The sequence below is a fragment of the Peromyscus californicus genome, unplaced genomic scaffold (assembly GCF_007827085.1).
Source record: "Peromyscus californicus insignis strain IS unplaced genomic scaffold, ASM782708v3 Scaffold_6__1_contigs__length_162567912, whole genome shotgun sequence".
NCBI classification, from domain to species: Eukaryota; Metazoa; Chordata; class Mammalia; order Rodentia; family Cricetidae; genus Peromyscus; species Peromyscus californicus.
The window spans coordinates 144,326,425-144,398,513 of record NW_026294584.1 but is presented as its reverse complement, the minus strand read 5'-3'; the positions used below and the strand labels follow the sequence as shown (position 1 = coordinate 144,398,513).

Below are 72,089 nucleotides of genomic sequence, written 5' to 3'. Positions count from 1 at the left end.
TTGACTTACTGTGGGAACAAAAGCAGAGACTCTTTTCCAAAGCAACATATCCTTATATCCAAATTTTGAAGTCAAGGTACCTTTAAAATATACATTTTGGCATAACTCAATAGCTTTTACAATCAAATGTTTTTCTGCAGTTAACAATCCCAAAGACAATAAAATCCAGATTTTCTGTGTAATATTCATCTTTATGTGGCTTATTTTTTATATTAGTTTTATTGTCTCTTTAAAGACTTTATTTTTTTAAACTATGTATTTGTTTCTATAACTGTATATATTACCTTTTTGTCTCTTTCAAGCCTACGTATATTTTACACACATTTTAAACTATTACATCTGAATCTGTCTTATTGTGAATCTATTGCTTTAAGCTGCAGCAGCTGTGGCTGCTGGCTCCGCCCACCTCAGCTTCCCAACATGGCGGTGATACGTTTTCTGCCAGCTCTGGGAGCTAGCATGGGTCTATGCTTTTAGCCAAGCAGCATGTAGACCAGAAACCTCTTTTTTTGTTTTGTACTAGCAAAGGCTAAATCCACCATGCAGCTTAATGTACCACTTGCAGAGGCCTCATTCCCGCCATACTGCAGGTCGAGTGCACACGCTAGGAACCCACCAGTAGCTCAAACCTGCAGCTGCCGCTCATTTGAGAGAGACAATTAGGAACTGTTTTTAGCTCTGTTTTAGAATCTTTTCTCAGTTTTTAGGTAGAAACTCTTGCCCCACGTTGGGCGCTATTTGTTGCTAAAGTTTTCCTGCCTGGCCCACAGTCAGGACAAACTCTCTCACCTGCTAGTCCCACAGCCACTCAGACCCGACCAAGTAAACACAGAGACTTATATTGGTTACAAACTGTATGGCCATGGCAGGCTTCTTGCTAACTGTTCTTACAGCTTAAATTAATCCATTTCTATAAATCTATACCTTGCCACATGGCTCGTGGCTTACCAGCGTCTTCATGTGCTGCTTGTCATCATGGCGGCTGGCAGTGTCTCTCTGACTCAGCCTTCCACTTCCCAGCTTTATTCTCCTCCTTGTCCCGTCTATACTTCCTGCCTAGCCAATGGCCAATCAGTGTTTTATTTATTGACTAATCAGCAACACATTTGCCATGCAGACCATCCCACAGTAGATCAGTCTCTATAGGAGAGCAGTCTTAGGACATACTAATCTTGGATAGAGAAAGCTACAGTGGACATTTTATGGTGACACTGTTGTAGCTGAAAGTTTTCCTGTGTCCTGCCCAGTCTGTAGCCACTCAGACCCAAGTAAACACACAGAGGCTTATATTAATTAAAACTGCTCAGCCATTAGCTCAGGCCTACCATTGACTAGCTCTTACACTTAAACTCAGCCTTCCTCTTTCCAGCATTCACCTTGTCTGCTTATCCAGCCTATACTTTTTGCCTGGCTACTGGCCAATCAGCATTTTATTATCAACCAAATCAGAGCAACACATATTCACAGCATACAGAAAGACATTCGCATCACACTGTCAACATTCACACTCAGACCTGAGGAAAACTTTGCCATCCTTCTGAGCCTTAGCTGGGGAAAGCTTTGCAACTCTCATGGGGCTGAGGCACTGGTCCTTAACATGACCATTCCCATGTTAAAAAATAGCATTCCCTCAGGTCTTTACCTGTTTCCTATGCTCACCCATGGTGATATGGACAGCCTGGGTTTAATTCATTGAGAAAAATCTAATCAAAAGACATCAGAAGAAGTTAAGAAGTGTTGTGGAATAATCCTCTTGTGCACTGTAAAGATTTGTCACTTGAATTGTTTTAATAAAATGCTGATTGGTCAGTAACCAGGCAGGAAGTATAAGTGGGTAGCCTAAATTAAGGATGATAGGAAGGAGAAGGGCAGTGTCAGGAGTCACAAACTAGATGCAGAGGGATCAGGAGATGAATGTGCCATGCTAATAATGGTACCACCACATGGCAAAACATAATTATAAATATGGGTTAATTTAAGTGTAAAAGTTAGCTAGTAACAAGCCCGAGCTATTGACTGAGTATTTATAATTCACATTGAGCCTCTGAGTTGGTTATTTGTGACTGGGCATTTGGGACAGAAAAAGTCCATTTACAAATGGCATTCTAATGTGTGGCTGAAATTTCCACATAAAACCTGACAAAGCTTAAAAACAGGATTTTAAATGCACAAGATTGGAGGAAAGTGCAGCTTCTTGGTGGCTGTCTCTTCTTCAGTGGCTTCTGTTTGTTGATGGTGAGCAGAGGCACAGCTCCTTTAAGAGACAGCTTTTGGTCAGTGATAACAGCAAAAATAGGTCACTTTTTTAGAGGCCATTCTGCCAAACACTTATATGGTGTTTATGAGCAGCCACAGGCACTTGAATTGGTGGTAACATAGAACTAGAAACTTCCCAGGGTTGGGGCAGTAGAGAAGGCTTTCAGAAGTGGTGGTAAACATGCCTCCAACATGAGACTAGACTGGCAAGGAATTGAGGGGGAAGAGCCCGCACCAGCATGGTATGATCTAAGTTACACAGCAGTTTTTTTTTGTTTGTTTGTTTTTCTCATGCAGACAGAAAAGGTTATAGATGTGCCATAATGACAGATGATTCAGACAAAAAAAAATCTAAATGGGTTACAGTGTGTTAAAAAGTATGTGTAGGCTTGAGAGAGAAAGAAAGGGTAGAGGAAGTCTTTAAAAAAGGAATAGAGTAATAAAAATATAATAAGCCACATAAAGATGAAAAATACAAAAAGAGTCTGGATTATGTATATTATGGTGTTGTCTTTAAAATTTTTGGCTGATAAAAGATCTTTGATTATGAAAATTGCTATAGTAATCCAACCTATATATTTTAAATTTATCTTTACTTTAAAATGTAAGTCAAAGGACATGTTACTTTGGGGGAAAGATTATGCTTTTGTTTCCAAAGGAAGGTATAATTAAAGAAGATGCACTGAAAAATCTCCAGTGGGAATGGATGGCCCAGATGATGCAAGGTTTCAGAGTACCTCTGTTATAGTTTCCTCTAAGTTCTGCATGCAGATCATTTTCAAGGTTGCTGACTGAGATGATCCAGCCTCACTGAATAATCCAGTCATGACTTGACCATAATCCTAAATTTTCTCAGGGTTTCCCAAAGATTAGCAGCACCCCCAATCAACAGGAAGTAGTCTAGAGATCTATGCCCATATTCCCAAAAATAAATTATGAGTATTTGTCATCTTTTAGGGAGGTTAGTTACAGGTGTTATGGGTAATGGTCAGAAAAAAGCTGAACAAAGGAGATTACATTCAGAGATCTCATTCTAAAAAGAAAAAGGGAGGATATAGAAATGATAGGATAAAAGAGTAGATTATTAAATCTAACTTTAAATAAGAAAGCAACTACTAGTCTTAAATATTTTACATTGATATGGAGTTTTGTATAGTGATAGGTTATTTTTGTTTGAACATACTATACTAGGTTTCTACTCTTGTTCAAGTTATTGTATCTATACAGCTAATTTAATAATATAATGCAAATTTCTAGTCCTTGTAAGTAATTATTACAAACTATTTACGATAGTAAAGAAATGTAGGTTAATAGTCACCCATTATAATCAAACTTGTAGTCATGTTTGGTTTGTTTTCAAGGTCAAACAGAGATATATTTTAGATAGACAGGTCATCTTCAAACACTTTAGAGATCTACAGAATATGGTATTTAAGGTGTTTTTGTAACGAAGTTTTTTATGACAATGAGACATGTCTGCTCCTGGCAGCACCAATCTACTTCAGTGAAGATGGTGGGGTACTGAAGAAACTTCATATGGAGCTTCCTTTCTTTGTGGCAAAAGTTAGACACTGGGCAAGACACTGGCCTTGCCTCAACTTCTGACAATATGCTGTCCAAATTGGATAAGCAGGATACAAAAGAAATTGATTGCTGAACTTTCTCAAGAAAAGGTAGGACAATCCTTCAAAAATTCTGCTTCATAGAAAAGTTTGTCAAATATTCTAGGACTACAGGCCAAAGATAGATGCTCCAAACTACAGAGGAACCTTAGGGTGATTGTCTAGGTAGCCAACTGTTTCTGTCATTTCTTAGTTTTGGAAGTTGTTTGCTCTGTTCTTCCTGTTTACTCAGATAATATTACATCCTTCTTAGTACTCTGATGGAGTTGAAGACTAGATAGTTATAGTTTTCCTTGTTAAAAATTCAGAAAAGAAACTCACAAAAGAGGTATAAAGTGGATAAGGTTGAGAGCTATAAAAGGATAATTTTGGGTTGATAATGGAAGTTAGAATATAAAGTGTAATTAGGTACAACACTTTGGACTCACCAAGATAGACTAGATAATTGAGTATTTTCTCTGAATTTGTCAAAAGCAAACAGACTGGACATTGTTAGTACAATTCTTGCCTGTATATACTTGTGTATAGTTATTGTATCTATTGCATGAAGTTTTACTATGTTAGTTAAAACCTTTGCTTTTTATGTAGACAAAAAGGGGGAAACATTGTGTGATATTTTGATTGTGTTCTGACAAATAAAGCTTGCTTGGAGTCAGAGGGCAGAGTTAATCACTAGCTTACCAAAATTAACCACAGTGTTTGGAGGACTGTAGACAGATAGGAGACAGGAAGTAGTAACACAGGGTTGAGACAGGATTTCAGCCTTTTAGGAGAAAAGAACAGAGAGGTAGGAGGTGACTGGTGGCTGTTTCTCTGCCTCTCTGATCTTTCAGGTTCTTGTTCCAATATTTGACTCCTAATATTTTATTGATAAAGAATAATTACATAAATGCTTCATAGTAGCACTTCTGTTTTGTGAATGATTAGATTTATCTGAAGTCACAGGAGCTTGTTGGTGTTTCCACTCATGTTTCCCCAGCTCCCAGATTCATGCTTTGTGACAAGCTAAAACCCAGGCCCTTCTGAGTCCACATTGGATTCAAATTCTGTGCATTTAGTTAGGCTCTATGTATAGGTCCAGATTTAGTCTTAAGGTACCCTTAAGTAAATCAGCTGACTTCTTCACAGTGTTTCTGTTTGGAAAACTTAAACAACACAAGCATCCATGTGCACGGAGACAGACACGGAGTGTCTGCCACTTTCTCTAGTGTGGTGCTCTTCCACCTCCACCTGCTGTTTCTTCCAAGCACAACGTTATTAAATCTCTTCTTTCATTCATTGTGTGTGTGTGTGTGTGTGTGTGTGTGTGTGTGTGTGTGTGTGCGCATGTGTGTGTGTGTGTGTGTGTGATAGAGACCTTTAGGATGAGGGTATAAAGACAAAAGTGACTAGCTGAAGGTATTCTAGAAGCATTCACACTCTGCACCCAGTGAACTTTACTCACACTGTTGAGATGAGTTAATGTCTATGGGCTGTTTCAGGGCATGAGTAATGACTCAGAGATACCAGGGTTTAAGAATCATTAAGGGTACATGAGAGATGGCTCAATGGGTAAAATCTCTGGGTACACAACACAAGCCTGATGACATCTCTAAATTTGATCCACTGAACCCTTAGGAGGAGAAAAGAACTCCCCAAAGTTGTACTCTGACCACCAAGAACATGACACAGCATGCATGCACTTGAGCTCTCTCAAAAGCACACACACACACACACACACACACACACACACACACACACAGGACACAATAATAATAAATATAAAAAGTTTTTTTTGAGTCTATAAAAGGAACAAGGTAGGGAGATAGAATCTGGTCATATAAGACACAGGCAGCAAAGCCTAGTGGTGAGAACATGTGTAGATTGTGAAAAAGGAGGAAACATTGGAGGTGGTAGTAAGTGAAGGGTAAGAGAGAGATGATTAAAGGCCTACTAGAAGTTAGTAAAGGAAGAGAGAAGCAGGAAGTTCCCCTCTATGCTTGTGAAGTAGGGGTCAGGCTTGTCACTGCATCCTCAGTTCCTCTTCTCTTCTCCAGCCTGTTCCCCATCCCCCAGTGCTCCATTAACTTATGTCACTTGATTTAAATAACAATTTAAATTGGTTTCATCCAAAACAAGCAGCAAGTTGGAAAAGCTACGATAAAATGAAAGTAAAGTTTGGTGAGAAATTTGGACATATTTCGGCAAGGGTTAGCCCATGGCAACAGACTAGAATTCAAACCGTCTTTTACTTCTTCTCTTTCCTCTATTATTATTGTTATTGTGTTGTTACTATCATTGTTGCTGCTATTATTATTATTATTTTTATTATTATCATTCTAATATTAATATAATTAAATCTTTTAGGTCTACAAAAGGAACATTGCCAGGAGACATTTGTGGTCAAGCCTGAGTCTTTGTACATGCCAAGCAAGGATCTTTTATGAACTGTATCTGAAATTCCAATGCAGTTTCTAAAGTCTTCAGTGTTAGAATATGAGACTTCACAGGGAATGTGCACATTAAGGGCTTTGAATGAAGATCTGTGGATGCAAAACCAGCTTTCACTTTAAAGGTAATAACAGATTTTTTATTTTGGAGCCATTTTAAGTGACCTTAGCTCCATGTTCAATGTGGAAGCAGTTTCATGAACTTTTGTAGTTTTACAGAACTGAGAAAGTTATAAATCAAGGCAAATTTAACATATATTGGTTGATACTTCAGAGAGGTGGTTACAGCAAGATGGAGGAAGATTTTGTATAGGTCATCAGATGTTCTTAGCATTCAGGATGGTGGAAGTTAGTGGTCTGTTAAGTTAATAGATTTCATGAAGTCTTTATTTGTCACAGGATATTAGTTCTAACAAAAGTGGGTAAGAAATGGCTATTTAATGGGCTAGAGATAATTTTTAGTAAGGTAATTAGCCTCTGGACCTACAACATTCCAACTTCTCCACTTCACTGTAGCTTTATTCAGTAAATCAGTCTTTGATAACACAGCTTCTCTCCAGGAATTCTCATTCACAAACCTATAGGCAAAACACACAAGAAGAAAAATTCACCTTATCTCATCTTCAAAAAAAATCAATTGTGAGTATTTTGACATCCAGTGGGTATACTATAAATGAATAAGATTGCTTGTAATAATCTATATTAGAGTTCCTTAAAATGTATCTACTTTAATTCCATAAGAAGTCTTTCTAAATATATTGCAATGGAAATCCCATGAAGTTTTTAACCTAACAACAGCAAAATGCTGTAAAACAACTTAAGTGTTCAGCAGTAGAGGGTTATTTAATTGATTTATACTGTGTACAAGTGATTAATAACTATATTTGGCTTAAAATATCTCATAGATCATTATTTATAAAGCATAAATGCTTTTCATTTATTAGAAATATCAGGAAACATGATGTAAATTGATGTGGTGGTATATACCTGTAATCTTAGCAGTGAAGAAATTGAGTCAAGCAGACTGTGAGATTGAGACCAGCTACATAGTAAATATGATATGACAACTGTCTCAAAACAAACAAACAAACAAAAACAAAACACACACACAGAGTAAAAACCAGAAGCTCAGTGGTAGAATCTTTGCTGAGCATGCTTAATGTCTTATATTAGATAATCTCACACCATGAAAATATCAGCAATAGACTACTCCCTTTGGAATGACATCAACATTCATAGTAAACATTATGTATGAATAAAAGGCTATAAATGTTTACAGCAAGTTTCATGCTGGAAATGTGAAAGCTTTAAAGGCATCCTAAAACACATTTAGCTGTAATAATCATAATTCAAAAACAAGAAGTAACTTTTTTTAATAGTAACATAAGGAAAAAATTCCAACAGTCTATTGCTAAATTAGGAGTGGAGGAATGTCTGTCAACTCTTTTTACTAGTGGTTTTTCTGCAAGAAATAGAAAAGATACTGTTTCTATTTCTTGCAGATACATTCCTCTCAGGCTTCACATATTGACTATGGACAAGATTTGCAGCATCTGTCATAGCACATAGATTCTTCCCTTTCTGTCAGTATCAGCTCTCATCATGCAGTTTCCTCTTTTCAGTTTCTGTCAAGAGGAGGGGGCTGAAAATCACGAGCTGGAGTATCACTCAGAAGTGATTCAGTTCTGCCTTTTCTCTTGGAGCTCTGAGAGGATCAGTCCAGGGAAGTTCAACTTGTCTCCCAGCTGGGGGATCAGTTCCCTGCACCAAAATCACTTCTGGGTCCAGACACAGGTAAGAGCTGCTTTTATTATTTTTCTATCACATGATCAAATATTCTCTAGAGAATTTCAGATGCTGTCGACATGAGAGCAGGATTGATGGGGACCCTCTCTGTTGGTTGTGTTAGATCTGGTTGACTGGGGCAGCATGTGAAAACTGGAGTTCAGCACTGGTTATTTTCTTTGTGATTGTGCTGTGACTTTTGCTATGTGCTAAGAAAGTAAGGTAGGAGGTTCTATGGAGTTCATTACTCTTAAATGGGTTAAATGTTTATATAGTATCCATCTTGAAGAGCTCATAATAGGAGCCAGGTAAGATGGCTCAGTGTGTAACATGCTTGATACACAAGACTGAGTGACCACCTGAGTTTGATCCTTGGGACCCACATAAAGGTGGAATGAGAGGCCTAACTCAGTAAAGTTATTCTCTAGATAAATTCACCATGGCACAGGTACCGCCAAACCCCCCGCCAAAACATTCAAATAATAATACATAACAATTTTAAAAAAGAATTCTGTAATGGAAAGTTTTCTTTTTCTCAGCAAATAAGGGAAAATTTGAATAATTTCAGAAAACTTCATAAATTAGAAAACTAGAGAATCAATGCATGTACTATTTGTTTTCCATATTATCTGTTGGCTACCATCTCAGTTATGAATGTAAGGGGCAAGGTGACTTACAAATATTTACTATTTAATAATATATTGATATCTATTATCAGATTGAATCTTTCATGGGCATTCACTAATGACTGCTTTATAGTGACAAAATTTATTTTCATATTGGCTCTCTGACAATATCGTATTCTAGAATATAATATGTGAAATAATCACATATATGGAACGATTTGAGATTAAACCTTCAGGTTGTACCCTGCTATGCCCCTCTCTATTGCTCTCACACCTCACCCCTGCAATCCCCTTTCTACTTTCCTGGTTGCTGCAGTTACTCTAGGTTCTGTAGCATGTCTGAAGACTTGGAGCCAGGAACCTCAGACATGAGAGAACATGCAGTATTTGTCTTTCTGGGTCTAGACTACCCCACTCAGTAGAATTTTCCTACTTCCATGCATTTACTAGGCCTGACCTGGGAGAAGAATGTGTAGGATAAGACTGGGCAGAGAGGGTGGACAGCTCAGGAGTTTGGGCTTTAATTGAAGAAATATTTATGTGTCTTGGAGTCCAAAATGTTAACCACTCACAGTATTAACCTTCATATATTGTTTGGATGGTGGTATCTGGGAAACTCTGAGAGTAAGTTTAGTTGAAAAGACTGTGAGAACATTTTTTAATATTTGTGTTTATCAAAATGTGTAAATAATTTTAAAGCAAAATTTTTATTCATTCAGAAAGCTTTTACTGTTTGTTATTTGAATTGATAGTTGAAAAGTATTTCAGTTATTTGCAGTAGTACCAATTTTTCCTAACAATTTATATATGTTCAATATTTTAAACAAATAGTCTGTGACAATATCATAATAGCTTATTAGTAAATTTTTAATTCTTTCTGTATTTTCTAATAATAAGTGCTATGAACATTAGAGGTATAAATGACAGAAATCTTCAGAGACTTCTTACCCTAGTAGAAAACAGGGTCAGTCCATGTGATTTAGGGTATTTTGATCATTAGGGGAATGAATCAGACCCCGCCCTTTCTCACCCCACTGCAGCATCAGATCCAAGCACCTTCCTAAAGGGGGACATTTTAATTTTTTCTTTAGAAATCACTCAAGGGTAGATTTTAACTCAGACCGTACTTCACTTACTCCCAAGATGAGAGATGAGGAGATTACTTACACAACTGTGAGGTTCCATAAGTCTTCTTCAGAGTTGCAGAATAAAGGCCTGATGAGACTCAAGGGTCCAGAGAAGCTGGCCACAGAATTAAATGTTTTAAATGTCTAAATTCATCTGTTTTTTATGCATTGTAACTTTTGACATTTGAAAACAATATCTTACTGTCTTTTACTGAAAACAATAACCCTCCATTATAGCTGGGCTTGGTGATGCACAGGGGGAGGAGAGAGATAAATGAGTATGAGTGGGAGAGTAATCATGTACAAAATTGTTCAAAAATAAGTTTAAAAATTAAGTAATCAATTTCTAAAGGAAAAAAGGAAAAGGAAACAATAACTCTATTTTTACCTGTTAGGAGGTAACAGAGAAAGCCAGACTGATAGAGGAGTTCAACAGATGTCTATCAGAAAAAGTTCTTGAGAATTGACAAGTGAGAATTGAATACATTCCATCAAATTTGAGAAACCATTAGGAGGTTTTATTATTTAGTCTAGTCTAGAAAAATTCTGAAACCTTTAAACCTGAAAAATTAGGGTCTGAAGAAACAACACATGTTCTAGAGAAATGAAATCTTAAATAAATGCAAAGTACACATTAGAAGCAAAACTTTCATTCTTGCAGAAGATGTTTTAATTTAATGTAATTTGTCTTAAATATTTCTAACACCTAATGCAACCAAACAGCAAAAGCAGTCCATCAGAGGAGGAAGTCACTTCCTGGGAAGAAGCTGCAGAGGAAGAGAGGGGATGAGAGAGGGTAATGGGGAATGGGATGACTAAAGCACATTATTCATTTTCAGAAATGTCAAAGAATAATTAAGTTTATTAATAAAAAAGAGGAAATCTCACTTTTCTGTTCTCTGAATGAACTGTAACAGTTGAACTCCAAGCTGAGAAATTTAACTTCTTTGACAGAGGGATAATCAGAGGCTTGGCTTTCAGATTCCCAACACCTCAGACACACCAAGATGTTTAGTGTCGTCTAGCAAAAAAAAAGGAACTTCTGGAAAAAAGTGAGTTGAATTTAGGCCCCTTTTAGGATGGACCTGTATACATGTCAGCACAAGAACAGGGACATTTTTTTAACTGCCCAAAGTTCTTTTCTGCCCCTTTGCCTCCCCACCTGTGCCCAGGTAAGCAGGTAAATGCTCTTGTACTGTGAATTAACAAGGAACATTCCATAGTTTCATTACTAAATAGAGATTTGTGATTAACTCCATATTTCTTTGCATCTCTTACTATTATCACTATCATTATCAGTTTTTAGCTAATCCAAGCTTTTTTCATGGATCAGGGGTTCACTGTTTTTGTTACAAAGCACTTCTCTATTACTCAAATGTTTCATAATATTTTGGCATCACATGTGACTAGATGATGTGTTTCTAAATTTTAACAGTTAAAAAACGTTCTTATGCTAATTGTGTTAGTCACTGTGTGAACATATGTTTAATTCTTTTTAGTACACATATAGAACTCTGATACTATAATCCTTGTGTTAAGTACAGTTTCATTTAACAAGAAACTTCTAGTATGTTTCACATGGCTTACATCATCTTACTTTCTCTGCAACATGAGAGAACTTGCCCCTTCATCTGTACCAACACTTGATATTATCAATGCTTTGGACTTTTACAATTGTGATGAATAAAGGAATTTGTAAATGAACAGTCTTATTAAATAAGAGACACAGAGCCAAATGCAGAGTTAAAAGCCCAAGAGGTCAGAGCAATAGCTGAGAGCTGAGACTTAAAACTGCCTTCTTACCTTTCCTGCCACTGCTGTCCTTCCCCTCAGCAAGAGACCTACTTCCTGTGTATCAGTCTTTTTATTGACTTTCTGTTCTGCCTTCTCATTGGCTATAAACCCAACCACATGACCTCCTTGTCACTGCCTGCCTATACAGACCTCCAGGTCTTCTATGGTTGGTATTGCAATTAAAAGCATGTGTCTCCATGCTGGCTGTATCCTTGAACGTACAGAGATCTGTCTGTCAGGTGATCTGGATTAAAGGCGTGCGCTGCCGCCGCTGCCGCCACCACCACCACCACCACCACCACCACCACCACCACCACCACCACCACCACCTGACTTCTGCTATGGCGTGCGCCGCCGCCGCCGCCGCCGCCACCGCCGCCGCCACCACCACCACCACCACCACCACCACCATCACCACCACCTGGCTTCTGCTATGGCTTGCTATTAGCTCTGACCCCCAGGCAACTTTATTTATTAACATACAAATAAAATCACATTTCAGTACAAATAAAATATCATCATAGGAATTCACACTTCTCTAAGAACTAATGATAGTAACCATCTTTTATCAAGTACTTATTGGTCATTCATATGTTTTCCTTTGTCAAATATCTGCTTATATTTTCTCACCTCCTATTGGCTTTGTTGTCTTCTAATTATAATATTGTAAGAGGTTTGTGTATCAACATAATATGTATATGTTGCATTTGATAAATTACATGTTAATTATTTCCTACTGTCTAGTCTTCATGTTCTGAAATAAAACATTTAATAACATAAAATTTAACATTTTATTCAAGCTTGACTTATTACTTTTTATGCTTTCATAATAAGCTTTATTATGAAAAATTTATTTCAAATTCGTATAGATTCTAACAGTGTTATTTTCCTAAATATTATAAAGTTTCACCTTACACATTTAGCTCAATGTAATGTTTTTTTTCTTTTTATTTGGATCTTTTATTTATGTGTTTCTCTGTGTGTGTGTGTGTGTATGTATATGTGTCTGTGTTATCATATATCATATGTATATGGGTACTTGAGAGGCCAGAAGAGGTTATTGGGTACCCTGGACCTGCTCTTTTAGGAGATTGTGACTACCAAGGTTATGGAAACTGAAATTAGGTCCTCTGTAAAAGTAGCATGTTCCCCCCTCTCTTTTAAATCATAACAACAGACACTTACTGTATACTTCCTGTTTGCCTGTCAATGAACTGGGCATTTACAACAACTTTATTCTTCAGAGAGATATGCCTAACTGTATATCATTGTGAATACATTTTTTAATGGAAATAAATATTTTTAATACAATCTATTCTGTCTGTGGTTTCCCCTCCCTCATCTCCTCCCAGATCCTCCCTAATTCCCTCACCCATCCAAATTTACACTCTTTCCTTCTCTCTCCATTTTGGATACAAATTTGCATCTAAATAATAATAATATTAACAATAATAAAATCAAGTTAGATAAAATTAAAGAACATAACACAATGGGGCAAAATAAACAGAATAAAAAGAGCCAAAGAAAAAGCACGAGAAACTCATACAGACACAGGACAGACACATTTGCACATACAGAAATCTCATAACAGCACAGAACTGGAAATAGTAATATGTATGCAAAGGACTTCTAAGAAAAACAAAAGCTCTGACAAAGCATTATGAGACAAAGAACCTCCAAAAATGCCAGCGAATTCATTTTGTGTTGATCCTTGGGGCCTGGCCGTAAGAGTGGTTTGTGGTATCTTAGAGTATTTTCAATTTGCATTTCTCTGATGGCTAAGGACATTGAAAAATTATTTAAGGGCATTAGGCCTTTGGAGATTCCTCTGTTGAGAATTCTCTATTTAAAGCTGTACTACATTTTTTAATTGGATTATTTGGTATATTGTTGTCTAGTTTCTCCAGTCCTATACGTATTTTGAAGATTAGCCTTCTGTCAGATGTGGGGTTGGTGAAGATCTTTTCCCATTCTGTAGGCTGCCATTTTGTCTTATTGACAGTGTCCTTTGCCTTGAATTGCAAACCAAAATGACACTGAGATACCATTTTACCTGTCAGAATGGCTAAGATCAAAATACTAATGGCAGCCTATGTTTGTAGCAGGGTCCTGTGCTGTTGTTCCCTTCGGGGGAGGGGGCCAAGTTGGTGCAGAGTCAAACCACACAGACTCTGGGAGAATGTCAAAACAACAAGCTCAGTTTATTCAGGAAGAGGCAAGCCTTGTATACCCTCCACACCACCCTGGGGGGAGGTCTGATGAATATGCATCTGCTGGTGTGACATAGCTGCCTCTCATTGGTCCAGGTCATCTCCAGATCATGTTTCAGCTGCTGTTGCTAAGACTACTTAGGCAGACCCAGGCTAGCTCTCAGAAAGTATCTTTTTTACTTGTTTGGGCTGGATGGCCCACAAGCCTGTTAGGGATGAGTCATCCCACATATGTTGAAGAGGATAAGGACTAAGGGAAACACTCTTCCATTTCTGGTGGGAGTGAAAACTCATACGGCCACTTTAGAAATTGCTATAATGGTTTCTCAGGAAAATGGGAATCAATCTACCTCAAGATTCAGCTAATCCAATCTTGGGCATATACCCAAAGGATGGTCAGTCGTACTACAAGACACTTGCTCAACTATGTTCATAACAGCATTATTCATAATAGCCAGAACCTGGAAACAACATCAATGACCTTCAACCTGAGAGGGCAGGGAAACCAGACCAGGGCCATCAAAGTCTTCTAAGACAAGGCCTCAGTTTTGGTTTACTGGAGCTGACTGGAGCTGAGCAAGCAGTTTTCAGGAAAACCATAACCCAGGGGCAACCAATCAGCAGACATGCCAGTCTTCTGCTACCTAAAGATAGCTTTGTCTATCTTGTTGATGGAAAGTCCTTAACCACTAGAGCCAGGTATCAATTCTGTAGCAACCCGTAAACATTTTGTTCATACCCACCAATCAGAACCCAGACTAACCTCTCCTCCCTGGAATTTTTCTAATCCTGCCTAAAATGAGCCTATTAGCTTTTCTTGGGGTTGCCATTTGTTACTTCATCAGATGGTTTGACCAAGCATACTGGCAATTTTTAATAAATGTTCTTGTTGATTGCCTACATGGGTGGTGGTCTTTTATGGAACTTCTTATGCACCCTAACAAACCAAAGAATAGATCAAGTAAATGTGGTATATTTATACAATGAAGTATTACTCAGTAGTAAAAAACAATGACATGAAATTTGCAGACTAATGGGTGGAACTAGAAAAAAATTATCCTGAGTGAGGTAACTCAGACCCAGAAAGAAAAACATGGTATGCATGCACTCACAAGTGGATATTAGATGTTAAGTAAAGGATAACCAGACTATAATTCACAGCTGGAGAGAAGTTAGGTAACAAGGATTGGCCAAAGAGGGATGTATGGATCTCCCTGGGAAGGAGAAATAGATGAGAACTCAGTTAAACTGGGGGTTGGGAGAGATGGAAGGATGAGAATACGAGGGATCATGTTGGGCAGTTGGGTATGGGATCAAGGTGGGAGAGTAATGAAAGAGATATCTTGAAAGGGTCGGTCATTTGAAGGTTTAGCAAAAACCTGGTACCAGGGAAACTCCCAGGAATCCACAAGGATGAGCCCAGCAAAGACTCCTAGCAATAGTGGAGAGGGTGCCTGAACTGTAGATTGGCAACTACCCTAATTGTCCTCAGAGAGACTTCATTTAGTAACTGATGGAAGCAGATGTAGAGATTCATAGCCAAGCACTGAGCTGAGCTCTAGGAGTACTGTTGAAGAGAGGGAAGAGGAATTGTATGAGTCAGGGGGTTAAGATCATGATGGGGAAACCCACAGAGACAGCTGACTTGGGTTCTTGAGAGCTCACCGACTCTGGACCAAGAGCTAGAGAACTGGCATGAGACTGACCTAGGCCCTCTGCATATGGGTGACAATGTGTAGCTTTTTGTGTTTGTGGGGCTCCTAGCAGTGGGATCAGACTCCATCTCTGGCACTTGAGCTGGCTTTTGTGAACCTGTTCCCCATGCTGGGATGCTTTGCCTAGCCTTGATGCAGGGGGAGGAGCTTGGTCCTGCCTCAACTTGATATGCCATGGTTTGTTGACACCTATAGGAAGCCTGTTCATTTCTGAGACAGAGGAGTGGATGAGGAAGGGTAAATGGGAGGTGGGGGGATGGAACTAGAGGAGAGGAGGGATGGGATATTGTGGTTAGTATGTAGAATAAATGAAAACATTTAATAAAAAACATTGCAAGATGTCAATGACAAAAAAAAGTGTTGTTTGTGTACCCAGTTAGACTCTGTCAGAGAAAACTATTTTTTCATTTACAAGTGGTTTTCAATTGGAGAGAGCTTTTTGCTAGGGATATGAGCTTGTGTCCACTTTCCCTTTTGGTACTGGGATCCCATGAGGGCCAGGCCTGTTCAGGCACTGTGCATGATTCCATAGTCTCATTGAGTTCATATATGCATCAGTTCTCCTGTGTTTGCAAGACCTTGTTTCCTTGGTGTCCTCCATCATCTGTGGCTCTTACACTCTTTCTGCCTTTTCTTTCATAGGGTTCCCTAAGCCTTGAGGGGAGGTATTTGTTGGAGACATCTCATGTGGAATGGAGTGTCCCAAGGTCTCTCACTCTCTGCATACTGTGTAGATGTGGGTCTCTGTATTGTTCACATCTGCTGTAGGAGAAAGTTTCTCTGATAATTGCTGAGCAAGGCACAGATCAATGAGTATAGCAGAATGTCATAATGATTTATTTTATAGCTATGCTCTTTTAGCAGAAAGTTATATTTGGTTTTCCTCTACGTCCCTAGTCTCAGGTTGTTGGCAACCTAAGCAGCATTGGATATTGGTTTTATTTCATGGAGTGGGCCTTAACTCCAATTGGATATTGGTTGGTTACTCCACCAAGCTTTGTACCACTATTATACCAGCATATCTTGCAGGTCAGTTGCTCTTTAGAATGAAAGATTTGCAGCTATGTTGGTGTTTATCTTTCTCCTTTGGTAGCATGTAGAGTACCTTCCAGTATAATCAACACTAGTCAGAAGGGGTGAAGTTCTAGGTAGGCACCATCTGGAATTCTCCATTTTTGATAAGTTGTGCAGGTGTTATCATTAACAATGGGCCTTACCATCAGTTTGTGGAGAGCAACCAATAGCTTGTACAATAGCCTGAGTTGTTTGGGGAATCCTAGGTTGCCCCTTTGCCCAACAACTTGATTATATAAAACCCATTCCAAGGACTGGATGCTTCATATGTTGATGAGAGATGTTCAGTTGGGGCTCCAACTTCCCCATTATTTGGCTATTCCATTTAAATCACCTGAATATAAATGTGTGTGTGTGTGTGTGTGTGTGTGTGTGTGTGTGTGTGTGTGTGTGTGTGTGTGTGTTAGGAAGCTTCTGTTGTATTATATTTACATACCCCTCATTGGCCCATATTTCACTATCTGTACTCATATTTCCTCTCTCACCATCCTCTTTCTTCCTTATCATCAATTGGTCTTCCCAGTCCGATTCCCCCATCCATGTATAAGTATCTATTCTATTTACATTTCTGAGGTTGATTTAACCCTTCCTCATTCCCTTACTCTATACCTAACCTATGTGGTTATAGAATTATAGCCTGCATATTGCCTACATTCACAGCTAACATTCACATATAAGCAAATACATACCATGTTTGTTCCTTGGGTCTGAGTTATTTCACTCTGGATGACTTTTTTCTAGATACATTCATTTAACTGTGGATTTCAAGATCTCAGTTTTTAACAGCCTAATATATTTCCTTGTATAAATGTACCATACTTTCTTTGATAAAAGGCCAGAACTATACAGTGTAAAAAGATAACATCTTCAAGAAACAGTGCTGGTCAAACTGGATGTCTTTCACAGAAAAATGCAAATAGATACAAACTTATTACCCTGCACAAGACTCAATTACAAATGAATCAAAGACCTCAACATGTAGTCAGATAGTTATACTTAATCTGATATCAATGAAAGTGTGGATATTCTTGAACTCATAAGCACAGAAAAAGACTTTCTGAATAAAGCAACAAGAGCACATTCACTACAAAAACAATTAATACATGGGAACTCATGAAATTGTGGAGCTACTGTGTGGCAAAAACATAGTCACTCAGAGAAAATGGCAGGCCACAGAAGGGAATAGTTTTCTACCAAGTATACATTTGATAGAGGGCTAATATCTAAACTACACAACAAGCTCAACAACTGTACATAAAAACAATTAAAAAATGGGTACAGATCTTAATAGAGAATTCTCAACAGAGGAATTTCAAATGGCTGAGAAACTCTTAAAGAAGTGATAAACATCCTTAGTCATAAGAAATGCAAATCAAAACCACTTTGAGATTTCTTCTTACACCTATCTGAATGTTAAGATCAATAAAACAAATGAAAACTCATGCCAGTGATGATGAAGAGTAAGAGGAACACTCATCTGCTGCTGGTGAGAATACAACCTTGTTCAGCCACCCTGGAAATCAGGGCGGTTATCCCTTGAGAAGGTGGGAAACCAAGCAGTGATGGCACACACCATTAATCCCAGTACTGGGAAAACAGAGGCAGGCAGATCTCAGTGAGTTTGAGGCCAGCCTGGTCTACAGAGTGAGTTATAGGACAGCCAGGGTTCTTACACAAAGAAACCCTGTCTTGAAAAAGCAAAAAATAGAATAAAAAAGATCCAGCTATATCACACTTCAGTATATACCCAAAGGACTCTACCTCTAATTCCAGAGACACTTGTTCAATCATGTTTTTTGCTGCTCTCTTCATAATAGCCATCAATTAGAAACAGACTACCTGTCCAGCAACAGATGGATAAACAGAGATAATTTGGGTTCATGATAAAATTGAGTGAAAAATAGTTTTCATACCCTTAACTGTTTAGTCATTCCTTCAGTTCCCTCAAGCTAATATTTTTTTAGCAAAGAGTTTAGTGTCACAATTACTTTGTGTGGGTTAATTTTGAAATTCTCTGCTCTGTCTCAATGGAGATGTCCAAATGTGGAATGACACATGTTCCCGTTTACATGTCTAGCACCACACAGTGGAATGTACCAATCCTCAGTGTTCAGTGTTCCACTGTCCTTCACTCTCAAAAGCTCTTCAAAATGCTGCAGGGGATTTCACTGAATACATAGTGTGGGAATATTTCTGTCCTCACAGTACTGCTAGAACTCATGGCTATATTTTTGCTCATTATTTGTTGAGGTCTTCATTTCTCTCAATATTTTGAAAAATACTTTACACTTACTGATAATTTTACAATACTTCATTATTTAGTTTTGATAGTTATATGTTCAGTTATGAAACTAAATTTTTTTCAACTTGACTCCTATGCTTATACTTTGCTAAGTTTACTCATTATTTTCAGTATTTTCTTCAACAGATTCCTCAGGATGTTTGTTCTCTGTTGTCACAATCACATCTGAGTAGAAAAAGTTCTATTTTCCCTCCTCCTTTGTTTCTTATTCTTACTTCATTGTCCTGGCTGTGACCTCAACTGTAGTGTTATGGGCAATGAAGATACATGACTTCCTATTATTGTACCCAGTATTTTAGAGAACACCTTTAGTCTCTCACTGTGAATGGAGGGGCCAGCTGTAGCTTTGCTCACAGGATCTCTTGATGATGTGGAGGAAGTCAGCACCTAGCACACTGTTTTCTTAGGAAAGAGAGCTGACTTTTATGATTTGTGCATGAAGTGGAATGCTTATATAGGATTCTCTCTTCTCACTGTCATTGTGGTATGGGGTTTGTCTCCTATAAGTTCCTGTGTTGGAGTCTTGCTCCTCAGATGCGGAGGGCAGACATGGTCAAACCTTCAGGAGGTTCAGCTCCAGCCTTGTACTCAGTTATTAGATCTTTGTAAGTTCTGCCCTGTAAGGGGATTAACACTGCTCCTGATGAGTGACTGAGTTCTCCAGAAAGAGGCAGTAGTGAAAACCACAGGGATCCTTCACCACTTTCAGTTTCCTTTCTTCACCATGTGATTTCTCTCTTTTCCATGTATTTTCATGTGGTTCCTCCATAACGCCATCTATCATGTTGATGAGCAGACGGTGCTGCCAAGTCGTGCACCTCCAACCTCTGAGACTATGAGCATAGTATATTAGTTATCTTTACAAATCAACCAACCTTAGGCATTTTATTACAGCAACAGAAATCTGATACTTTTATTTAATTTAGTAAATTGCATTGACTTCTTTCCCCTTTTCCATCTCAAAAAGTTTAAATAAATCTGACAGTTTCATATCTGTGTCAAATGCGTTCTGATTAATCTCATCCTCATTCTTTTGTTCTAAAGAGTGCTCTCCTACAGAGACTGCTCCTTCTGTGATAAGCTAAATCTTACTCCATGTTTTTCTGTATACCATAAGCACTACCTACTTGTTCAGCTGCGTGCAATAACTCTGTCTTCCTGTTGAATTCTGTATTGTAAACAAGCCATGCTTCCAGGGTGACACATCTCCTCCATTACAGAGCCCAGACCACTGGATCACAGCTTTGCTTTGTCTGTCTTCTGTTCTTTTGCTTACTGCCCCAGTTAGGTCAATCCTTGGAGACTGCAGGGTGCAGGTGAAGAACTATATCCATAGAGTCTGGTGTGCTCACTCATAGGGACAAAAGGGAAGACAATAATTATCCCTCTCCCAGCATTTGTCAATACCAATAGTTTCCTAGGGAGGGATAATGTCCCATGAATCTTTTCCCCACCCAAGACTGACTGTTGGCAGACTGAAACTTGTGTGGCCCAGTACTGGCAACTGTAGCTGAATGGAAGTACTTTGTGATTATTGATAATGGCAATTCCAGAAGACACAGGGCATCAAAGAAAATTCCCAGTGAAGAAGTAGGATAATTCCCAGAAACAGCACAAAATACTGATTTGCTTCCAGTTTTTCACCAGAACTGTATTATAAGATGCTATTGCTGAACACCTAGTTTGTAGGGCATTGCAAAATCAAGTTGGAAAACACCTGAAAGCTTTCTTGCTGCTGGCTAGTGTACACAGAGACAGGAGTTGACATAGGCTATGGAGGGAGAAAATCTACCAACATTCTTATGCAGCTGTAAACCTTATAGCTAGAAAACAATCTGCCAGGGCAAGTTACGTCCACTTGTGCAATAGTGTTATAACTGTTATGGAGGCAAACAGTTCCTCACTGCTGTAGATCTCTCAGTTCCTCACTGGCTCACATACCCTCTGCATCTTGTTCTTCCAAACACTTGCACTCTTTGACAAGGTCAGGTAGGAAAGCTAGCTCAATTTGTGTCCTAGAGAAGCTTCAGGAAACTAGAATGCTCAAAAAAAAATTTTTTTTTAATCTAAGGGTTTCTGTCTATATTCCTGATGGCAGTTACTCCAGCCCTGGAGGTAGGTGACACACTCCCAATGACCACATGATAAAAGTCTTTAAGATTCAGTGTTTTGCTCAATTTCTATGGCAAGGAAAGACTGGAGTCTTGGACTTCAAATAACAATGTTTAATGTTGAACATAAGTGTATTTATCCATTTACCAGGTTATGATCATAAACTTTATTTGTAAAGCATGATGTGTTAACTCACACCTTTAATCCCAGCACTTTTGAGGCAAAGGCAGGTGATCTCTTGAAATTTAGACCAACCAGGTGTACATAGTGAGTTCCAGACCAGCCAGTACTCCATAGTGATACTCTGCCTCAAACAAAAAGCTATTTGTATATCCTATTAAAAAATTCACAGCAACTCTGAAGAGAAATTATGCTTTTGTTTACTGTGGTCAAAGACTTTGTGAATGATGGTACTTACCTGAAGTCACAGGAGCTTAGTGTTTCCACTCATGTCTTCCTAGCTCCCAGATTCATATAAACCTGATGAAATTCCTAAATTTGATCCATGGAACCAATGGTAGAAGAAAGAAAGAAACCAACTCCTCAAAAATTTCCCCTGACAGCCATGAACACTTCGTGGCATGGATGCATTCGAACTCTTACACACACACAAACACACACACACACACACACACACACACACACACACACACACACGACGACGACACAATAATAATAAATATGAAAGTTTTAAGTTCAAACACGGAACAATATAGAAGATAGAGAGATAGAGTCTGGTCATATAAGACACAAGCTGTACATCCTAGTGGTGAGAACATGGGTAGACTGTGAAACAGTTAGAAGGAAACTTTGGAGGTGGGAGTGAATGAAGGCTAAGAGTGATGATTAAGGGCTGGCTAGAAGTTTGTAAAGGAAGGGAGAAGCAGGAAGTTCTCCTCTGGCCTTGTCAAGTGGAGCTCACGCTTGCCACGGCATCCTCAGTTCCTCTTCTCTTCTCCAGCTCATTCCCCATCCCCCAGTGCTCCATTAACCTCTGTCACTTGTTGAAATAATAATTTAAATTGGTGTCATCAAAAACCAGCATCAAGATGGAAAAACTACAATAAAATGAAAGTAAAGCTTAGTGAGAGATTTCAATGTGTTCTGCCAAGGGTTAGCTCATGACAACAGACTAGAAATCAAATAGTCTTTTGCTTCCTCCCTTTCCCCCATTATTATTATTTTTGTTGATTTTGCTATCATTGTTGTTGCTATTATAATTGCTTTATTATCATCATTATAATGATATATACTTAATTTTTTTTTTAAATCTACAAAAAGAAGAATGCCAGGAGATATTTGTATTCAAGCCCGGGCCTTTGCAAATGCCATTCAAGGACCTTCTCTGTACTGTATCTCCAGTCTCAATGAAGTTTCTAAAGTCTTCAGCATTCAGTGTTAGAGTGTGAGACCTCACTGGAAATATGCACAGCAAGAGCTTTGAATGGAGATCTGCTGATATAAAAACAATTTTCACCTTAGAGAGAATAACAGTAGTTTATTCTAGAACCATTTTAAATGACCCTAGCTCCATGTTCAAGGTGGAAACAGTTTCATGGAGTTTTGTAGTTTTACAGAACGGAGAAAATTCTAAATCGAAGCAAATTTAATATATATTGGTGGGTATACCTGAGAGGTGGTTATAGAAAGATAGAGGAAAATGTATAAGCCATCAGATGACATTCTTAGCTTTCAGGTTGGTGGAACTTAGTGGTCTGTTAATAGATTTCATGAAGTCTTTATCTATTAGTCACAGGACATTAGTTCTGACATAGGTGGGCAAGAAATGGCTATTTAAAGGGCTAGAGATATTTTTTGGTAAGCTAATGCATCTGGATCTGCAACATTTCAACCTCTCCCCAGTACTGTGGTTTTAATCAGTAAATCAGTCTTTGATGACACAGTTTTTTTTTCCAGGAATTGTCATTCACAAACCTATGGACAGAACTCACACAGAAGAAAATTATCCTTATCTCATCTTTAAAAAATAAATTATGAATATTTTCACACATAACTGGTAGACTATAAATGAACTAGAGGGATTGTGATAATCTTGTGACTTCAAGGCATAAAATGTCTTTCTAAGTATATTTCTAATGTATATCCCATGTAATTTTTAAACTAACAACAACAAAGTATTGTAAAACAACTTAGATGTTCAGCAGTAGAGGATTAATTAATTTGTGCTGTATTCAAGTGATTAATAGCTATAGTTAGCCTTAAAAAGTGCATAGACCAGTACTTATAAAACATAGAAATACTTTTTATTTAATAGGAACTATCAACCAGATTCATGGTGTAAACCAGTGTGGTGGTATATAGCTGTAATCCCAACAGTGAAGAAACTGAATCAAGAGTCCTGTGAGTTTGAGGACAGCCTGGGCCACATAGCAAGTATGAAACAACAATTGTCTCAAAAGAAACAATCAAAAACAAAACAAATAAACAAACAAAAAGCAAAAAACAGAATCAAAGCCTAAGTCTGTAGCTCACTGGTAAAGTATTTGTAGAGCATGTTCAGTGTCTTAGATTTGATATCCTAGCACCATGAAAATATCAGCAACAGACTACTCCATATCGAATGAAATTAGTGTTCACAGTAAACATTATATATGAATAAAAAGCCAGAAGTGTTTACAATAAGTTTCACAGTGGAAATGTGAGTGCATAAAGGCATCCTAAAACACGCTTAGGTCTAATAAGCATAATTCAAAAACAGGAAATAACTTTTCTTTCCTATTGGTAACATAACGGAAAATTTCCAACAGTCTGTTACGAAATTAGGAGTGGGGGAATGTTAGTCACTTCTTTTTACTAGTGTTTTTTGCTAACACACTGATTTCACTTTCTCCGCAGATGTGTTATATTTTAGTATTCAAATATCAGTTATGGACCTGATTGCAGCATCTGACATGATACGTTGTTTCTTTACTTTGACATCAGAATCTGCTTTTATTATACAATTTCCTCTTTTCACTTTGGTTAAGAGGAGGGGCAAAAAGTCATGAGCTTAATTAAGTATCACCCAGAGGCGATTCAGTTCTGCCTTTTCTCTTGGAGCCTCTGAGAGGATCAGTCCAGGAAGGCCAACTTGTTCCCCCACCTGAGGGATTAAATTCCCTGCACCAAAATCACTTCTGGGTCGAGAACAGGTAACAGCTGCTTTTATTGTTTTTCTATCACTGGAGAGAATTTCAGATGTTGTGGCATCAGACTGGAATTGCTGGGGAAACCGTGTTGGTTGTGTTAGATCTGGTTGACTCTGGCAGTATGTGAAAACTGGAGTTTAGCACTGGTTATTTTATTTTTGAGTGGGCTACGACTTCTGCTGTGTGCTAAGAGAGTTAGGTAGAGGGTTCTATGGAGTTCATTGCTCTGCAGCTGGGTCAAATTTTAATATATTATCCATCTTGAAGAAGTCATAACAGGAACCAGGTATGATGTCTCAGTGTGTTAAGTACTTGCTGCACAAGCCTGACTGACCACCTGAGTTTGATCCTTGGGACCCTCATAAAGGTGGAATGAGAGGACTCACTTGGCAATGTTGTCCTCTCGACTCATGCACTATGGCTCAGGCATGTCCATCTCCCCCTAAAAACCCAATAACAATAAATAAAGATTTTTTTTTTTTTTTTTTTTTTTTTTTTTTTGGTTTTTCGAGACAGGGTTTCTCTGTGTAGCTTTGCGCCTTTCCTGGAACTCGCTTTGGAGACCAGGCTGGCCTCGAACTCACAGAGATCCGCCTGGCTCTGCCTCCCGAGTGCTGGGATTAAAGGCGTGCGCCACCACCGCCCGGCTAAATAAAGATTTTTAAAAGGAATTCTGTAATAGAAAGTTTCCTTTTTCTCAGCAAATAAGGGTAAATTTGAATGACTTCAGAAAACTTCATAAATTAAAAAACTAGAGAAGAATCAATCCATGTACTATTTGTTTTCTATATTATCGGTTGGCTACCCTCTCAGTTATGAATGTAAAGGGCAAGATGAGTTACAAATATTTGTTATTTAATAATTATTGATATCTACTATCAGATTGAATCTTTCATGGGCATTAGCTAATGACTTCTTTTAGTGACAAAATGCATTTTCATACAGGGTCCTATGGCAATATCATATACTAGAATATAATATGTGAAATAATCATATACATGGAATGACTTGAGACTAAACCTTCAGGTTATACCCTGCTATACCCCTCTCTATTGCTCCCACACCTCACCTCTGCTATCCCCTTTTGTTTTCCTCGTTGCTACCATCACTCCAAGTTCTATAGCGTGTCTGAAGAGTTGGAGCCAGGAGCCTCAAATGTGAGAGAACATGCAGTATTTGTCTTTCTGTATCTGGATTACCCCATGCAGGAGTATCTTTCCTAGTTCCATGCATTCACCAGGACTGACCTTGGAGAAGAATGTGTAGTCTTAATCTGGGTGGAGAGGTTGGAGAGCTTAGGTGCTTGGACTTAACCCAAGAAGTATGTATGTGTTTTGGAGCCCAAAATGGTAATTACCTGCAGTATTAACCTTCATATATTGTTTTGGAGGGAAATTCTGAGAGTCAAATACAATTGAAAAGACTGCAAGAACTTTTCTTTTATATTCGAATATTTATCAAAATGTATAAATAAGCTGGGAGGTGGTGGTGCAAGCCTTTAATCCCAGCGCTCAAGAGGCAGAGTCAGGTGGATCTCTGTGAGTTCGAGGGCAGCCTGGTTTACAGAGCAAGATCCAGGATAGGCACCAAAACTACACAGAGAAACTTTGTCTCAAAAAAATGTATAAACAATTTTAAAGCAAAATTTTTATATATTCAGAAATCTCTGACTGTTGTTTGAATTGATAGTTTAAAAATGCTTCAAAGATTTGCAGTGGTACCAATTATGCCTAACATATTTTATATGTTAACTCTTTTAAACAAATAGGCTGTGCCAATATTACAATAACTTAATAGTAAATTTTTAATTTTTTGTGTTTCCTAATTATAAGTGCTATGAACATTAGAAGTATAAATGCCAGAAATCTTCAAAGACTTCTCATGTCTAGTGGAAATCATGGTCAGTCCATGTGATTTAGGGTGTTTGGATCATTAGAGGAATTAATCAGACCTCACCTCTTCCCACCCCACTGCAGCATCAGATCCAGGTACCTTCCTGAAGGTGGACATTTTAACTTTTTCTTTAGAAATCACTCAAGGCAGATTGTAACACAGAACGTACTTCACTTACTCCCAAGATGAGTGATGAGGAGATTACTTACACAACTGTGAGATTCCATAAGTCTTCAGAGTTGCAGAATCGAGGAAGGGCTGATGAGACTCAAGGGTCTGGAGAAGCTGGTCACAAAGGTAAGTTTTTTAAGTGTCTAAATTCACCTGTTTTATGCATTGTAACTTTTGACATTTGAAAACAATATCCTACTGGCTTCTATGGAAAACAATAACCCTCCGTTTTAGCTGGGCTTGGTGATGCACAGCAGGAGGGGGGAGATAAATGAGTATAAGTGGGGGAGCAATCATGTAGAAAATTGTTCAAAAATAAGTTTAAAAATTAAGTGATCATTCTTAAAAAGATTAAAGGAAAAGAAAAAAATAACTATTCTTAACTGTTAGCTGGTAACAGTGAAAGCCAGATGGATAGAGGAGATCAATCTGTAAGATTGATCTATAAGATCAGAGTCTATAAGAAAACTGTTGTTGAAAATTAACAAGTGAGAAGCAAATACATTTCATCAATTTGAGAAACTGTTAGGAGGTTTTTATTATTAGTCTAGTCAAGAAGAATTCTGAAACCTTTAAAAGTAAAAAACTAGAGTTTGAAGTAACACCAAATGTTCTAGAGAAATGAAATCTTAAGTAAATGCAAAGTACGCATGTAGCTAGAGTTTTCCTGCCTGGCCCACAGTCAGGACAAATCTCTGTCACCTGCCAGTCCCACAGCCACTCAGACCCGACCAAGTAAACACAGAGACTTATATTGGTTACAAACTGTATGGTCGTGGCAGGCTTCTTGCTAACTGTTCTTACAGCTTAAATTAATCCATTTCTATTAATCTATACCTTGCCACGTGGCTCGTGGCTTACCGGCATCTTCACATGCTGTTTGTCATCGTGGCTGCTGGCAGTGTCTCTCTGACTCAGCCTTCCACTTCCCAGCTTTATTCTCCTCCTTGTCCCGCCTACACTTCCTGCCTAGCCAATGGCCAATCAGTGTTTTATTTATTGACTAATTAGCAACACATTTGCCATACAGAACATCCCACAGCATACGCATTAGAAACAATACTTTCACTCGAGCAGAAGGTGTTTTAATAGTCTTAAATATTTCTAACATCTAATGCAATGATACAGCAAAAGTATTTCATCAGAAGAGGAAATCTCTTCCTGGAAAGAAGCTGCAGAGGAAGAGAGGGCATGAGAGAGGGTAGTGGGGATGGGGATGACTAAACCACATTATGAATTTGCAGAAATGTCAAAGAATAATTAAGTTTGCTAATAAAAAAGAGGAAATCTCACTTTTCTGTTGTCTTTTTTTGCTTTCTCTGCAAGAACTGTATCAGGTGAACTCCAAGCTGAGAAATTTAACTTCTTTGATACAGTGATAATCAGAGGCTTGGCTTGCAGATTCCCAACACCTCAGACACACAAAGATGTTTAGTATAGTCTAGGGGAAAAACAGAACTGATGAAAAAAAGATAGAGTTGACTTCTAGGCCCCAGAATGGATGGGCACGTATACAAGTCAGCTCCATAACAGCCATGGTTCCCTATATTTCTCAAGAACATCCATCCCTCTTTCCTTCTTCCTCATCCTCAATTACGCTCCCTTGGTGGACTGCACAGTCCAGTTTGGGATAGTCTACCTGGACTATGTCTGTACGTACAGTGCTTTCTGAAGGATGTACTTTTGATCCTGTAGAACTGGGGGAGGGACACGTGCCTGTTATCTAACTATTCTAGGCTGAAGAAGGAGGATTGATAATATAAGACCAAAGTTAAAAGAAGTGTGAACTCCTGTGAAACTTCACACATGTAGGATTCCTATAGTGGGTGCGTTTTAGGTAGAAATCTACAAATTTTGTAAGCACATGTTCAGTCAGCTTGTATGATGGGCTTCTGTAAAACTTTGAGACCAATATCCCCTCATTTCCATGCTATATAAAATTATAACTAATATTGGGACGTGCTCTTTTCACGGTGATTATATCTTTCTTTGCTTTTTGTTTGTTTTGATTAAGAGTGTTCAGTTCCGTGGCACCTCATTGCAATACCTCTGGGAGTCCTTTGTTCCATTCTGCTGGTGACAGTTGCAGTGTTGGTGACACACAGTGAGTAACTGGTATACATCTTCTTTGCCTTTCTGCCTAAGTAATAACTTTAGACACAAATTATGCAGTTAACACTCTCTGTCCATTGTTCTGCCTATAATCAGGGGATGTGCCAGATAGCTCTGGACTGTGTTTTTTGTTTGTGTTTTGTTTTGTTTTTTTGACCTGACAAACTGTATTGTCTTGTCTCATACATACCTTGTCTATTACTCCGGGGCTATTGGGAGCTTCCTTGTTATTTCTCATTCTTGGTATTGTTCTTTTTGAGGACTTGATGTTAATCTGCTTTCTGAGTTTAGGTGATTGTAAATAGTACATAAACATTCTGTGAGAAACAGCTGTGCAAAAGAAATTATGGTATTCTTTTTATTTTCCTCCATATATATTAAGGGCCCGGTTAAGTGAAAAGACTTCATCTGTACAGTGACAATAAAGCTTGAGCTTTATTGAATTCCTTCACATGTTTAGAGAAAATCACTCCTAAGCTGTGCTAAGACATGGCTACGTATCTGGATATTTTGCTTTCCCTCCAGTCCAATGAGAATTGTGGCACTTCTTAATGTTTTTTATTTTACATTTTTCATGCTGTGTTAAGTATTCAACTGAATATTTTACTTAGTTATTTATTTGAAAGTTTTTTGCTATGAAAAACTAAAGAATTGAAAGTTGTGGTACATCCACCACAATTTTATTCAGCTGTATTGTTTGCTTTACATTAATGTTACCCTGATAGAGAGAAATTTGTGTTTCCATTCCTATAGTAAGTTAAGTGAGGTGTTACTTTCTAAATGTCAAAGTACCAGTTCCAGCATAATATGTGTTGGTTGTCCATATGGGCTTTCTCTGTTATCTTAAATTTCAGTTTTTAATCCTTATAAGCGCTGAAACCATCTGGTCCTGGGCTTTTTTTGTTTGGGAGACTTTTAATGACTTATAAGCACTTTTGGTGTGATAACTGCTAGTAATTTTAGTTTTTCAGTATAGTCAAGAAAAACATGAATTGCAGAGATCTCTGAATAATCTTCATCAAGAGAAGAGCACCATGCAAAATGACAGCTACTTAAAGAAAGAAATGTTTCAAAATAAATCTATAGAGTGTGATGGCCTCAAAGACCGTCTGTCCTCCCTCAACAGAACACTGAACAGATGCTACCAGGAAACTAAAGTTGTTTTAGATTACAAACAGCACAGAGGTAAGGAGAGGATCTTGAATAAAGAATTGCTTTATTCTTGCTAATTGGACTCCCAGAGATCCACCCGGGGCCTAGCCATGGATCTCTGCATCCAGATTCCTCAGTAGTTGGATGGGGTTTCTAGCACGACAATTAGGGTGTTTGGCCATCCCATCACCAGAGTAGGTCAGTTCGGGCTGTCTCTCGACCATTGCCAGCAGTCTGTTGTGGGGGTATCTTTGTGGATTTCTGTGGGCCTCTCTAGCACTTTGCTTCTTCTTATTCTCATGTGGTCTTCATTTACCATGGTCTCCTATTCCTTGTTCTCCCTCTCTGTTGTTGATCCAGCTGGGATCTCCCACTCCCCCAAGCTCTCTTTCCCTCGACCCTCGCCCTTCATATATGAGCGAGAATTGTTGAGACCAAGGTTGGATAAAGCACAGGGACAAATAGCCAAAGGAATGGAAACACATGAACTAAGAACCAATGACTGAGGGGTCACCAACTGGATCAGGCCCTCTGAATGGCTTGATCTGTTTGGGAGGCATCCAGGCAGTGGGACTGGGTCCTGTGCTCATTGCATGAGTTGGCTGTTTGAAACCTGGGGCCTATGCAGGGTCGCTTGGCTCGGCCTGGGAGGAGGGGACTGGACCTACCTGGACTGAGTCTACCAGGTTGATCTCAGTCCGCGGGGAAGGCTTTGCCCTGGAGAAGGTGGGAATGGGGGGGTGGCTGGGGGGAAGGTGAGGGGGGCAGGAGGGGGGAGAACAAGGGAATCCGTGCCTGATATGTAGAACTGAATTGAATTGCAAAATAAAAAAAAAAATAAATAAATAAATAAAAAATAAATTAATTAATTAAATAAAATATCAAATAAATAAAAATTTTCAAATAAAAAAAAGAACTGCTTTATTCTCTAATGTTTCTTCCCCCAGAAGATTTGAAGTCCAATTAGTAGCTTCAAATGCTGGTGATCTGTGGCTTAATGGCTTAGGGATCCTTATCTCATGAAAAGGCCTGGAACCCCAAATATCCCTGTTTGAATTCGGAGAATCTTACAGCTTCTAGAACTCAGTGGCTCTTTTGGCTTATATTGCTCTAAGGGGGTGTAATTGAAAGTTGGCACAGCTGACAATTCAGGTTCTTTTGGTCTGTGGGCAAATTTGAATCTCCAACTCTGTTGCTGACAGAACATGGAAGTTTCCAGTAAGAGTGCATTCACCAAATTCTTAGGCTGAAATGGACTTAGAGCATTTATATGTATTCAGTCATAAAAATAATTGTATCTGTTTTTTCCTTCTGCCTTGGTATGAGAGAACTGGCCTATTTGTGACCATAGTGAAGCTCCCTGCAGCACATTTTGCAGCTTCAAAATGGTGTCCACACTTGTGTAACTGTCAGTGACACAGTGAATGAGGCCAGAAAGATGAAAATATAAAGCATTACACAGAACCTTTCTTACCTTGTATTGTGACTGGTTAACTTTAATTGCAACAGTTTATCATTCATCATTAAATATTTTTCTGAATTTATAGTTTATGAAGAGCTTTTGCATATGATCTCACTACACCATGATAGAGGTTAAAAATCATTATTATGCAAGGAATAATAATATCTTTCAAACTGCTACATTATAAAATGATAGAAAAAAGTGCCAATTTTTTTAAAAAAATATTTCAGACCCATGAAAAATATTTTGTGTCATTTTTTAAAATAACTTTGTTATCTGTAAATTGTAGCATATTTCTGTAGTCCCTGTCCTTAGGAGTCTGAGATAGGAGGATTATAAATTTGATGACAATCTGGACAGCTCAGCAAATTCCAGGCCAGCCTAAAATACACAATGATACCTCTTTACAGGAAAAAAAGGTTGGAGATAAAATTTGTTAATAGACCAAGGCCTCCTCCCCCTCCCTAAACAAAATAATCACATTGAGATGTTATTGCTACACAACTGTACACATTTTAACGTATGCAACTTGACATGTTTGGGCATGTGGGCATATCACTGAAGGCATCAATATAATCAGGAAAATAGACTAACTCCTTCAAAAGCTCCCTCATGTGTCTCTTATTCCTCTTAAGGTAAGAGCATCTAACACGGACCACAGCACATCCTTAAGTGCACAGTGTGTGAGGATGAACTGGGAACACAGTGCATTACCGCAGGTCTAGAATTCCATCATCCTTGTAACTGCCTCTGTGCAGCAAGTGTTTGTTCCCCGTACTCCAGCTCTGGTATCTCACAAGCCTCTGCTTCTTAGAGTTGGGCTGTGTTAAAACCCTCATCTGAATTAAGACCTAAAGTGTGGTCCTGGGCCTGACTTTAATCTTGCACCATCCTCGAGTTCATCCATGTTCGTCACTTAGTTGAGTATCTCTTTCAAGGTATTGAGGTGTGATACATGGTTTCATTCTGTAGCCCAGGTTGTCTTAGAGTCGATTTTATAGCCAAGGCTAGTTTGGAAGTCACTACTTAGCCTAGGCTGGCCTCAAACTGGTGGTGAACCTCCTGTCTCACTGTGTGTAGTACTCAGGTTATAGGCATAAGTCATCATGCCCAGTCAATTTACTTCCCTTTAAAGGATGAATAGTATTCCTTTGTGTGCATGTGCTATGTTTTTTTCTACTGATTTATACACAATGGACACATCAGCTGTTTCCATATATATGTACTGTTATAAACAACACTGCATACTGCATAGGTGTAAAGTAATCTCTTAACATTCTGGAATTTAAATTTCTTAGAGCTCTGAAATTTTACTTAGTTATTGATGTTTAATTAAAACAGTGCTCTGAAAACAGACTATTAGAAAATAAGAATTTTCATCATTCCCTTTTCTATTGTAGGCACAAGTGTTGAAGGACACTGGTTCTGCTATGGCATAAAATGTTATTATTTCATCATGGACAATAAACGCTGGAGTGGATGTAAACAGACCTGCCATGACCACAGCTTATCCCTTTTGAAGATAGAGGATGAAAATGAACTGGTACTGTAGACTCTTAACATGCCCATTTCTTCTCTTAGATGCTGTCTCTAAGTGATAGTGAGATGCTGAGCCCAGGCAGGTTTACTGAAAGAGAGACCTGTAAGTGTTGTCCATGGTTTGCCTGTAACGTGAGCAAAAACTGTGCAGTAAGAGTATCCTAGGCTACTCCTTCCTACTCCTGGCTTAGTGTCAGGACACAGGGTCTGTTATGAGGAGACTGGTTACTAAAGAGAGTTGTGTCTTTGCAGGCTTCTCCCTTTCTCAGGAGTCTACAAGAGAGTCTCTCAGAGAAGCATGTTTTCCTGGAATAAGTTTAACCCTTTGGTACAACACATCCTGTGACTGACAGTTATGTATCTCCATAGAGTGCCAACTACACCCTGAGAGACCACAGTCTAGGGCTTTATCTTTGGAACCCATCAGTGAGACTGCCTGAGATGAGTAATTGGAGGACAATAGAGAAAGTAACTGACCACTGGGCCAATTTGCAAAATGGAAATTATATGAGATCCATAGAATTTAATAGTTTTACCAGTTAGCTCCATGATACTTTTCAGTGAAACTGTCAGCAATCATTACTTCATACTATTTTTATGTTTTTTGGAAAAAGATATCTGTTTTTATAAATGAGTAATTAAAAGAAAAAAGGTGCCGAGATACAGACATTTTCTATTTAAATTATTACTAACAAAATCTCTTCTAATATGAAAAAGATATTTCTCTAGAAAATGCTTGCAGGATCAGCTTGAGAACTTTGTCCTTTAGAGCATGGTACAAAATTTGTACACCAATTTCATACATGTATAAAAAATACAACAAAATATCTTTTAATGTCAAATAATTATGTAAATTGTCATTTGTTATACTAATCATAATTAAATTTAAACCCATATTTTAAGATATATTCAAAAATTTTAGTAGATATCATGCCATTTTCATATCACATGTCACACACTAAATTTTTCCAAATATCTGTCCCTTTCCTCCTTAATTTCTGTCACTCCTTGGTCTGAACTTCAAAATTGCTTCCTCTCTGGAGCATGGAGGTTCATACACAACTTTTCACACAGGATTTTTTATCTTAATGAATTTGCGATGAAGACAGGCATTACTTACCATATGGACACTTCCCACATGCCTCTGTAGTCTTTGGGAATGCACATTTGAATAATTTCATAGAGTGTCAGAAATTTTTTAATGAAACATGTATGCAGTGTGCTAGCTTTTAGTAGTCACAAGCAGTAGTATTGTGAGTTCAGAACTAGCCTTGGTTATATAGTGAGACTTGGTCTAAAGACATAAATCATTTCATAAATCAGTATTTCTAGACACCTGAAATTTTTATTTTAAATAACTTCTGTAGCTGACATTGGTTTTGACATAAATGAGCTACTAGTGGGAAATCACTTTAAAAATGAACTTGGAGGGACTGAAGTGCTAGAGGACTGGACAGCAGAGAACTGACATAAGAATAGCTGGGGACTGTTATCTTATTGTTTTCTCACCAAACAGAGGGAAATTTTATCATCAGATGAGGTTTTTTTTTTTCCTTACAGAAGTTCCTTCAGCTCCAAATGAATACAAACAATTATTGGATTGGATTAAAATACGATGAAAGCAAAGGGAAATGGCTATGGATTGGTGACAGCCCATTTAAACTGTGAGTTTTCTGAAACTTCACACTCTAACACTGGTGCACAGTTGTGATGATGGTGTGCAAAAGCTTTTCTCTCATTTCACAATGCTTTTCTCTTTGTCAGTGGAGCTCACAGCTAAGGATAAGATGCATAAGGCAGGTTTGAGCAAGCATTAGACAGGAAGAAGAGGAGTCTAGAAGCTGACTGCTAGTGATGTAATAATGAACACAGCTAAGGATTGTGTGTTCTAAGATGCACAGGGCATAAGCAATTCAACAGCTTAAGATCACTTGAAGGGACTAGAGTCATCCTGATAGATACGATGAGTATAAATATCTGAAACATTCACTTCATTTGTTTCTGTAGTTAGCTTATATAAATTGCTTGTTATTTATAAATATAAGAACATTTTTGCATATATATATATATATACATATATATGTATGTATATCTGCCTTCCATTTCAAGATGTCATATTGTAGACTCCAAGTGTTATGTTATCTGGTAGAAAACTATTCATTGACTATCTTTACTAAGAATATTTCTTTTTCTTGAATATATCTCATATACATAAAATAAAGTATGCTCATATCCTTCACTAGCCCCCCAAGCTTACTCTGCTTCTGTCCTAACATGTGCCTCTTTAACTTGTGTTTTTTAAATTAATGCTGTCCCTCGGTGCATGGTAGGGCAGCCACTGAAGCAAGGATATCTGCCAGTGGCCACATCCCCCAAGAAGAATGAATTTCCCTTTTCCAGCAACTGTCACCTAACAATAGTGATTCCTTGAGTGGTAGTAGATGCCCCTTTATCTATCTATGTAGGAATTTTGTCATGTCCAGAATGTTGCTTTTCACACTGCTTTTTTCCTTATCAGATTCTTAGATCCTTTCTGTTTCCTCTTCCTTCCCATTTCCTGAGTGGTGGTGGTTTTTAGGGAAAGAGGTTTATGAAGATGACCCCTTTATGGCTGAGCACATATTCTCTTCTCCTAAGCACTTTGACCAGTTCTGCTTCTCTGCACTGTCCACCTGCCCACTGTAAAAAGCTTCTCTCATGGAAGTTGAGAGCAGCCCAGGGCCAGGCCATAAACATAAATATTAAGAATGAAATTTGCTCACATGACCACTTAGCAAAATGATAGTAGCAGGTTTCATATAGGGCCCATGACTTTGGCAATCATGGGCTTTTGATTTGGATTACAATATCAAACACAACATACTTCAACTCCGATAAGAAAGCAATTAGTTATCATCTAAGGGTTGTTCCACTAGGCACATCTTGCCTAGCAGATCAGTATTGTGGCATGCACGGTCCAGTGCTGGAATAGACCACTCAAATCTTTTCTCCCTTTGGAAGTTTGAAAGTAATTGGCCCACATAATCTCATAGGGAGTCGCACTATTAGTAGGTGTGTCTTTGTTGGAGTGGGTGGGTCTTATTGGTGAAAGTGTGTCACTGTGGGAGTGGGCTTTGAGGTTTCCTATGCCCTTGATACTGCTGAGTGTGTCAGTTGACTTCCTGTAGCCTGCATGTCAAGAGTTAGACAGTGCCTAGTCTGCCTGCACACTGCCATGCTCCCCACCATGATGATAATGGACTGAAGCTCTGAAACTGCAAGGAAGACACCTCAATTAGATGTTTTCTTTATAAGAGTTACAGAGGTCATGGTGTCTCTTCATAGCAATAAAAACCCTAGCACACTAAGACACTCCCCCAGCATCTGCAAAGAACCTTTGCCCATTGAAAGCTAGCACAAGTTTCCTGATTGGTTTGAGATTGGTTTTTCTATGTCCTGATAGCAAGTGTGTGTTGTCTTCAGAAACAGGGTGTTTCCATGTAGTTATGGTGGAAAACCAAGTGCACAGCAACAGCCTGGTTTTTTGGAGACCTCTGTGGTCTCCCTGACCAGTAATTCTTTTGGAGGTATCTCATGTCTTGCACTTTGATTTTCATTTAATAACTCATATCTTCTGTGGATCTAACTCTTTTTAAATTATATTTTGATATTTTTAAATTACATTTTCCACAAAATGTATTTTGATCAGGTTTTCCTCCCTCCTTAATACCCAGTTCCTCCTTACCTCCTTCCCTGCTCACTCAATTTCATGTTATTTCTTTCTCTCCCCAAAACAAAAGGAAAATAAAATCAAACTAAAAAAAATCAACCAATAATACAAAAATTGTCTAAAACAAACAAACAAACACACACATGAAGGTCCCCAAACTATGAAAGAAAAAGGGAGTCTGTTTTGTGTTGTTCAACTAGTGGGTATCCATATGCCTTTTATACATCATTAGTTTTGGTTGATCCTTTCTCTATTCTCTCCTGTCCATTATTTTTCGGTACTCATCCAATTTTATCCTTTAATCCTCAGAACCTCCTCTCTGCCTTCATATCACATATTTGTCATTTTTCCTGATTATTGATTTTTTTTAGAAATACAAATTTTTAAAAATCCCCAAATAATTCTGTGTTTTTCCTTTAATAACTTTGTTGGCTAGTTATATTTTAAGTTGCCTTTTATATCATTTAAAAATGAATTTAATTTTTATTGTTTTGTTGTTGTTGTTGTTTTGAAACAGGGATTTATGTCCCCAGGCTGGTTTTGAACTCTTGATCCTTGTATCTCCATCTCTCAAGTTCTGAGACTACAGGCAGATGTGGCTGTCTTTTATCCCTTTAAAGATAGTTACCACACTTATTTTACATGTGTTAGTTGGTAATCCTATTGTCTGTACTTTTGTGGGCTTAATGTACTGTTTCTGCTGGATTTTGTTCATGATGGCATTTTCTTTGTGGTGTTCAGTGAATTTCTTCTCCAGCTTCTGCAGAAACTATCTGAGGCATCAACAGTGGTAGCTTTCTCAGGAACCTTTCATTCAGTGCCCGAGAACATGGAAGGCACTTCCATTTAAACGTGGCACTGCCAGTGTGGAAATACTGCCAGTATTTCCAAATACGTGGGAAAATAACTTCCTCTCTCTCCTCCAAAGACACTCTCAAGCAGGCTGTCACAGAGGTGGCTGGACTGTCACAGATGTATTCAGATCATCACATAGTTGGTCAGAGGACAAAAGGCCTTATAAGATGTATTAATTTGTTCAAAATATATAGATTAACACGATTGTTATTAATTTTGATTTTTTCTATATGAAGTATCATTTTATACAGGCTAGCTCTTCTCCTTTGCATCTACCTCCCAAGCACTAGAATTGCTGGTATTTGCCTTTGCAAAAGGCGACAGTTAATGAATTTGTTTGTATCCTACAGCACCATACAGAGTGAAATGAGCATGTGGTAACATTTAGAGTGAGGTTCTAGTGGCTAAAAGGATGTCTGCATCCAGATTAAGTGATCTTTGTAGACCTTGACTATGCTGCAGAGCTGTTCCTTGATTATGGTGTGATTAATAGGGCCAAACCTGAGGCTCCAGTAGGGAATCCTAGTGGTCAGAAAGTTTCTGTGGCCACCACAAGTATTTTCTCCAGTGGAAAAACACAGAAGCTTGGACACCTGCTTAGAATATCAGCTTCTAATGAGCCTCTTGAGCAGCTGTGAGCTTGTGTTTCTTGGGTAGAGGTCACCATGGGAGGTAAAGTTAAGAGCTCATGATGCAGAATGTGTACTCTATGTGTGTCTTGTGAATAGTTACTATCTCCTGGGTCTTTTCTTCTTTGCCCATGTTCAACACACATGCTTTATTGATTGTACCCATAATCATACCTCATGGTTGACTAATGTGTATACTCATTCCTACTGTATTACCTGTTCTATAATCTATGAGCCACTTAGTTTAATTTTCTTCCTTTTCTATTCCTGTTGTAAATCTAAATCCTCTATTTCCATGTGGCTTAAATCCAATGTTAAATGTAGGCAATCTTTTGTTAAAGTTTTATCCCTTTGCCATTTCAGCCCCATGGAGTTTGGTAGCTTTCATCCTCTGTCTGGTATTTCTTGACAGATTCTCATTAAGCTAGCCCTGTTCAAACTGATTGTATTTCCCTAACCAGCCTTGAACTTCTAATACTCCTGGATTCATTCTTTGGTATTTGAATGATCATTTTCTGTAGATTCACTATTTATTTTGCCCTGCCTATTAGTAGAAAGACAGGCTGACATGCTTTACTGATGCTTTGGGAGTCTTAGCTTTACTGAAGCCTCAGTGTGGTGGTATTGTGTTCCCCAAAATATTGTGCACTCTAATAAACTTATCTGGGGTCAGAGAACAGAACAGCCATAATATTAAACATAGAGGTTAGGCAGTGGTAGCACACGCCTTTAGTCCTAGCATTTCAGAGGCAGAGATCTGCCTGGATCTCTGTGAGTTCATGGCCACACTGGAAACAGCCAAGCATGGTAACTCATGCCTTTAATCCCAGGAAGTAATGGCAGGAGGCAGAAAGGTATTCAAGGACTGAGGACCAGGAACTAGAGGCTGGTTAAGCTTTCAAGCTTTTGGGAAGCATTTCAGCTGAGATCTATTTGGATAAGAACACAGAGGCTTTCAGTCTGAGGAAACAGAATCAGCTGAGGAATTGGCAAGGTGAGGTGGCTGTGGCTTGTTCTGCTTCTCTGATCTTCCAGCATTCACCCCAATACCTGGCTCCAGGTTTGATTTTATTAATTAATATTTGCTACACCTCAGTCTATATAGGAATCTGATTTCTACCTGTTCATAAATGAATTGAATTAAGTTTTAATTATTAGTTAATATTTGATCAATGTCTTGCTCCAAAGTCCAGTCTGTCCTGGTTTATAATCCTTCTAAAACAGCCTCCACATTGCTAGGTTATAGTCATGTGTGGCTGGAGCTACCTCCAGTTCTGCCAGGGCTGCCAGCCACTCAGACTCAAATAAATACACAGATGCTTATATTATTTAAAGTATTTGGCCTAATGGCTCAGGCTTCTTGCTATGTAGATCTAACATCTTAAATTAACCCATTTCTATTAATCTATATGTTGCCACGTGGCTTGTGGCTTACCAGTATCTTAACATTTTCTCATGGTGGCATCTGGCAGTGTTTCTCTGCTTCAGCCTTCTACTTCCCAGAATTCTCCTCTCTCCTTGTCCCACCTACATTATCCTTCCTGCCTGGCTACTGGCCAATCAGCATTTTATTTATCAATCAATCATAGCAACATATATTCACAGCATACAGGACATCCCACAGAAGTCATGTATCACCTTTCTTTTGTGTTTTAGTTTTTATTAAACATTTTGAATTATCTTTCACAGGAAGGTAGTTGTGGATTTAGTATTCGTCGTCCATCAGAGATGACAGTTGTGTTGCACACAGGGAAGTCAGTTGATCACCATGTTTCAGGGAAGTCCCAATAGCTCTGAGAAGGGGGAGGAAAGAGAAAAATCAACCAAAACAACAGTCACAAACCCTCTTCTGTGACTATTCTACAAATGTCCCTTTCTCCTTAAAACACAGGCATATAAGACCTTGTCCTGTGTGCCACATACATTTAGTTTTTCTTTTTTAAACTGTCTTTATTGTAAAAAGTATCAGAAAAAACCAATTTGGTGTAAATTGTTCCATGGCAATAATGAAAATTAATTTAATTTGCTCACAAAAAATAACAGTGTAAAGTAGGTAAGAACTTGAGTTGTGATCAAAAGACCATTTTTATTTTTCATTTTATTCCATTTATTTTTGTGCATATATTCACATGTACTATGACACACAGGTCACAGCACAGGTGTAGTTAGAGGAGTGTTAAAGAGTCACTTCTCTCCTATTGTGTGGGGTCTGAGTTCTGAACTCTGATTGCCTGATCTGCTGCCAATGGCCTCCACCCACTGAGCCATGTCCCCTACTCAAGACCAGTTTTTATGAGTTTAGAGAAAATGGAAATCTTTTATTGATATGTTTAAAATTAATTCCCTATTCTTTACATTTTGGTCAATAAACCTTGTTTTTTTGTTTTTTTTTGTTTTTTTTTTTAAATTTATTTTAATTTATTTTGCAATACAATTCAGTTCTACATATCGGTCACGGATTCCCTTGTTCTCCCCCTCCCGCCCCCCCTCACCTTCCCCCCAACCCCCCCCCCCCCATTCCCACCTTCTCCAGGGCAAAGCCTTCCCCACAGACTGAGGTCAACCTGGTAGACTCAGTCCAGGTAGGTCCAGTCCCCTCCTCCCAGGCCGAGCCAAACAATCCTGCATAGGCCCCAGGTTTCAAACAGCCAACTCATGCACTGAGCACAGGACCCGGTCCCACTGCCTGGATGCCTCCCAAACAGATCAAGCCAATCAACTGTCTCACCCATTCGGAGGGCCTGATCCAGTGGGGACCCCTCAGCCATTGGTTCATAGTTCATGTGTTTCCATTCATTTGGCTATTTGTCCCTGTGCTTTATCCAACCTTGGTCTCAACAATTCTCGCTCATATAAACCCTCCTCATTCTCGTTAATTGGACTCCCAGAGATCCACCCAGGGCCTAGTCATGGATCTCTGCATCCAGATCCCTCAGTAGTTGGATGAGGTTTCTAGCACAACAATTAGGGTGTTTGGCCATCCCATCACCAGAGTAGGTCAGTTCGGGCTGTCTCTTGACCATTGCCGGCAGTCTGTTGTGTGGGTATCTTTGTGGATTTCTGTGGGCCTCTCTAGCACTTTGCTTCTTCCTGTTCTCATGTGGTCTTCATTTACCATGGTCTCCTATTCCTTGTTCTCCCTCTCTGTTGTTGATCCAGCTGGGATCTCCCGCTCCCCCAAGCTCTCTTTCCCTCGACCCTCACCTTTCATTACCCCCACTCATGTCCAGGCTGTTCATGTAGATCTCATTCCATTTCTCTGTCATTGGGCGATCCCTGTGTCTTTCTTGGGGTCCTGTTTTCCGGGTAGCCTCCCTGGTGATGTGAGTAGCAGACAATTCATAAATCCAGCTACTCTGAACCTGCTAGAAGAGAAAGTAGGAAGTAGTCTTGAACGCATTGGCATTGGAGACCACTTCCTAAATAGAACACCAGTAGCACAGACTCTGAGAGAAACAATCAATCAATGGGACCTTTTGAAACTGAGAAGCTTTTGTAGAGCAAAGGATACGGTCAACAAGGCAAAGCGACAGCCTACAGAATGGGAAAAGATCTTCACCAACCCCACATCTGACAGAGGACTGATATCCAGAATATATAAGGAACTCAAGAAATTAGACATCAAAATGCCCAACAGTCCAATTAAGAAATGGGCTATAGAACTGAACAGAGAATTCTCAACAGAGGAAACTCAAATGGCCGAAAGACATTTAAGGAATTGCTCATCATCCCTAATCATCAGGGAAATGCAAATCAAAACAACTCTGAGATACCACCTTACGCCTGTCAGAATGGCTAAGATCAAAAACACTGAAGACACCTTATGCTGGAGAGGATGTGGAGCTAGGGGAACTCTCCTCCACTGCTGGTGGGAATGCAAGCTTGTACAACCACTTTGGAAATCAATATGGCGCTTTCTTAGAAAATTGGGAATCAATCTCCCCCAAGATCCAGCTATACCACTCTTGGGCATATACCCAAGAAATGCTCAACCACACAATAAGAGCACTTGTTCAGCTATGTTCATATCAGCATTGTTTGTAATAGCCAGAACATGGAAACAACCCAGATGCCCTTCAACTGAAGAATGGATAAACAAAATGTGGTACATATACACAATGGAATACTACTCAGCAGAAAAAAACAATGGCATCATGAGGTTTGCAGACAAATGGATGGATCTAGAAAAAAACATCCTGAGTGAGGTAACCCAGACTCAGAAAGACAAACATGGTATGTACTCACTCATAGCAGGATACTAGACATGAAACAAGGATAAACCTTGTTTTTAAAACCTTGGCCTGAATCAATAGAAGCTTTGAATTTAAATAACTGCCCATTATATTTTTCATTTCATAGTGATTTAACAGTAATGGATCACTACATAAGACAGGAGGCAGTGCATTTTTCAGTTCACCTGTATAGATAATGATAACTGTGTTAGAATTCACTCTTGTATCTGCAAAAAGAAAGTGTATAATTTCTCTGATTCAGTGTGCAGTGTGTAGGAAAGGTAAAAATGGAGCACAGTCATCTTTGTTGGTTCCTGTGCTTATTTATAACTACTTAAAGACCAAATATTTTAACCTCAGATCTCAGTCTGCTGTGCAAATATGGTGATGAGCTGGAAAGGGAAGAAACATTCCTTTGAAATCTGACTTAACAGAGCAGAAGCCATTTTCTTTCCTTGTACACTCAGCAGATTGTGTCTGTAGAATGGATGCCTTTGGTCCAGGGCCCTAAGGAATCACTCTCTTTTTTTCCTAAATGACACACAGAACTTAATACAAAACCCTAATAAATAGTGCATGTATCTTATCATCACTAGGATAAACCATTTCAACATGCATGGCTTTGACCTCTCTCTCTCTCTCTCTCTCTCTCTCTCTCTCTCTCTCTCTCTCTCTCTCTTTGATCCATTTGATGATGAGTTGAAGCTCCATAGATACATTAATATTCATTGAGGCCAGGTGCATGTGAAAGTTCAAGATTTATAATCTTATAGGTAAATGAGTTTGAGGGAAGCCTAAGCTACATAGTATGTTTGAGGTCATTGTGTGCTAGAGTGAGATTCTGTCTCATGAAGCCTCATAATAATAATGGTTATCATAATAATACTAAGCCATCCATAAATATTTTTAGGTACAAGCAATTTTCCACAACATCATACTGAAACAATTAAACTCAATAAATGTAGATTGATTTATTAATATGTTCTAATTTGTAATCCATATTCTTATTAGTTAGTTTTGTCAGTTTTCTGGATCATGTCACTGTTGATATTTCCTTATATTCAGGATCATGCAGTACATTCACTTTTAATGTGCTTTAGTTCTGAAAGTTTGACTCCTGATTGCTTGCTTTCTCTCTCCTTCCTTCTCTTTCTTTCTTTCTTTCTTTCTTTCTTTCTTTCTTTCTTCCTTCCTTCCTTCCTTCCTCCTTCCTTCCTTCCTTCCTTCCTTCCTTCCTTCCTTCCTTTCTTTCTTTCTTTTTCTTTCCTTATCTTTCTTTTTTTCTTCCTTCCCTCCCTCCCTCCTTCCCCCTTCCTTCTTTCTCTCTTTTGACAATTACATTAAAAATTCAAGTCTTGGAATTGGAGTGTTCATGTAATAAAATGCACCCTCTGTAAGTCATGAGAAATATGAGTTTTAGCAAATATGTACACCTTTTATAAGCACCATTCTGCAAATTAGTTTTCTGTCAACTTGACACAAGCTAGTGTCCTCTGAGAAGAGTAAACCTCAAGTGAGAAAGTGCCTCAATAACAAACATCTGGCTGTAGGCAAGTTTGTAGGGCATTTTCTTAATTAGTGACTGATGTGGGAGGCGCCATCCCGTTTTAGGTGGTTTCCTCCTGGGCTGGTAGTATTGGGTATTGTAAGAAAGTCGGCTGAGCAAATTTGGGGAAGCAGGCCAGGAAGCTGCACTCCTTTGTGACATATACATCTACCCTCACCTGGGGTCCAACCTTCAGCAGCTCAGGGCTTGAAGAAATCCACAGAGTTGACATACTCCGACTTATTTATCTGAAGGGCTAAGGAGAAAGACATTCACACACTCTCTTTTTCTTTATTCTTTATTCTGTGTTCTCTATTCTCTGACTTTATTTTTTCCTCTGCAGCTTATGAAACCCAACAAAATTTCTAGGCAATATAAAAATTACAATGTAGTTACATTCTATTTTTCATGTGAATGACTATATTGAATACAGGGAAAAACATGTTTAAAACTAAGTCATCCCAAGGACCCGAATACATTTACATCTAAGTAACTTATTATAAATTAACAGGGTGTAAGCAAGCAAGATATTTTTCTCAGCCAGTTCCTTTGCTGGCAGGCTTCATATTGTGGTTACAAAGAATGAATCAATTACTTATTACTTATCTTGAAAGGTAATCTTTTAAAGAATCTTAAAAGAATCACAAACCTAAGCTTTTACATATGAAAAAGTATCAGTCAGATCTACTTTCAATCTTTAGGGTGCATACCCATTCATCAATAGTTTTTGTATCAGGAGATTAGGGGCAGAATGTGTACAGGAATTAATCATCATCTTTGATCAACAATCAATCCTAGCAAGGAACATACATCAGCTAATAACAGTTGGGCTGCTTTGTATTTTGATCCCTAACCTAATGATTAGCTAGGTGTCCTTGTGAACTTTAGATTCCTTTCTAGGGATCTTCATCTCAAAGCTATTATCAAAACATCTTAATCTAACTTGAAGTTACTTTAAGGCTTTGTTTCAGCTATGATGCACACTGAAACCTGTGAACCATCTCTCTACATTAAGATTGAAAGAATTTAATCTAGCTGGGCTACGGGACTCAGTTTTTTTGTTTGTTTTGTTTTTGTTTTTGATCATTAACCTAAGCCACAGTGTAGAAGTAACCGTCTTATTAAATAAGAAACACAGAGCCAATGCAGAGATGAAAGCCCAAGAGGTCAGAGCTAAGAGCCTTACCCGTCACTGCTGCAGCTATCCTCTTGAGCCAAGAGACCTACTTCCTGTGTGTTTGTCTTTATATAGTCTTTCTGTTCTGCCTTCTCATTGGTTGTAAATCTAACCACATGACCACCTCATCACTGCCTGTCTGTACAGACCTCCAGGTCTTCTATGGTTGATATTGAGATTAAAAGCATGTGTCTCCAATGCTGGCTGTATTCTTGAACACACAGAGATCTACCTAGCTCTGCCTACCAAGTGCTGGGATTAAAGGCGTGCACCACCACCGCCCAGCTTTTGCTATGGCTCTAATAGCTCTGACCCCTGGGCAACTTTATTTATTAACATACAAAACACATTTTAGTACAAATAAATATCACCACACCGTATTCTATACAGCTCCTCTATAGAAACTCATGTGTTCTAGCTGTGTGACACTTCCTTGTTTTATTTTTCAGCCTCTGCAGCCTCTGCTTTATCAGAGGCAGGGGCAACATTTCATCCTACCTTTACCTATATTAATTTTCTACTAAACTAACCTCTATTATAATGCCTTACTATATTTATTAAAACTCTCAATCATCAAAATCCCATTTAAACTAACACTATTATTGTATAAAATCTTTGCTTCAGTTAAACAGTACAATTTAAGAGGAAATCATCTTCATAATAATCCACAGGTAAAATTTCCCAGTAGAATGGGATGTTTTCAAAAGATGAGATGATCATACTGCATTAAGTGAAGTGGGGATCTCCCCATGCCCATTCACACCATGCCAGATACCAGAGGAAAATGGCAGCAGCAAACATGTGAAGGCCCAGCAGAAGTAAAAGGCATTCTGGGATCTGTGGTCTCAGGGCCGTTCATACCTGAGATTGACCCATCAGGGTTTTGTTTCCTGGTGGGCTGATGCCCTGAAGTCAATTGCCATCTGCTGCTCCTCTGACTGAGCCACTGGCATGCATTAGATTGTGCCCCTAAGCTCCTGCCCAGTTTGGTTCTTGCTGTAACTTCCTTTGATGATGGACTATAATGTGGAAGTTTAAGCAAAATAAACCCTATCCTCCCAAGTTGCTTTTGTTCATGATTTTTCATTGTAGTAATAGGAACCATCACACCAAAACAGGGCAGTTTTGTTACCTCCCAAAGTTCTTTTTTGCACTTTTTCCCCTGCCTGGCCCTAGGCAATTAGGCATGTGCTCTCTTGTACTATAAATTAGTATGGCGACATTCAGAGTATCATATACTATGTACAAATTTGTGATTGACTCCATTTTTCTCTGCATCTTTTACCATTATTATTATTATTATTATCATTATTATTATTATTTTAGGTAACTCAAGCTTTCATCACAAAGCAGTGGTTCATTCTTTTTATTACCAATCATACATGTTATATTACACAAATATAACATGATATTCTTCCACATGTGAACATATGGTCCATTTCTAAGTTTTGACAATTATGAGTTATTGACAATTATGGAAGCTATCATACCAATTCGTGTACAAGTCACTGGGGAAACATACATTTTATTTACTTTTAATAAATATCTTTTGTGAACAGTTGGTGTCTTCTGGGTTCTTTCTTCTTTTTACATGTGTTAAACATACACACATGATTTTCTGACTGTACCCACGAGCATGTCTCATGGCTGACTAATGTACATTCCATTCCTAATGTATCTAACCTTTCTGTCTGTGTCCCACAAGCCACTTGGTTTCATTTATCTTCCTTTCTTCTAAATTCCTATGGTAAATTTGAATATTACATTTCTTCCCATCTAAAATCCAAGATTCAAAGAACATGATTTATTTTGCTAAAAACTGATTCCTTTGAAGTCTCAGTTCCATGTAGTGTGAGTGGGTTTAATTCTCTTTCTACCTTTCTTTGCCAGAGTCTCATTAGTCCAGACTACCTTCAAACTCCCTAGGTCTTGAACTGTGATCCTCCTACCTTCATCTCCCAAATACTGGGACTACAATTGTGCCCCACTATGCCTGGCTAGATTAATTATTTAGGGTCTCCATTTTGAGTGCATTCTTTAATCAGCTTCTCTAACAATTGGGGGGAAAACTGGCTACAGTGCTTCCCTGACCATTTCAGGTTTTTCCCAACTCCTGCTGACACCTCAGCCTGAGTTGGTATCTGATTTCTGTCAGTTTTGTACTCTTTGCTTTTTGAGCTTTCACATAAATCACACAGTCTTATTCTTATTTATCTATAAATGCCTGGTCTTAACTTGGCTTGTTTCTATCCAGCTTTTCTTGACCTAAATTATCCTGTGTAACTTTTATCTCTGGGTTTTTACCTTTCTCTTACTTCTGTAAATCCTACTTTCAGTCTTACTCAGTGGCTGACTGGGTGTCTGGGTGTCTGGTCCCTTGAGTCCTCCTTTCCTTGGTTTTGCTCCCCGATCCTTTCTTCCCAGATTTGTCCTTCTAATTATTCTCTCTGTCTGCCAGCCCTGCCTATTGTTTCTCCTTCCTTGCTACTGGCCTTTCAGCTATTTATTAGACCAATCAGGTGTTTTAGACAGGCACAATAACACAGCTTCTCAAAGTTAACCAAATGCAACATAAAAGAATGAAACGCATCTTTGTATCATTCAACAAAATGTTGTACAGCATTAACAAATGTAACACATCTTAAAATAATATTCTACAACACATGAGCATATGGGACCTTGTTCTGTGTTCTACGTACATTTGTTTCTACCTAGCATGTTTATTGACAAAATATAAGTGGGAAAGCAGTTGTAGCATAAAATAATTGCTCAGAAATATTGAAAATCAATATTACCAGCTGAATAAAAATTGCGAGTTTGGAGTAAGATGGGGATTTTGGTATGATCAAGAGACTATTTCTTTTTAATGAACTTAGCATAAAGAAAACATTTTAGTGATGAACTTACTACTAATAGTTCCATATTCTGTATACTTTGGCCAATATCATGATATTTCAATGAATATTCAAAATTAAACAATTGCCCATTGTTTTTGTTCCTTAGTGAGTTGAACATAACAGGTTCCAATCCTAAGACTGGAAAATGTGCATTTTTATCTAGAACAAGACTAGATAATGATAACTGTTTTAAATTCTACTCCTGTATATGTGAGAAGAGACTGAATAAATTCCCTGATTAACTCTCCAGCAAGAGGTAAAGGTAAAATGGAATGTGCTGATCTTCATTTGTTTCCTGTAATAATTTGTGACTTCTTATGAACAAGTGTTGTGATCATAGGACTTAGACCTCTGTGCAAACAGAGAGACAAGCTGAAAGAGGTTGAGAATGTTCTCCAGAATCTGACTTGACAGAGAAGAGGCCATCTTTCTTCCTGGAGGAGCATGTCTTCTCTGGTGCATGGACACGCTTTGCCCCAAGCCCCTGAAAAATCTGCTCTTTTTGTTTTTTTTAAATACTCATAGAACTAAATAAAGAACCCTAATAAACAGCCTGAGTATTTCATTATCAATAGGATACATTGTCTTAATTGAAAGCACAATTAAGAACTATAATATAGTTGTGGGCTTCAATTTCTTACTTATTAGTTGATTGCTGTTTTGTTTTGTGTGTTTTGTTTCATGTAGAAGTTTTCTTCATTATTATACACATTTCTTTTGTCCATAGAATGTAATTTGGAGAACATTTACAAGGATAGTTCAAGAAGCTACTGAATATATTTTATCCAAGACACTAGTGTTCATTCTGATCCTTCTTAATCCATCTATGATAAGTTGAAGCCTGATAGAAATGGTGGTAATAATTGGAGTTGGCTAGATGTAGTGGCTTGCACTCATAATCTCAGCAATTAGGAGGCTAAGACAAGATTGCTGAAAAATAAAATAATGAATACAGTGAGGGTCTGTGTCATAGAACCAAACAAACCAACAAAATCGAGGCCCAAAAGTTCTTAAATATTTTCTAGGGACAACACTTCATCTTTTTCAACCATAACCAAGTGATCAGAATCAGGACATTTGGTATTAGTACAATAATTTGTTCTAATCTAGGATGCACATACTCATTCACTGACTGGATAATGTCACTCTAGGTATTTCCTCCATGTTCAGGTTCACATGCATTCAGTGCTGATGTCTAGTGTCCTTTATTCCTGAATATTTTTCTATGTTTTCTGGTGGTTTGTTGTTGTTGGTGGGTGTTTGTTTGTTTGTTTGTTTTTTCCAAGACCATGTTTTTCTGTGTTACCCTGTCTATCCTGGTATTCTCTCTGTAGATTAGGCTGACCTGGAACTCAGAGATGTGCCTGCCTCTGCCTCCTGAGTGCTGAGATTAAAGATGTGTGCATATATAAATGTGTGTGTGTGTGTGTGTGTGCTCACCTTGGCCAGCCTGAATCTTGCTATATTGACAAGGTTGCCCTCAAACTCATGGAGATCCACTTGCTTTTGTATTTTTGCATCCCAAGTGGTAGGATTAAAGACATGCAACATCATGTCCAGCTGAGAAATATGAACATTTCCATCTCCTCTCAAAGTCCTTTCTTGCCCCCAATTGTACTCTCTTACACAGTAAGTTGGTTCTATTCCCATTACAGCTTTGTATCTACCTTCTTTTTGCTCACCACATTTTTAACACTAAACCACAATTTCTCCTTTTTAAAAATATTGTATTAATTCTTTGATAATTACATACCATGTATTTTAATCACATTCACCTCCCCTCATTCAACTCCTTCCAGTTCACTCCCACCTCCCTACTCACTCAACTTCCTGTTTTTTCTCTCTTTCTATTTTAAAAACCCATTGAGTCCAGTTGTGTTGTTTAGATGCTTTAGATATGGTGCCTGTCCTGGAGTTGGTTTATTGAATATATTAACAAAATTAACAAGTCTTTGGACAAATTAAGTAAAATATGCTGAGAGGCTCCAATTCATAAAATCAGAGATGAAAAGGGAGACATTATGATGGACACTGAGGAAATTTAAGGAATCATAAAGACATACTTTAAAAAAAAATCTGTATTCTATAAATGTGAAAACTGGCTGCCCCTAAGCTTGGAGCACAGAGGGGGAACACTTCCAAATTCTTTTTATGATGCCAGCAAATGTTTATTGGAATTTCTTCTGATGGAAATTTCCTTTGGTGAGTATGAAATGATCTACTCTGTTGCCTCTCACTGGTTTTGGTTTGAACTCTATTTTGTCAAATAATAGAATAGTTACACCTTCCTGTTTTTTAGTTCCATTTGCTTGGAATATCTTTTCCACTCTTTCCTCCTAAGTTCATGTAAGAATTACTTTTCTAATGTTTGATAAAACACCATGATCAAGACAAATTATAGAAGAAAGGGTTTATTTTAGGCTTATGGTTCCTGAGAGTTAGGGTCCATGATGGCTGAGCAGAGACATAGTGGAAGAAATAACTGAGTGCTCACATCTCAAGTCACATACAGGAAACAGAGCAAGCCCACTCCAAATGTACTGAAATCTTTTGAAACCTCATAGCCTGCCCCCTGTGACATGCTTCTTCCAGGAATACCACACCTCCTAATCTTCCCCAAAGAGCCATCAACTTAGGACCATGTATTCAAATACCTGAAATTCATAGAGTACATCTCATTTAAACCATCATTGGTGGTATCCACAAATTAGCCATGTTTCTTGGAGGCTTATTAAAGAGACAAGTATAGTGAAAAGCAGAGAAAGAAGCTGTATTCCATGTGACTATCACTGAGAACAGGAGAAAAAACAGTTTATTGAACTCCAAGTCTGTCTTTGCTGTTCCTGGCATGAGGCTTAGGTTTAAAGAGAGCTCAAGAGATATGCATAAATAAGCAGTACTGTTCATGTGTGGTTCCAATTATCACTGCTGTCTTTGCTTCAATTTGTTCAGAAGAAATTTATAGGACCCTTTGCCATAATTGTAATCTGCATAAAGAAAATGTAAGCATAAACTGAGTTAGACCATCACTTAGAGCAGTCTACCCAATATGATGACTTCTGGTCACTATAGCCACTGAGTCCCTGGGAAGTTAGTGTCTTAGATAATAGTTGTAAGAATTAACTCTATGGAGAGATTAAAACAAACATACAAAAGCTAAGGATTCTATGTAGTTCCAAATTATGTTTTTAATCTCTTCATTTGAGCCCCAGAAACTCAGTACTCCTTCATTCCCACATGAAGCTGTCAGACCCCAAGGAATCCTTTACATCTAAGATAGGATTTTTTCCAGCTCTCCATTTGTATTTCCTCTTATGCAATTATTTTGTTTCCCTTTCTTTAAACTGATATTTACTACAGGAAACCAAGCCAATGATAGGAACACTACAAAAATAAAGCAGTATAAGGTTTCTCTTTTTTATGTTCTAAGAGGGCCTCAAAATTTTAGTGGTGTTTGGCTGAATCTTGCATAAGGACATTTTCGTTTGTCATCCGCACTAGTTACCCACTGCTCCAGTTGCCTGGCACTCTCATGGCCCCTGATACCCTCTCTCCTGTGAAAACCTATGACAAAGTTGGCTGTAGACTTCCTGGATGCCTTGCATTCTCCCCATTTACATTTTAGCTATATTGACCTGTACTGTGGCAGGCATGATACACATTGCCAGAAGGACAAGGACCAAAAGCTAGGGTGATTAAGAAAGCCAGTGGTCTCGAAAATGCTTTCAAGTAACTGGGTAAGACAGACTTTTCATCATATGTATGAAAATACATGCCAAAGGACTATGTACTTATAGTTGTTATGAGTTTCAGTAAGCTTCTGAAAACAGAAGAATTTAACAGTACATGCAGTTTCTAGAAGTAGGAATGGCCTCATAGGCAAAGTAAAGCATTTGGATCCCTCATAATCATTTTGGATTTATTACCCCTGTAGCTATAAAATTTGGTCTTACAACCTGGCAGTGCAGTGTGTTGAGAAGATACCACAGTGCAAAATAAGATGATCTATGATAAAAATCAAAAAAACAAAAACACACACACACAGAAGATGGCAATCTAAAGGAAATTTTTGTGGTTTATGTGTAGCAGGAATCTTAAAAGTTCTTATTAATAAAATCAAACCTGAGGCCAGTTATTGGGGTGAATACTAGAAGATCAGAGAGACAGAACAAGCCACAGCTTCCTCACCTGGCCAGTTCCTCAGATGATCTTGTTTCCTCAGACTGGAAGCTTCTGTGTCCTCATATACGAATGGATCTCAGCTGAACTGCTGCTCAAAACCTGAATGCTTAACCAGCCAAAAGCTTCTAGTTTCTGGTCCTCACACCTTATATACCTTTCTGTTTTCTACCACCACTCCCTGGGATTAAAGGCTCACTTTCCGGGATTAAAGGCATGAGTCACCATGCTTGGCTGTATCCTTGAACAGATGGATTTCTGCCTCTGGAATGCTAGGATTAAAGGTGTGAGTGCCACCATTTTCTAGCCTTTGTATCTAGTGGCTGTTCTGTCTCTGACCCCAGATAAGTTTATTAGGGTGCACAATATTTTGGGGAACACAATACCACCACATTTATGGTTGAAGAATTAACAGGATCCTAGGTTCCCTAGGCCTTCAAAGCTGTAGACCTCTGGCCTCTTCCGGAGATCTCTATTTTATGTACACTGAGCTGTTATTTTTAATTTTTCCTGCCCACATAAAGAGGAGAATTTCTTTGAAGAGATAACACCTTAAAATTTTGTTTCTTTGAACATAAAGAAATTTTCATCTATTACCAACAGACATCCATTGCTCAAGCCTGCAGACACAGAGGGTCAGGAATGCAAAAGTAGTGTTTACTTAAGAAGGCTTCTCAGAGGAATTATTTAGATGGAGAAGAAAATCTATGGAAAAATGGTGTTTACTAGCCACTTTATGTGACACATTGTGTGGGTGTGGGTGCTATGATGTTTACTAAGAACTCTTTGTGACAAATACTGTGAATGTGTATCCTATGTGCTATGACTTTTTACTAGGAACTCTATGTAACATATAATGTGGATATGTGTACTATTTTTCCTGCACATCTGTAGAGGAAGATCCCTTAACTTTTTTTTCTGTCTCATTGCCTTTCTCTACTCTTCAGAAATTATTAAGGAGGGTGTTTTTACAGTGGCAAAATATCATGGCTATAGGTAGAAGCTAAAGTAACCCCCAATTATGACAGTTGATGCTATTCCTATTGTGATAAATATCATGATTGAAGAATCATTAGCTTAGAATAAGACCTCACAAGCCCAATAATCCAAGAAATTGGTGGATTTCTCTTTACAGCTTAACTGCTAAGTATTTATCAGCCATGCTTTGCCCTGCATTTGATACATACAAATGCTACTTGGAGCCTTTAACTGGTGAAGAAGTGATACTCAAAATATTCATAATGATTTTTCAAGGCTGAGTCCAACATCTCCAAATAAGAGGACTATCTCTTTGATCTTTCAACTGCTAACATACAGAAAACACAAGAAAGATCTGTCTTATTTAATATAGATTTCAATAGAGTTAGTTTAAGCCCTTGCTGTTATGAAGACAATAATACTGGCAGCTTTATCCAGTTACATTTGGACCCATATTGCAATTCCCAACTTTCACTGTGTTTTCTGTGACTGTGCTCAATGATCCCAATAGTTTCTTCTTGTTGGATTTTCATTTCACCACCCCCCACATGTTTCCTACAATAACGGTCAGTCGTCCTAGTAAAAACGTGGAAAGGAACTGCCTTGTCTTTTATGGTCTTGGGAAGCTTCAAAACACCATGTATATGAAAAGTCCTATTTGTAATTTTTTTTTTACTAACATAGACTTAGAGGTTGTTTAAACTAGCAAAGAAAATGAAAAAAGGGCTTTCAGTGAAGAAAATTTAGAAGTTTGATCTAGGGTAAATGAGTCAAATAATTCCACTTTAATGATTGATTAATGTTAAAATTATCTACAGTACCCATTTACTACTAAATAATAGGTAGAAGTTAGACTTACATCCAAGTATGTGTATGCACATTCTATACACATGCATGGTATGTGTTTAGGAACAGATTTTTGTTTTGTTTTGTGTTTTTGTTTTTTTAGACAGGATTTTGCTATGTGGCTCAGTTTGGACTCAAATTCTTGATCCTCCTGCCACTGTCTTCTGGGTAACACAATTCATCATAGGCCACCACAACCAGCATGAAGACTCACATGAGAATCACACAGTGGCATGCCAAGGGGTGCTGTGATGATGATTGGTGGTGGCTTTTAGAGGCTGCCAACAATAACTAAATACTGTACATTTTATAAAGGGAGAGTAATTACACACATAACCAAAAGTCTTTGGTCAAGCCTTTTAATTATACATTCACTTATAGATACCCTCACTAAACTGTAAAGTCAATGAGTAGAAAACCCATCATGTGGACAGTGCTTCAGAAATCCAGGTACAATGGATGAATTAATGAGCAACATGTGATGAGGTTTGTGAAGTGGTTTTAAATGGCTTTGGGGAATTTTAAAATCCAAATAGAAAATATATCCTTTCAACCCATGAGATCCATACTGTTTGTCCACTTTTGTGTTAAATTTGGTCAAGAGCTCACTAGATTTTTGTGACTTTTGCATACAGTGGCCACCAGAGGGCATCTCCAATAAACCACATAAATTCAAGGCTCAGAAATTTGGAAATGTCTTAATAAATTTATTCTCAGATGCTGCAATAGGAATATTAGTAGACCATTACTGCTAATAAACTTAGCAAAATATATTAGTACTTTAAAAATCAAAAGTAAATCTTGAAATTCATCTTTAGAATATAACATGTATTACAAAAGGCCCATACTTCTCTCCCTTAGCATGTCATATTGCCAAACACTAAATAATACCTGTGCCCAACAATAGAGTAAAGGTCAAAAGTATTTGATAGAGTCAATCAGTGTTTATGTCCATAATCCTAACTCTTGGGAAGCTGAGGCAGGAGGATCATTATGAGCTTGAGAACAGCCTGGGCTACAGACTGGTAGCCTATCTCAAAAAGCTAAAACTGCCGGGCGGTGGTGGCGCACGCCTTTAATCCCAGCACTCGGGAGGCAGAGCCAGGCGGATCTCTGTGAGTTCGAGGCCAGCCTGGGCTACCAAATGAGTTCCAGGAAAGGCGCAAAGCTACACAGAGAAACCCTGTCTCGAAAAACCAAAAAAAAAAAAAAAAAAAAAAAAAAAAAAAGCTAAAACCATGCTAAATGTGCTATTTTATATCTTTAATTCTAGCAGTTGGGACGCAGAGACAGGTGGATCTCGGAGTTTGAGGCCAGTCTGGTCTGCAGAGCAAGTTCCAGTTCCAGGACAGCCAGGTCTACAAAGAGAAATCCTGTGCTGAAAAACAACAAACAAAAAGCTAAACTCAAGAAAAAAATAATAATAACAATAACAACAACAAAAGCAAAATTAAAAAGTCAACCAAATAAACAAACAAAAAAGGATATTTGATGTAAGCATACAATTGATAAGGATGAAAATTTAAAATAAATAATCAATGATTTAATAGAAGCATCTGATGTAATGCTAATTAAAAAGCAAGGTTACAAAGCAATGTGAAACTCTTCCTGTGTTCTATAGAAGAAAGAAAGGAGATATACCGGTATATTTTGTAGCAAGATTCCAAAAACTTTTCTGTCATCTTCCCTCATTGTTCCTATTTTCTTTTCTTTTAATTTTTTATTATTTCAATGTTGACTATTGATCTTCATTCCTTATCCACAAATAACCAACAAACAGGTGTGCAACACAAATGTGTAGATGTGTATTTACCCACTGAGAATTCTATTGTGAGCCACCTAATATTCCTAAATTTCAGATTTTTCTCACTAAGACATGTTAATAACACTCCTACTATCCAGTTGGTAGAGAATCAGGATAATCATTTATGTCAAACAGCAATGATAGAAAGATAAAACAATTCTAGCCCTCCCCAAACCAAACTATTTAGACTGTGAAGCTGGTACAGACCAGTTTGACTCAGCTCGGAGAGGATGAAATGTGGGTGACAGCACGAAGAGTGACCCAAGGCTGATTTCTGAAGAGCTGATCATGATGAAAGGATTTGATGATTTTCTTTCAGCAAAACAGATAATTAACTAATAACTCACATGATACAGAATATAAAGTAAAATTTTGTGAAAATCATTGTAAAAACAATAGGCTTTTCACTGGAGAGATAGCTCATCAGTTAAGAACACTGATTGTTTTTCCAGAGGACCTGGGTTCAATTCCCAGCACCCACATCGCAGCTCACAACTGTCTGTAACTCCAGTTCCAGGACTTCTGACACCATCACACAGACATTCCTGTAGGCAAAACATGACTGAACATAAAATAAAAATAAATTATGTATTTAAAAATATATACTGAACAGCTCCTATGAAATGATTTTTTTTGTAAATCCAAAAACTCTTGGACTTAAGCATTATAAATTTTAAATAAATAAATAAAATAAATAAATAGATGATTGATTAATTTTTATGTGTATAGATAATTTGCCTGCATATGTGTCTGTGCATCACAAGTGTTCAGTGACATGGAGGCCAGAAGAGTATGTCAGACCCCTAGAACTGGAGTTATGAGCTACCATGTGGATGCTAGGAACCCAAACCATCTTCTCTGGAAGAGTAGTCAGTACTCTTAACTGCTGTGGGGGTTTGAATGAGAATGGCCCCATAGACTCATATATTTGACTGCCTAGTCCCCAGCTGTTGGAACTGTTTGGGAAGAATTAGGAGTTGAGGCCATGTTGGAGGAAGTGTGTCACTAGGGGTGGGCTTTGAGCTTTCAAAAGCCCATGCTATTTCCAGTTAGCTTTCTCCGCCTTGTACTTGGGAAAAGATGTAAGTTCTCACTCTCTGCTCTAAGATCATGCTTCCTGCCATGCTCCCCACCATGATGGTCATGAACTCTAGCCCTCTGGAATCATGAGCCCTCAATTTAAATGCTGTCTTTTATAAATTCCCTTGTTCCTGGTATCTTGTCACAACAATAGAAAATTAATTAAGAAAACTGCTAAGCCATTCCTCCACCCTGTAACATGAATCTTAAAGGGTCTTATTAATAAAAACAAACCCAGTGCCAGTTACTCAGGATGAATGCTGGAAGATCAGAGAAGCAGAACAAGCCACAGCTACCTTACCTTGCTAATTCCTCAGCTGATCCTCTTTCCTCAGACTGGAAGCCTCCAGAATGAATCTCAGCTGAACTGCTGCTCAAAAGCCTGTAGCTTAATCAGCCTAGTTCCTGGTTTTCATGCCTTATATACCTTTCTGCTTTCTGCCATCACTTCAGGGGATTAAAGGCTCACTTCCTGGGATTAAAGGTGTGAGTCACCATGCCTGGCTGTTTCCAGTGTGGCTCTAAACTCACAGAGATCCAGATGGATCTCTGCCTCCCAAGTGATAGGATTAAAGGCGTGTGCTAACCACTGCCTAACCTCTATGTTTAATATTGTGGCTGTTCTGTTCTCTGACCCTAGATAAGTTTATTGGGGTGCACAATATATCAACGACATTTCCTCCTTTTTTCTAAAATAATAAAAGAAGGTTACAGTCAAGAAATATATTAACAGTATCTAGTCCATTATCATTAGACAGATTCAGACAAAAAAATTTTCATTACTTATTCTATTTAAAACAAGTAGTTCCTTTTTAAAAGTAGATTCAATAATCTCTCTTTTTATCTTATCACCACCCCCCACCACAAGCACAATATTTTTAATAATCTGAAATTTTAGTGCAATACACTATTCTCCCACGAATGTTACAGTGAACATTTGTGGGAATCTACACCCAAAGAATCCAAGCTTGAATCATTCCAAGGATTTAATGTAAGATTTGAATAAATATTAGCCATGTATTATATACTACTGAAAATTTTAAACCTTTGCTACTGTATGGATAAAAGGGAGAAAAGAGATGGCACTGTAAGGGTCATCCTGCCCCTTCTGTTAAAGTTCTCTGCCCTGGGTGTGGCGTGTACAGTGTAAGCTCCTGAGTCTGTGGTTTCCTGTGTGGTTTAGCACAAATGCCTTAAGTCACTCTAGACACTTCTTTTCCTCAGTTATGCTAACCTCTCAGGAAATACCTGGTCTATTTTTGTGTCTTATTTTTATAGAATCAATGCATACTATGTTTTATAATGGCCTTTCAATTCTTGTGATGGTGGGAAATTAGAATAGACAAGCCATAGGCTATCTAGAACCCATCAAATATTTAACTATATTTCATATTTTCCTATTTAGTTGAGTAAATTTTGAGGAAACAATTGTCCAGTTGCTACTGGGAATCTCACTCCGAACTATACTTCTCTCTCTAGTCTCTGTGATCCCAGTTTAATGAATTCAGATGAGACAGGGTGTAGGGTAGAAACAGGCAGTGTTTAATACCAAATAACATGAGGGGCTTTTAAGTGTGAGAAGAGCAATGAAGAAAGGAGTCATTACAGAGGCCACCTCACCATTCACTAAATCACGGTCAACCCACCAAGGAGCTCTCTGCTAAATAAAAGCATGTGTAGGTCAGAGGACAACTTTCAGGAGTCATTTTTCTCCTGCCACAATGGGTCCATGTATCAGCATCAAGTCTTTAGGTCTATGGTTCTCAACCTTTCTAATGCTGTGATCCTTTAATACAATTCCTCATGTTGTGGTGACCCCACTGTTTTAGGCTGAGCCATCCTGCCCTCCTTGAAGGAATGAATGATGCAGCATGAATTCTTAGAAGGTCTTATTAATAAAATCAAACCTTGGAGTCATGTATTGGGGTGAATGCTGGAAGATCAGAGAAGCAGAACAAGTCACAGCCACCTCACCTCGCCAGTTCCTCAGCTGATCCTGTTTCCTCAGACTTGAAACCTGTGAGTCCTCATCCAGAATGAATCTCAGCTGAACTGCTGCTCCAAAGCGTGAAAGCTTAACCAGTTAAAAGCTTCTAGTTTCTGGTCTTCACGTCTTATTTACCTTTCTGCTCTCTGCCATCACTCCCTGGGATTAAAGGCTCACTTTCTTGGATTAAAGGCATGCGTCACCATGCTTGGCTGTATCCTTGAACACAGAGATCCAGGTAGATCTCTGCCTCCAGAATGCTAGGATTAAAGGCATGTGCTACCACTGCCTATCCTCTATGTTTAATATTGTGGCTGTTCTGTCCTCTGACCCCACATAAGTTTATTAGTGTGCACAATATTTCGGGGAACACAATACCACCACAATGAACTTCCCATAGAAGACACTATTTAGTTGAATCTTGACATTATCAAAAGAACAGAGTGCATAATTCTTAGAATCCTTGCAGAAACACACCCAATGTACAGTGTTTAGACACTGTCCAGGAGAATGTGTCAATTACAGGAAAGGGTTGGCAAACACTCAAATGAGTTGTTATCTTATAAATTGTGATTCACAGAAGTATATAAATTAAAAATGAAACTACAGAATGAGTAGCATTGCTATTAGATAAATACCAAAACACACTTAGGATATATGGGTATTTTGTTTATAGGAAACTTACCACTGATGAAAAGTGTTGGCCACTACCTGTGAAATTGTTAGTGCTACCACATTAAAGATTATGTTGTAGTGTAGAGGAGTTTGACAGTGGGCTAAAATTGTCTCATATCTTTTCAAAAATTCCCTTCTTAAAAAACTAACAATATACATTATTTATTCCAAATACTAAAATATCATTAGTTCTACATACAGTCACTGTAAATATTGTTGAGATAGTTTACATACTTTTTAAAAATCAAATCTTCAATTTTAGTGTGTATTACATATTTATTGCATTTCTAAATCTAGACCAGGCACATTCCAGGCACCAAGTGGCTATGGGGGACCAGAAGGCACCATATTGGATGGGCTTCTCTCAGTGATGGTCTAATTCAATTTGTGCCTATACTTTATTTATGCAGATTACAATTGTGGCAAAGGGTTCTATAGACATCTCATGGAGGCCTATACTTCCTTTTCTTCTGTATCCCAGCTTGTATGTCATTTTTCATAAGTCCACCTTTAAGACCAGGGTTTACATGCAATAAGATATAATTTTTTTTAGGTACAGTCATTATATGTAGCTTTGGCTTTCTGGAACTCACTGTGGATTCCAGGTTGGCCTCAAACTCACATAGATACACCAGCTTCTGTCTCTGACTCAGTAGTGTTGGGATTAAAGTCATGTGCCACAATATCCAGCCCAAAATTTTATTTTTATTATAATTTGATTTTGTAAATTGTATATATGTGTACAGTTTCCATACTTCTTAAAGTTGTAATCTATTCTTGTTCTGAATTGCTTGCAGGGCTCATAATAGTCTCCTTCTTCAGAACTACTAAATATTATCTTAGGGTAGAAAAGAGAAATGCCAACTGCAGAAGTCATTGATATTAGAGTTCAGAGAAATGAACACTTATATACCTGTCCAGGCTACTCCTCAGAGGAAGACTACAATGATAAACACTATCCTTTGTCAAGATTCAACCGGAGTCCTCAGGCAAAACTTGGACTGTGCCAAAAGGAGTTCTTCATGAAGAGAGTGAAGGTGGGAATCGAAGAAGTTCTTTTTAAAATAGATTCACTTATTTTTGTTTTCTGTGTATAAATACTTGGCGGGCATGTATATATGTATGCCACATGCATACCTATTGTCCTCAGGGGCCAGAAAAGGGTGCCAGACCCTTGGAACTGGAGATACATATGGTTGTAAGCCACCATATGGGTGCTATGAACTGAACCAAGTCCTCTTCAGGAGCAGCAGATACATTGAACTAACTCTCCTGCCTCTCCTTGATGTTTTTCAATCTGTCTGTTATGTAATTTTTTCCTTCATTGAAAAGTTCTATCTGCATCCTACCTCTGGCCCTGGGTCAAGACATGACTTTCTGAAGTGCCAGGACTGTTACCAGATTACTCTGGTAAAGAACCAAGACTTTAGTTTTTACTCCTTCCAGAGACATTCCAATGAGCTTGTTAATATTACCTGGGCAGGAAAATGCTCTTCAGGAAATCCATGAGGTTTTAGAATAGTACACAGCCTACCCAAGGATGAAAGGGTGATATAGACCTACTGTGTTATTTGAAAGAAAGAAAGAAAGAAAGAAAGAAAGAAAGAAAGAAAGAAAGAAAGAAAGAAAGAAAGACAAAAACAGGACAGGAGTTGAGTGTAGGTAGAGTTGTTCTGTCCCCACAGTCACTTCACAAATAATCACTCAGAGTCTTAATATTAATTATAAATGGTCAGTCAATAGCTCAGGCTTATTACTAGCTAACTTTGACATTTAAATTAACTCACATTTCTTATCTATGCTTTGCTGCATGGCTCAGTACCTTTTCTCAATTTGGCATGCCCATCTTGCTTCTTCCTGCATTTGCTGGTGACTCCTCTGACTCCACCCTCCTTCTTCCCAGTTCTTAGTTTGGTTGTCCCACCTATACTTCCTGCCTTGATACTGGCCAATCAGCTTTTTACTAACAATGAGAGCAACACATTTTCACAGTGTGCAATGACTATTCCACAGCAAGCAAGAGATGGGGTTGGGGTGCAGGAAGAACTGGGGGGAGAAGTGAGGGGTTAATATGACCAAAATACATTGCATATATTTTTCCTCAAAGAATAAATAAAAATATATTTTAAAAATTTGCAAGTATCTGTAATTTAGTCCAAATTTATCATTTTTATATAACCAAAATAAATGCCAAACTGTGTAAATTATATGACCATGACTCCAGATTCCTATCTGTATGCATATATGTATAAGATATATACAGAGAGATGATGAGATAGAAAGTAGTGATTATGCCCATTGAAGGGTTAGCTGGAATCACAAGCATGTAATTTTTAAAGATTAAAATTATGAGAAAATTTTTATTTCTTCTGATAATGTATTTTCTTGATTTTGTAAACAAAAGTGAGATTTCAGTTTAGCAGTATTTTGTCTTTTTGTTTATTTATTTATTTAATTTTTTTGAGAGGGTTTCAGTATTTTTATCTTTTAATATAATAAGTTTGTACTGATGAACTTCAAAATTTTAAACTTGAAAATATCAGAAAACACTCGGTAACAATTGTATTATTTACTTAATACCTGAGATAAGCAACTTTACCAAGGAAGGTTTATTCTGACTCACAGTTTGAAAAGGGCAGAGGCAAGAAGGCCTGACAAGGGGACAGTAAGGTGGCTGATCACATGGCACAATCAGGAAGCATAAAGAGAAGAAAGCTGGAGCTCAGCTCCTTTTGTCTTTTCCATTCAGTGCAAAACCTCAATGAATGCAATAGGGCTGCCCACATTCTTGGTTCTTCTCTCCTTTGTGGAACAAACCTCTCTGGAACAAACTCAGGATGTGTCCAGAGCTTTGTCTCCTAGATCTAAATTCCACTAAGCTGACAGTTCATTACCATTGTGTTAAATATAGGAAACAAATGCTTTTTGAAGGATTACTTAAATTCAAGTCTGTAAACACCTGTGATCTCCATTACTTGCTGTGGGATGACCTGTGATTAGCTTTAAATGATACAAAGGCAACATGCATTCCTTAGAAATCACACTTCAAATTTTGCATTTTGACTCTTTCCTTGACCAAATTAGTTAGTACTCTATATGACCATAAATATCATAGCAAAAGTTAAATATATGTATATATCTTATAAATTTTTATATAAAATTCATAACAAGAGAATTTTAAAGAATAAAAATAGAACCAAAGAACTGAGATCAGTGGCAATAGAATAGTCCCTTAATTTTTTGGTTTTCTTCTGTCCCATATTAGAAGATAGAACTTTCTTTTGACATGATAAGGAGATTTTGCATTTTCCTTTTAACAACATGCTTGGGTTTAGAGAAGGAGAGAGCCATTCTCCAACTCCAACACCAGCTTTAATTTTTAATTGAGCAGGGACTACAAAAAGACCATTTGTGTTAAGTGTCTGTAGAGAAGAGCAGAAACAAACATTAAGAACACTTATGACAAAAAAAAAAAAAAAAAAAAAAAGCCGGGCGGTGGTGGCGCACGCCTTTAATCCCAGCACTCGGGAGGCAGAGCCAGGCGGATCTCTGTGAGTTCGAGGCCAGCCTGGGCTACCAAGTGAGTTCCAGGACAGGCGCAAAGCTACACAGAGAAACCCTGTCTCGAAACCAAAAAAAAAAAAAAAGAACACTTATGAAATTTTATATGTGATATACCAATAGGCCAATTTACTCTTTTTCTTGGGACATTTTTTCTAGATGATTTGTCCTTTTTCTTCAGATGTTTTATTTGTCCAGTGTTCTTCAGAATCCTTAGCCTTCATTCTCCTGAAGGACAAAAACAAAAACCTTCCCCAAGTCAAATTTTGGGAAGGTTCCCTTTTGGCAAGTTGTATCTGATTAAATGAAAAGGCATGTGTTAATGGTATAAGTTAGTTTAAATTGGATGGTCATGTTGGTTGATGAACTATCATCTCTTCTAATTAAGAGGTCTCTCTTGTTCAAATCGAAATTTTATCAATTTTGATAGTATCCACAGCTTATCTTCTTCTGTAGAAACAAAAGCAAAACCTGGTTCCCAACGTAACACATATCCTGGTTTCCATTCTGAGGTCAGCACATCCTTAAAGTATATAGGCTGATTTAATTCTGTAGTTTTTCCAGTGTCTCTCTGCAGCTGATATTCCTTTCTCATTTACACTGAGGAAATACATAGTTAATAGAGCATTATGTAATCTATTTCTGGGGGGTTTTGTTACCCCTTTCTGTTTATTTAGCATATCCTTTAGAGTTCAATTTGATTTTTGTATGACTGTTTGGCCTGTAGGATTATGTGGTATACCTGTAATATGCTTTGTATTGTAATAAGCAACAACAACAACAACAACAACAACAAAATGTTTCAGTTTACCAGAGACATATGCTGGAGCATTGTCAGTTTTAATTTGTGCAGGTAACCCATGATGGCCATAACTTCTAGCTAATGTGTGACTACAGAATCAGCCTTTTCAGAACTCAGAGCAGTTGCCCATTGAAATCCTGAATAAGTATCAATAGTGTGGTATCCATATTTTAATATTCCAAATTCTGTAAAGTGAAACACATCCATCTGCCAGATTTCATTCTTCTGAGTACCCTTTGCCTTACATCCTGCTGGTAATAGCTTATCTTCTGATTGTAAAAAGAACAAGTAGGACATTACTTTACAGTTTCCTTGGTTTGTTGCCAGGTTATGGAAAAATCCTTTTTTAAGCCTTTAGTATTGACATGATGTTTTTTTATGAAATTCTGAGGCCTCCAGCATGTTTCCTATCAATAATTTATCAATTCATCATTACTTTGTGATAGAGGGCCTGGCTGACCTGTATCTGATTGAATGTGAGTTATATATAAGGGATGCTTTCTATTCCTGATTATACCTTGTAACTGAATAAATAGTGAAGTTAATTCTGACTCATCTGGTATAAATTCTGCAGTCTCAATATGTAATACTACTCTTTCAGCATACTGAGAGTCAGTAACTATGTTGTGAGGTTCTGAAAAATCCATTAATACCAACAGAATAGCATACAATTCTGATTTTTGAACTGAATTATAAGGACTTTGAACCACTTTACTTAAATTTTCTGATTTGTAACCTGCCTTTCCTTGTTTGTTGGCATCTGTATAAAATGTATGAGCTCCAGATATGGATGTTTCCCATACAATGCGGGGCAAAATTCAATCAGCTCTCTTTATAAGTTCAATTCTATAGCTTTTGGGATATTTGTTGTTAATCTCTCCCAAAAAATTACTGCAAGCTCTTTGCCAAGGTTCACTTTCTGCCCATAATTTGTCAATGTCCTCCTTAGTCAAAAGTATGACAATTTCTGCTGGGTCTATTCCTGCTAATTGACGAAGTCTCAATTTTCCGTTTAAAATCAAGTCAGAGATCTTTTCCACATAAGTTTTTATTTTTTTACTCTGTTTATTTGGTAGAAATATTCATTCCAATATAAATTCTTCCCTCTGCATTAAAATTCCTTAGGGGAATGCTTAGAGCTTAAAATAATCAAAATGCAATCAAGCTTTGGATCCAAATGATCCACACGATCCACATGTCCTTCCTGTACTTTCTTTTCCACCAAGGTCAATTCTCTCTCAGATTCAGCTGATAATTTTCTTGGACTATTTAAGTCCTGTCACCTTCTAAGGTTTTGAACAAATTACTCAGTTCATTATTTTTTACCCTAACAACAGTTTGTAGATGGGAAATGTCTCTAAATAATCTTTGAAAGGTTCCTCTGCAATGTTGGGGGAACCATATTCAGCCTAAAGGCCTAGAATATCTGACAGACTTTTGTGTGAAGTAGGAATTTTAAAGGACTGTCCCACCTTGTCTTGGCAAATTTGAAAGTGGTGTGTGCATGTGTGTGTGTGTGTGTGTGTGTGTGTGTGTGTGTGTGTGTGTGTGTGTGTGTGTCCTGCTTGTCCAGTTGAATAGCACACTGCTGTGGGATGTTCTGTATGTTAAATATGTTGCTCTGATTGGTTAATAAATAAAACACTGATTGGCCAGTAGCCAGGCAGGAAGTATAGGTGGGGCCAGGAAAGAGGAGAATTCTGGGAAGTGGAAGGCTGAGTCAGAGAGACGTTGCCAGCCACCATGATGAGAAGCAGATGTTAAGATAACACGAGCCACATGGCAACTTACAGATTAATAGAAATGGGTTGATTTAAGATATAAGAACAGTTAGCAAGAAGCTTGCCACAGCCATACAGTTTGTAAGCAATATAAGTCTCTGTATGTTTACTTGGTTGGGTCTGAGCAGCTGCAGGACTGGCAGGTAAGAGAGATTTGACCTGACCATGGGCCAGGCAGGACCAGGAAAACTATAGCTACAAATGGCACCCAACAGCTTGAGTTTCCACCTTAAACCTGAGAATATTTAATAAGCAATTTTAAACGGAACCAAAACCAAGTTCCTGCTTCATGTCTCATACGGGCAGCTAGATGCTACACCATGTTTGTGCTACTATGACCAGTTCCTGGCATTTGCATTTGACCTGCAGTATGGTGGGAATGAGGTGTCTACAAGCTGCTGCATGGTGGATTTAGCCTTTGCTAGTTAAAAAAAAAAAAGAAAAGAAAAGAAAAGAGGTTTCTGGGCTATGTACTGTTTTGATAGAACTTCTTCTGATAGTTGATGGTACACATGGCTCCAGACCCAGGACTGGTGGTAAACTGTCCCATGGCCATGTCAGGAAGCTGACGAGGGCGGAGCCATCAGCCACAGTGCTATTTTAGTCTTAGAATGCTGCAGAATAAAGCAATAGGTTCACAATAAGACGGATTCAGATGTAATAGTTTACAATGTGTGTAAAAATGTACGTAGGCTTGAAAGACAGAAAAACAACATATTCAGTTATATGCAGTTATATAAACAAATAGTTTTTAAAAATAAAGTCTTTAAAGAGATAGTAAAGGTAATATAAAAAAATAAGCCACATGAAGATGGATATCACACAGATAATCTGGATTATGTTGTCTTTGATGTTCGTAACTGAAGAAAGACATTTGATTGTAAAAGCTGTTGAGTTAAGCCAATATGTATATTTTAAAGGTATCTTGACTTCAAAATTTGGATGTAAGGATATGTTGCTTTGGAAAGGAGGCTCTGCTTTTGTTTCCACAGAAAGCCAGAGTCTATGGATTTGTTCCAGATTAAGATACATCAGGTTTGACCAGCCAAGACCCCTTGAAAGGTCTCCAATGACACCATGGCCCAGATGATCCAATATCCAGAATGGTTTCAAGGCAACTGGCTCAGGCAATACACCCTCACAGACTACTCCATAATCCTAAAATTTTCTTTGTGTCCCCATAAGATACAGTGCCCCCCTCCAGCAGGAAGTAGTAAGAGAAGCTATGCCCAAATTCCCAAATATACCAAGCTGGCTTTGGAGACAGAATTGGCTCATTCCTTCTCTAAACCCAAACATATTACAAAAAAAAAGGTTGAGAGATTCTTTTGTCCCATATCAGAAGAGCTCTCTGGTATGGAACAGAGAAAAACCAATATTTTTATTTAAATCAGGTTGATTATAAATGCGATCTCTTTCTAAAGAAGAAAAGGAGATATGATATAGATATGACAGGATGAAAGGGTAGATAATTGAATCTACTTTTAAAGAGCAACTTGTTTAAAATGTTTTACATTTCTATGGATTTTATTTTATTGATACAAGTTTAAACTTAATTTTGTTATACTGTATATATATTTCTATTCTCGTTTGAGGTATTATGTTTATGTAACTCATTTAGATTGTAATGGATAATTAAGAAATATAGATTAATAATTAGTCTTCTATGATAGTCAAACTTATAGTCATGGTAAGTCTTCTGGGTATACATAGATATATTTCAGATAGATAGGTAACCTTCAAACACTTCAAAGACCCACAGAATATGGCATTTAAAATGCTTTAAAAATTTAGACTTTCTGGACAATGAGGCATGTCTGCTCCTGGCAGCACCAATTTACTTCAGAGAAGAGGATGGGCATCAGAGACACTCTATATGAAGTTTATCTTCTTCCTGGCAAAAATAGTCATTTGGGCAAGAAACTGTTCTTGCCTGGACTGCTTGAAAAAATGTATTGACTAGACATTACAGGACCCATAGGAAGGTGACTACTGAACTTTGCTTGGCAAAATGATCCTTCAGGTTCCTGCTTCACAGAAAAAACTGCCAGCCATTCTACAGGACACAGAGAAAAGTGACTGAGAGACTCTAGGCCTGTGGGCTGAAGGCAGATGCCACAACTTTACAGAGAAACATTAGGTGACTATCCAGGCTGCCAGCTGTCTCTGTCTACCCTGCAAGACTCCCGAAAGTTGCTTGCATTCTTCTCCCATTTCTCAGGTAATAGTATATCTCTTTGAGGTCTTTGATGTAGATGAAGATTAGATAGTTATAATCTCCCTTAGTTATGATAAAAGATAAGTTTGATATGAAACAGACTCACAAATATAGGATAGATATGATAACTTCCTTAATTTTGCCAAATACAAATAGACTAATTATTATAAATAGACTAGATATTGTAACTGTAATTCTTGCTTGATAATTGTTTTGTTATCTGTAATTTTACTATGTGAAAGTTAAAACCTTCCTTTTTGAAAAAAAAAGAAAAGGGGAAGTGCTGTGGGATGTTCTGTATGTTAAATGTATTGCTCTGATTGGTTAATAAAACAATGATTGGCCAGTAGCCAGGCAGGAAGTATAGGAGGGACCAGGAAAGAGGAGAATTCTGGGAAGTGGAAGGCTGAGTCAGAGAGACGTTGCCAGCCGCCATGATGAGAGCAGATGTAAGATAGCATGAGCCATGTGACAACTTATAGATTAATAGAAATGGGTTGATCTAAGATATAAGAACAGTTAGCAAGAAGCCTGCCATGGCCATACAGTTTGTAAGCAATATAAGTCTCTGTATGTTTACTAGGTTGGGTCTGAGCAGCTGCGGGACTGGCGGGTAAGAGAGATTTGACCTGATCATGGGCCAGGCAGGACCATGAAAACTATAGCTATAGCATACTGTCAGCAATCCAGTTTCTTGCCCAAGTGGCTATCTTTGTCATATTGAAAGCAAACTCCATATGAAGATTCTTCAATGACTCTCATGCTTTTTTGAAGCAAACTGCTACTTCCAGGAGCAGATATGTCTCACAGTCAAGAAAATCCTTAGGTTATTAAGCATCTTAAATGCCATATTCTGTAGATCTCTAAAGCATTTGAAGATCACCTATCTTTCTAAAATGTATCTGTTTAAAGTTGAACACATACCAAATGTGGCTACATAATAAAAATAGCTAATATGACTATTATAGATGGCTAGCTAATAACATATATTTGTTTATTATCCTAAATAGCTTTCATGGATTAGAACTTTACATTAAATTTTCTAATGAGCTGCATAGGTACAATACCTTAAATCAGAATAGAAACATATGTACAATATTGCAAAAATAACCTTAAATTTGTATCAACATACAAAATATCTTAAGAACGAGTAGAAATGTGTACAGTATAATAAAAATAACCTTAAATTTTATCAATATACAAAAATCCATAACAATGTAAAATATTTAATACTAGTAGGTGTCTTTTTAGTTTAAAAGTATATTTAATAATCTACCATTTTATCTGATCATTCCTATACCCCCTTTTTCTTTACAGAACAAGATCCTAGAATCTAATCTCCTTTATCTCTTACTATGATCAATAGCAACTTGTAACCAACCCTGTTAAATAATGATAAATGTCTACCAAATGATCAAAACCCATCCACTCCACCTTTTGGGAATGTGGATGTCATGTGCTTAAAATTACTTCCTGCTGTCTGGTGTTGATGGTATCATTAGGGGTCTCTGAAAAATTTGAGTTAAAGATTATGTCCTGGGAGAGCTAGCTGTTGTCCAGTCCAGAAAATTGTAACTATAACTATCTAATCTTCAACCCTATCAGAGACCCAAGAAGAATATATTATTATCTGAGTAACAGGAAATGCAGAGCAAACAACTTCCAAAACTATAGACATGACAGAAACAGCTGGCTGACTGAACAGTTACCCAAGGTTCCCCTGTAATGTTGGGACATCCATCTTCAGCCAACAGGCTTAGAATATCTGACAGACTTTTGTGAAGCAGGAATTTTGAAAGACTCTCCTACCTTATCTTGGCAAGTTTCAGCAGTTACTTTCTTTTGTGTTTTGCTTTTCCAATTTGGACAGCATAATGTCAGCTGTTCCCAGTATAACTGAGACTGCTATCCCTGCCCCTATTACTGGGGGCATCAACACCTGGCCTGCTCTCCTTGAGTGAGTTAAGTGCAAAAGTCCCAAATGATTTCAGCTTCCTTCTGAAGAGCAATACACTTCAGTAATCTGATGAAATAGGTTGCAGAAATCAGAAGTCTTGGTAAGAAAGATGAGATCTAATAACCATCATGTTAATGGTACTCAGGCAGGAATTATCATCTAATTAAGGCATCAATGATGCAATGATATAAATAATTAGCAGAAACAGGAGGGCCAAAAGCCCTGTGATGGCTGACATCAGAGTTATTATATAGGAGGAGTCTGAAAATAGACAAGGTGCCAGTCATTTATTTTAGGTCCCAAATTTGTTGTTGTTTCTTTCAATACAGACAGATTATGTTCCTGAATGGTTTGTATAGAAATAATAATTTTCTCTTAACATCACCTAATACCTTTTTGGCTCTGTATAAAGCATGCCTAGTATCTTATCATATTGTAGAACTGTTTAAGTTAATGAATCTACTAGTTGACAAATCTGGGCCCATTTTCCTGTTATACCAGTGGACATTATAGGTTGCCATTTTGTCCCCTATACCAGGAAGTTTCATTTTGACTCAGCATTTTAGCTTGTTAAGGGTAGGTGGGCAAGAGACAGTGTTCTCTCCGCTGTAGCTGCTTCCAGCTGAAATGGGGCATCAATTGTCAGGGTCCAGGAAGCATGGAAGGATAGTCAAAGGCTGAGCAATGAGGCATTCATCAGAAGTTATCTGATCCAACTGAAGAGAAAGGGAGCAATCACATTGGCTGGACTGGTCAACCGCAGCTTTCAGCAAGTCCAGGGCTTTTAGTTAGCAGCTGATGCATGGATTTGTCTGTCAGCCAAGTGGAAATCTGCTGAGATAGATATAGACTAGGGAAAGAAGTCATAATTTAGGAACTTAAAAGAAAGTTACATTTTGAAGTTTTTCAGTTGATCTGTGGCAAGTAGATTCAAGCCTTATGATCTGTTTGAATCATGGGAGATTACATAAATTTTTAAACATATTTTTATTTTATAAATTTAATTTTACATATTAGCCATGGATTCACCTGTGCTCCCTCCTCCCACCCCTCAGTCTTCTCCCCCAATCTGCCCCCCATTCTCACCTCCTCCAAGGCAAGGTCTCCCCTGGGGAGTCAGCCCAGCCTGGGAGATTCAGTTGAGTCAGGTCCAGTCCCCTCCTCCCTGCACCAAGGCTGAGCAAACTGTCTCAGCATAGGCCTTAGGTTACAAAAAGCCAGCTCATGCCCTAAGGACAGGTCCCGGTCCCATTGCCTGGGGGCCTCCTAAATAGTTCAAGCTAATCAACTATCTCATTTATCCAGAGGGCCTGATCCAGTTCCATTGGGGCTCCTCAGCTATTGGTTCATAGTTCATGTGTTTCTACTAGTTTGGCTATTTGTCCCTGTGCTTTTTCCAATGGTCTCAATGTTTCTTGCTCATATAATCCCTCCTCTCTCTCCCAGATTGGACTCCTGGAGCTCCACCTGGGGCTTGGCTATGGATCTCTGCATCTGCTTCCATCAGTCACTGGATGAGAGTTCTATCATGACAGTTAGGGTGTTTGGCCATCCGATCACCAGAGTAGGTCAGCTTGGGCTTTCTCTCGACCATTGCCAGTAGTCTATTGTGGAGGTACCTTTGTGGATTTCTGGGGACCTCTCTAGCACCCTGCTTCTTCCTATTCCCATGGGGTCTTCATTTATTATGGTATCTCTTTCCTGTTCTCCCACTCTGTTCCTGATCCAGCTGGGACCCCCTGCTCCTCTAAGCTCTCTTTGTCCCTACCATTGCCCTCCATAACCCCCTCACCCCCAGTTTGCTCATGTAGATCTCATCCATTTCTCTGTCATTGGGTGATCCCTGTGTCTTTCTTAGGATCCTCTTTACTAGGTAGCCTCACTGGAGTTGTGAGTTGCAGTCTGGTTATCCTTTGCTTTACATCTAGTATCCACTTATGAATGAGTGCATACCATGTTTGTCTTTCTGAGTCTGGGTTACCTCACTCAGGATGATATTTTCTAGTTCCATCCATTTGCCTACAAACCTCATGATGTCATTGTTTTTCTCTGCTGAATAGTACTCCATTGTGCATATGTACCACATTTTATTTATCCATTCTTCAGTTGAATGGCATCTAGGTTGTTTCCACATCCTCACTATTACAAATAATGCTGCTATGAACATAGTTGAGCATGTGCCCTTGTGGTATGACTGAGCATTCCTTGGGTATATGTCCAAGAGTGGTATAGCTGGGTCTTGAGGGAAGTTGATTCCCAATTCTCTAAGAAAGTGTCATATTGATTTCCAAAGTGGCTGTACAAGTTTGCATTCCCACCAACAGTGGAGGAGTGTTCCCCTTGCCCACTTTCTCTCCAACATAAGTTGTCTTCAGTGGTTTTGATCTTAGCCATTCTGATGGGTGTAAGATGGTATCTCAGAGTCATTTTGATTTGCATTTCCCTGATGATTAAGATGTTGAGCAATTCCATAAATGTCTTTCAGCCATTTGAGCATAATTTTTTAGTTTACCACATGAGATAAAAGATTCAGATATATTAGCATTACCATTGTATTGAAATCCACATTGTAGATAAAGCAGCTAACAGGAGCCTATAGAACAGATGGAACAGATTTACACCTTGGAAGCATAGCAAAAACTACAG

At 38.1% G+C, this 72,089-nt stretch overlaps 1 protein-coding gene across 1 annotated transcript; it reads left to right on the top strand.

The window, feature by feature from the left end:
- Nucleotides 1-26,232: 26,232 nt before the first annotated feature.
- Nucleotides 26,233-48,043, top strand: LOC128099778 (killer cell lectin-like receptor 2). The gene is made up of 6 exons (XM_052721597.1): nucleotides 26,233-26,391; nucleotides 28,280-28,369; nucleotides 29,341-29,562; nucleotides 32,392-32,534; nucleotides 34,091-34,194; nucleotides 47,631-48,043. The coding sequence occupies exons 1-6, from the start codon at nucleotides 26,280-26,282 to the stop codon at nucleotides 47,815-47,817; spliced, it is 858 nt and encodes a 285-aa protein (XP_052577557.1). The 5' UTR covers nucleotides 26,233-26,279; the 3' UTR covers nucleotides 47,818-48,043.
- The last annotated feature ends 24,046 nt before the right edge of the window (nucleotides 48,044-72,089 follow it).

What these genes read in the sequence shown, in the direction of transcription:
- LOC128099778 (XM_052721597.1), top strand. Translation starts at nt 26,280, where the DNA reads ATGAGTGATGAGGAGATTACTTACACAACTGTGAGATTCCATAAGTCT. An exon ending in TGCAGTGTTGGTGACACACA is followed by an intron (nt 28,370 to 29,340) that starts GTGAGTAACTGG and finishes TAGTAATTTTAG; the next exon opens with TTTTTCAGTATAGTCAAGAA. An exon ending in AGATTACAAACAGCACAGAG is followed by an intron (nt 29,563 to 32,391) that starts GTAAGGAGAGGA and finishes TTTCTATTGTAG; the next exon opens with GCACAAGTGTTGAAGGACAC.